This window comes from Ischnura elegans, chromosome 2, assembly GCF_921293095.1.
Source record: "Ischnura elegans chromosome 2, ioIscEleg1.1, whole genome shotgun sequence".
NCBI lineage: Eukaryota > Metazoa > Arthropoda > Insecta > Odonata > Coenagrionidae > Ischnura > Ischnura elegans.
The window spans coordinates 59,565,225-59,637,313 of record NC_060247.1 but is presented as its reverse complement, the minus strand read 5'-3'; positions in this window follow the sequence as shown (position 1 = coordinate 59,637,313).

Sequence of the window (72,089 nt, the reverse complement as noted above, 5' to 3'; positions counted from 1 at the left end):
TTGCAGGGGCATTGCTTTGTTTTCAGGAAACCGTTAGGCCGATAAATTCCGAACACCACTCTGAGGGATGAGCTAGTGATATGAGATGGACAGATTGGAATGGACGCTGGAAAATGGGCGTCAATGAATGTGCCATTTACAATGGTTGACGGGAATTCTCAATAATTCAGGGATTAGATGTCAAACGTGAGCAAAAGCCGTGATAGCTGAGAGGTGTAGTGGGCATAACTAGTATGTAAAATGTACACGAGGAATGTAGGCAATTAGAGGAGACAACCGGCAGCTGAGGTCATTTACGCCACAGGGTAATGGTAAGGATGGAGATAAACCTGGTATAAGCATTATCTTGCTCTTAACAAAAGGGGCCAAGGGGTCCAGAACATAGCGTTAAATGCGACGGAGGCAGGTGTGAACTTGAAGCGCTCTTCTTTAAGCATGTAATGAAGGGTTTGGTGACAAAAAATCACTACCCCAATCATATTTTTTGCCGAATTTTTTTCATATCTTTAGCAAAATAACACTGTAAACAAATTTGAGTCGTTTAAGTAAAACCATCTTTAAATACATGAGTTAAGCGTTAATCGGGTATTTTCTTGTCTTTTATTCCTTATTTGAAATGCATATGAGTACGTTAAGAGGAATATTTGGCTATAATGTCGATAACCAATCGACATCCTTGTTATTTAGAGCAAAGGGTTGGTTCTTTTTTCTGGCATTGTTTAGATGTCCCAGGTCAATGGACAAGTTGTTGGGGATAGCATATTTGTATTTGGTATTCTATTTGAGGAAAATGTTTAGTACTCATAGTATACACCGTCTATTTGATTGCAAATTATAGTAAATTATCAACCATTGCGAATTATAGTAGCAGTTTTGATTGGCATCCTTAAGTGAAAAGCCGACCTTAGTAACTCCATTCTGTTATTTACGTGGCTTGTAATGATTTACCGTCGCATCATTTGTTATCAATAGTTCAAAAAAATATTGCAGTGCAACTACGATTTGCGCCCGTAAACTCCACTAAAAGATATATTTTTGGCTTTTGGGTTAAGCGAGCAAGTACCCATTGAAATTAAGGGAAGGTGAATCAATTCTCCTTTTATATGTGACATCGATCACGTTAAGCGGCTTCCGAGACTACAAGGACAATGTTTTTGAACGAGAAAGGGCAATCTATATGGTTATATGTTCCGCCGTTATACGACCCATGTTTTCTGAATACTGGGGTCGGGGGCTGCAATTAAATTTTTGATCGTGCCTCCATATTGGTGCATTAACCTTTCACCAATGCCGCTTGTGAAAGTGATTACTCACCCTCTGTGTTCTCCACTATTCAGCAAGCGTTCCATGTTATTGGAGGTGTGGAAGCTCTTTCATCTTCTTTCCTTTAGACTCATCTAAAGGTTTTTTTCTAAAGGCGTGAAAGGTTTTTATTTCGCCTGTGAATATCATCGGTGTGTTTACTTGTTACAATGCTATGTGACGCGAATTCTTCGGCAATCAAATATCGTCAAAGCTCATGAGTTGAAATAAAAACGTGGCATATGGGACAAAGTTAAAATGAGGAAACGAAATTTCTCTTGTGATATTCATAAACCTATATGAAGCGTTTTTGCACACGCTCGGGATAGGGAGTGATAAATTTAAACTTTTAGTTAATTTTTAAAATAATGTGCGCTTCCTGTATGACTGTCTATGATATTGAGGAGCAAAATTTTTGGCGTAAAATAAATACCAGTTATGTGTCTAAATTAGCACTTCAGCTGCTTGAGTAAAGTGTGGGCTAGCACTCGTTTTTATCGTCTTTTATTTAATGTAAAATGCGAAATTTACTTCCTGATATGTCAAAGTATGTATTGTGAGGTGCGTTCGTTTTATATTTTTTGCCGATTCCTGTGCCTAAACATGGATCACTTCCTTGAGTCAAGGAAATATTCTAGGTCGAATTTATATTTTTTCTAAGCTGAGGAAAGGTTTTTAATTCAAGCCCATACAAAAATGTGGGAGTTGATGACAACGTTACGTATATGATTCTTATGCAGCGGAGTTTTTTTTCAGGACAGCCTAAAAAATACTCTAAGGAGAATGTATAACGAAACTTAAAGAAAACGATCCGTGAAATATTTCCCGATAAAAATTTACCTAAATTTTATATTCTTACTTTATCGTCTAAATGCTATCATTTTCTCTCTCGGATTAGGTTGATGATGTGAACAATTTTATTCTTCGATTGTATCTAAAAATTTATATTTTTGTATTTTACATATATTACTATTATCGTCTATACACTTTCTTCCTATCGGATTAGATTGCTGATGATGTATTACTGACTTTGACGTAAAACATTAAATACATTACTGAACCAATTTATTGAATTAACGATTAGACGCCCTTTTTCTTTGTTATTTAACCTTATTTTTTACATTTAAAGGCATGTAAATAGGCAGCAACGACAATACTACCACTTCAAAATTACGAAATTCTCTTTTGCAAGCACACCACTCTGAAACGAGCTGTTATGAAAGGGCGTGTCTATATCTACGATGAATAATGTTTACGTCAAGGAAATTGAATGAAGTTTCTCCCATTGCTTTAGAGTTGATTGAATAAAAAGGATAGAGGACGAAATAAAGCTATTATTAATTAAATAGGGGCAACAAAGAGTTAGGAGTTGTGACTCGATGTGTCTGAAGAGAATCGATGGCGTCGCAATCATGTGTAATCATAGCCCAAAGGATTTTGTTTTATATCCTCTCGTCCTCGAGTCACTCTCTCACAACCTTTGAGGTATATGGGATTAATGAGCCTGTGTTTACCTCCTAGAGAGTGAGAGAGAGACACTTTCGGGTCAAAATAACCTCAAGTGGTCTCCCTCTAACGAGTAGATTCCCTTGCGTTGTGGAAAGAGACTCTCCGCGACGTAAAACCAATTTCAATGCGAGCCACCCGAGTTCCTCGGAACGTGTCATCACGCACGACTCCCTGCCGCTATCCCCATCTCCAAGTTCGTTAGTGCAGATGAGGCAGACGGGGTGGGGATACGAGGGATGGAGGGGGGATTAAGACGGGTCTGGTTGATGGTGGTAGGGGTAGGACTTTTGCGGAAAGGGTTTTCTCTTTTCTGCGTGGGTCTATAGGAGTCGTGAGAAATCTCCGGATGCGGGAATCAATGGGCTTAGCGGAATTGGGAATAGACGGAAGACGCAAGGTTGGGATTCAAAGTAACATGAGCCTTTGTCGATGGAGTGAATTGGAAATATGATCGTGTGCGACTTAGGAAGAAGTAATCGGGATGAATCTGCTGGAAAAATAGTGTACGGTTGATAAGACACGTGAGGAGTTCGCATTGTTGAATGGGAGTCCGTTTCCATCGAATTTTGATGTGTTACATTAATTCTGTGTTGCTTGTGCATAATGTGTTAAGTCACTCAATCATAGTTTTGAGATAATTGCATTTGAAAATTCACTCGCCCATCATAAATCCAAGCGTATGAATTATTGTGAGATAAATAGCTCATAAGCGACCTCCTCATGTGCTGTTACTATTACCACACTATGCATAAACGATTCTATATGATTCATTTGATGGTTAGGTGAGATAGTCCCATTTTTGGGGTTTTTGGACTTAACACATTATGCACAAGCAACACAGAATTGTGATTGTAGAAGTCATTATAGTTGTTAGTATTTGTTGCCGGCCTCGGTGGCGATGGCGTAAATTCCTCGCCTGCCAAGCAAGAGGTCGCGGGTTCAAGTCCCACCTGGGTAGGATGCTTCTATTCAGGGCATGGTTTTTATTGCACGTGCAATGTTTATATTTGATGATAATCCAGATGTAGAAAACTGAAGGATATGTTCTGCTTTTGGTGGTGTGAAAATAAGTAAGAGAATGAAATAATGAGCATCCAATAGGTACTTCTTTTCAATGGTGGACTGTCAAAAATTTTACTCCTATTTTGATCTGTGTCTAATTAAAGATTTCCACACGATTAATTTTGCTATTGGTTAATTTTCTTTAACAAAAATGAAATTGTGTTCGACTGTCGAAAGTTGCTGCCTGTCAGAACAGAACGGTATGGAATGGAATGCTCTTATCGTCTCACCGAGTTAATAAAAAAATAATTTTGTCTATCTTAGGAAGGATTTATGGAATTTTTGTCCACTCAAATGCATATAAAATCACTCAAATTTTAAAATTTTGCCTGTCCTCATTCTCGGCGAATGAGATTGAGATTCTAAAGGTGAATTGCTTCGATCCCATTTGACAGTTTTTGCACCTCAAAATGCACTAGCATCATTCGAATTACGTATGCGTATATTTTTATTTACAATAAATGACAGTAGGACCATTATTAAATGTCCCGCACTGGCTTTGGCCCGGCTTAAAGTTGGAAGATTTGTTTCGAGTTCAAACTAACCACGAAGCTCCCATTTCCCAAGGATGTGATAAAGAATCGTAGAATATGAAGCCTTGGAGTTGACGTGTAGATACTTGCCTGATTCCTCGTCGTGGTTACCCTCTAAGTTTTCCCATTCGTCACTGTCTTCTCTTGGGAAGAGTGGTGGGCACGTGATGAAGAGAAAGCCGGATCGATGAACGTAAGAGTAAGACTAAGAAAAATGCATTCAGGTTGTTCTTTGTAAGTGATCCCTCGCTTATATGCTTAGGATTGCCTATTTTTTTCTGCATTATTTTTTATCCACGACTTCATCATCATTGGCAGTAGTCTATTCCAATTTCTTTTACGCATAAAAAGTACTTAAAACTCATGCAAGTATTAAACAAGTAGAACCTTTAGCATATATTTTTTGGAGTTTTAATCTTATCGAGACTTAAGAGAAATGTACGCCTAAGCAACGAGGTGGTTTATATGTTTAAAACGTATTTAAGGTAAATTCGTCAGATGCTTCAATGTATTACGATAGCACTGGCTTTGATGACTTACAGAAATGACTGTTAATCATGTACTCCTTATCGTTAGGCTGAGGTTGTGTAATGTAAGCAAAAAAGATTTTCAAAAAACTTGCTGTACTTATGTCTCATTCTCTTCTTGATTTGAGAATTAAGAACAATCGCCAATATTTGATGGAGAATTAAATTATTTTGTAAGTAAGAAGGTATTGAGAAAGTAAGAGACAGGTATTAAAGATGCTTCTTTTTATATCTCCTTAATTCCTTCTTTAGTTATTTTCGCACATAATATGAAGGTTTCCCAGTGATAGGTATCGACGTTCATTCTTATCCAAAAATGTAAGAGGATGCTGTCGATTTCTCAGCTAAGATCAATTTTTATATGACGCGTGAAAACCATTTGTGACATCCTTGCTTTTTTCGAGATAACTTGATGACTTTTGTTTTTCATCTATAATAACAAAGCTGGAGTTCAATGACCTTCCTATTCATGTTGTCTCAGTATCCGTTCTCGTGCGTAATATTGCTTTAAATCGAAGTCTGGTAGGAAGATTATGTTTTAAGAAGGTTCGAAAACGTTCATTCTTATCCAAAAATTTAAGAGGATGCTCTCGATTTCTCAGCTAACTCTCGATTTCTCAGCTAAGGTGGGCGCTTTGGCAAACATCATGCTTCCGATAAAGGTTTATCCCGTTTCCTCATTCCTAGAATTTTGCGAGGTCATTGTGTATTTTCAGATATCCGTTTTCTCAAAGGTTCTTGATCTTTAATTCTCTGTACTCGCTTTTTTTTAACTAGGATATCTCTACGAACAGGTTAAAGTTGTATTTCAATGTCGTGTCCGCACAGCTGGGGCTACCATACAAAGGTTACGTCTGGTGTAAGGTTTTCGTTGAAGTCTTACTATGTTCAAGTGCCAACGAGAAAAATTGGAGGTCTATATTAGAAAATAGTTCACCAAATTTCAATCGTTAAAAAAAACCGTCTCTGGATTAGAAATACGTATGAGACGATGAATAGATAATGACGAAAAGAAATTCAACTTGACCTACGGTGCACTCCCGAAAGCAATTACTCCCTGTGTCCGCTGAAATTTTACGAATGGATGTTATAAAAATCCATGAGATATACATGCGTATAAAATCTTCGTGTTAATTAATTGACAAAATGAGTTAAACATTTCGCTAATTTACCTATGACGGCAATGAATAAACATAGCTACCAAAAAGTTCTTGTAAAACCTTCTTTCGTGCTAATGAGAAATAACGATGTCATTCATACCCGTCCCGTTTGCGGTAGCTAAATATGAATTGGTATGTAGCACGCGAAGAGAAGCATTTAAGAATTCACGAATCCAATGGAGAAAATGAGTTGACAATATCGCTACCTGTGATGGGTGACAACTACCTGTGACAATATATCTGCCTGTGACGATAATTAATAAACCTAGGTCCCAATATGTTCTTTTTACATTTATTTTCGCACTGATGAACTATACTGATACCATACATTTAGAATTCAGACCCGTGCCGTTTGCGGTAATATGAATTGGTAAGTTGTACGCGTCGGGAAGAATTGAGGAAGTTCATCTTATTCAAGCGTTATGCAGTGAAAGTTCGACATATTGAAATGAAATGTGGTTGCACCTTTCCACAACAATTTAATTCGTGCATCGCGTTTCGGATCACACACCTTGTCTTTTACCTGATGATGTCTCTGTGAGCCGAAACGCATCTTACGAATCATATTATTGTGAAAAAGTGCAACCACTTTTCATTTAAAATTATTGAAGAATTGGCGAATTAATCGAATAAAATGTGCATGTGTTTCGATCGAAGAGAGAAAGAGAGAGTGAATTGTTTTGAAGTTAGGGTAGAGGGATATAGAGTGGGAGCCCGTAGGGATCTTTTCGTCTAAGTAGTGTCTGGCTAAGTGCGTTTAGGAGAAGAGTCAAGGGAGTTGAGCCTTGCTTGGGACAAGGGAGGAACAGGGTATAACGATGACTGAGTGAGGGTCATGAGAAGTTCGCAAGGGAGAGTTGCGTCGGAAGTTTAAAACCGGGGATAACGAATGGGAGTCACAGGGCGAGGGTCAGAGGTCTTTTTGGAGTCAGTGGAGAGTCGCTAGAGGCTAAGGGGCTTTGAGAAATGGCAGGATCCAAGTTCAGGGAAGAGGCGGTGTGGAGGTTAATGGGAAGAGATAACTATACATGAGGAAAATACTGAAGTAATGGGGGTGGAAAATGCATCAAGAAGTTTAGCAGAAAATGTCACGTAAAAAGTTATGAATTCAGGAACGAAATTTAAAAAAACTATGCATCTCCGTTTTTCATCTACGTGTGGTTTTTAAGCTTGAGAGTTTGATTAAAGATTATTGTTGAAGATCATGATTTTACTTCCTCTACAAACAATCATGCTGAGTCATGAACTCAAGAAATATTTATGTCTATCTTTCATGAGTGTGACTAGCATTATAAAGAAAGGAGTAGTGTAGGTTAGTAATTCATCGAAATGCTGTTTGTATGGTTTAGAGGAACTTTCCTCGATGCGTCCATTGTATAAATTCTTCTCCTTCAAAAGAATAATTTTCATTTTATAAAATGCCATGAATTTTATCGCTTTCATCCGTGAGATGCATTTTTACGCCTGTTTTTTCCCTATCTTTCTGTTTATCATTTCCACTACTTCACTTGTGATGGGCTAAGTATTGGTTGTATCCTGTGGTCCCTGGTGCCGATGACCTCGGCCAATGCTCCGCATCGCCTGCTATTGTCATTAGTTTCCATTCATATCCTCTCTGATTATCTCCATTCACTTGCTATTCACCAGGGACCAGCCCATTTGGCTTATGCGCTCTCACTCGTATCGTGTTAGGCCACTTACCATATTTAGCGCTGAAGGCATTATCTTTCCAAGCTAATGAATGTGGCATTTCCGTATGGCTTACAAAAGCGATTATTGGCCGTCGTCCATGTTAAAACACAATGTTTTAGAATGAATTTCCGAGTTATTATTTTTTAAAATCTGATTGAAGGAGTTTTTTGTTCTCGAAGTAAATATTATCTGTTCTTCGACGAAAGAATATATCCATTTAATCAGCAATAGAGATAATTTTCAACACATTTTCTGTAAAAATGGATCCCGGCTTGTATGATTCAAATTCACTCCTTTGCCAGAAAGCACCATTTTCATGCATACATACTGTAAAGGGTTAAAAAAATACAGTTGAGAGTATCATCAAAGAGCCATGAAAAAGGTATATCGGATGGAATAGATGAAATCGGAAATACCTGCGGCTGACGGGTTCATAGATAATTGAGTTCGTACTTAGAGAACACTTAAAAGGAAGAGTTGATGCCGCGATATGACATTGTGGAAACGGAATAAATGGTTGTATGGAAGGGAAGAGAGAGTAATGTGGCGTAAAGTTCGCGCTGATGTGGATCATATCCTGATACAAGAATGTGTTGAGGTAGAATTAGTTCCTCAGGGAAGCAAATTATTCATTCGAAAACGTTTCATGTGTACTGTATCGCCTGATTTCGTACCAGATTACCACTAATTGCCAAATGATTTTTAATTTTGTGCATCAGTCTCAAATTTCCAACACTCATTCTACGCAAAAGGCTTTGTATATTTCGAAATGCTTGCCCATGCGTCAATGAGGAATACGTTGGAATCGAGTAACATCATTGTTTGCTCTACGGTGATATTGCCCTCGAGTATTTCGTCGTGTTAACCTTTCATTAATTCTTGCTTGTTCGATGCCCGAGTCCAATCTAACCAGATCACGTGAAATGGTGGGAAAAAAAGACAAAATATGTTGTTCCTCAAATGAAGCGATTTTATTTATTTTCCTAGTATTCTCACAATTTTGGTATATAGAAAAAGTCTATACTGCAGTAAATTGATACCTTTGGCAATCTTCACCACTGCGTACAACTTGTGGCATGGATAGTTTTTACAGTGTGTTCTAGAAAATACCCGTGCTGTATGACCCTGGGGGAAACGAGTGGACTTCTGGAAATTCAACCTAAACAATAAGTTAACGGCACTCCTTAATAATTTTCCATGAGAAGTGATGCCTTGACATTGATCTGAGGAATGGAGAACAGTTAACCCTTTCTAACCCAGAGCTGCTTCAGGGAGAAGTCGAATTCCAAAATTTTTCATCTTGGCAACTTTTGCACTCAATCATAATTATCGTGGCAGCTAAATATTTCGTCATTATAATTTACACCTAAATAATGATAAGTGGTTAAGGTATTTCCTAAATAGAGCAGAAATGTATACATTTTTGATGTTGCTTAGAAGCAACATTGGGTTATAATGGGTTAAAGGTAGAAAAATTCAAATGTGGAGATTATCAATGTGCTGTTTCCAGATTTATCACAATCTTAATATTAGTTACGTATCGATTGTTCTTGGATCTCTAGAAAATTGAATGAAGTTTCATGCCATTTAGAACAAGGGCTACAGATAGAGCAAGTCGAATTGCCTATGCATCGCAAGACAAGGGTAGAAAATAAAAGAAGGGTAGAATTGGAAGATTCGAAGGCGGTGAGCGGTGAGGAGAGAAGATAGGGAATGGTTCGAGATTATTCGATTGCGTGGAGATTGAAAGGGGAGCGGGAGATATAAGGCAGGAGAAGATTGAGTCGAAAAAGAGTCTACGGAAGTGAATCTTCCCAATTGATAAGAGGGTGGAAAGGAAGACGAAGTGGGGAGCGGTGGGTACTCTGGTAATCAGTGTCTACCGGTTGAGCGGTTCGACCATCACACAGAAGGGGATGGGAGTAACCAGTTTGAACGTGCCTTGGGAGGCCATTCTAGGAAGGTGCCGTGCGAAAGGGGTGGGGCAAAAGTAGGTGAAAGCATCCGTCGACCCAGAACAAAGAGATATGTGGAAATTGGCGAAATTGATGAAAGGGAACGTGGGGCATGAGTTCAGGGCCCGATATAAAAGGGATCGAGAATGTGGGAAATGGGTCGAGAGGTCTTCAGTGCGAGGGGATGAGTGTGTTCCTCCATGTGATGGAATATCACGGGGAGCAACCCACGTGAGCCGTAAAGGCGGACGACATCTGGGGGAAAGACAGTGGATGAGTGGAAAATTCTTTTGAGGTGCGCTGATGTGAGTTATCATTGTATGAATCGTGCAGAATCTAGGAAGATGCTACTTTATTGATCGGGGTAGGATTGGGATGAGAAACGAACCGATTTTCCATTCTCCTTGATATCGTCTTCACTCGGGGATTTTCCCCCGAGGAAAAAATCTGCGATTTATGAAATAGTGAAACACTCGAGGGCAAATTTAGGGAAAAATCCAAGATAGTACGGGGAAAAAGTAATGGTAGAGTAGTGAATATTACCAGTTAATACAATGTAGGCATCTATAGTATGTAAGTTTGATTAGTAATGATAATTCTATTTTAAAATTTTATTTAAATACAGTGGAACTTGGTTATAACGTCATCAAAGGGACCAGAAGATTTTTAACGTTACATCCGAGTGACGTTATAAAAAAAGCAGCCTTAAATCTGAGTGAAAGGACAAAGTAAAGACGCAAATTTTCTGCTATTTACAGCACTGTTTATTGAAATCTACTCGTACATTGGAATATGTATAATAAAAAAACGTTAATAAAAAATGAGATTCACAATTAAATATTTTATAGCCTAATAAAAATCTTACTTTACTGTCGAAAAAAATCTGTGATCTTCTTTTGAACGGTCCTTTCAGAAATATAAATTCTCTCCGTTGTGCAACAAACGTCTTGAAGCGCGCTGAGTGTTGAAGCAGCGCCGCAGTGCAGCAGTGAAGTACTTTTGCAACCTAAGAATCGCAAAATTTTTGACGCTATACCCGAGCGTCGCAATATTTGTCGACGATATAAACGGGTTTTCGTGCAACATAAAATGTTCAATTTTGGCTGGTCTGTATAAAATGTGACGTTAAACCCGAGCTGACGTTACAGCCGATGCCGTTATAACCAAGTTCCACTGTAGTAGTTTTCTTTTGAGGTGCGCTGATGTGAGTGATCATTGTACGAATCCTGCAGAATCTAGGAAGAAGCTACTTTATTGATCGGGGTAGGATTGGGATGAGAAACGAACCGATATTCCATCCTCCTTGATCTCGTCTTTCTTCGGGGACTTTCTCCAAGGAAAATATCTGCGATTTATTTACTCCTGTATTCGTGTAACACTCGGGGGCAAATTTAGGGAATAATCCAAGATGCTACTGGAAAAATAATCGAAAAGTAATTAATATTACCAAGTAATCCATTGTACGCATCTATATCATACCAGTTTTATTGTTAAATGATAATTCTATTTTAAAGTAGTTTATAGTCTTGAACTTGCTGATACATGTTCCGCCGGTGAATGCTGTGGACCTATATTATATGCGATAAATATGCTTTGAAAGACTCAGCGAAAATACATGATTGAAAATTTTATAGTTCACTATTATCAATAAATAAATTGAAGCTGTGGATCATGTATCCCAGGCTTAATATCTATGCTTATAAGTATCGTTATTGGTTATTATATGCTCACCGTAACTTGTCGATGGAGCTAACTTACCATTTGATTTTGTACACTTTGTATCAGTATTCATAGTTCTAGTAGAGTCGATATTTCATTTATTTAAATTCAAGTATTGAGTACGTGTGAGCTTGTGCTAATTGGAATGCGAATAATTGTCGTTTATTTCTAGTAACTATCTAATTTGGAGGTAGCATCAGGTTCACAGGAAGCTGATGTTCTTTGATATACTGGAATTTATTTCATAATACCCCAATTCATTAATTACATCTCTTTATTTTTTTTGAACTGACATCTATGTCTACTCTACTTTTCTTACTCTATCCATCTGTCTGAACTGGAAACATCACTGCCGGACGATCGGAAATATTTCGTCATATTTTTTGACGTAATACCTGTTTGACAATATAGCAATCTCGTGAAAAATTCCTAGGCATATATAGTGAACTTTAATCTACGTTCCGGTTCATATATATCAAAAGCTTGTGCCTTGAGAGATAAAGCGGTGAAATATTTTGTACTTAAGATACAGGCTTATATTGACGACGGTTTACCTCATTAATTCTTAAAATTTCAAAGTGATAGCTTTAGTTTAGAGCCATACCCTACGTGGCTAAAAATGATAGGCCGAGAGAAGCTGATGTGCCCTCATAAATTCTCCTAGCCCGTAACTCAATGAATTACTCCCACAATCGGTCCACTAATTCAGTTTCCTTCTATCTCAATTTAGGAACGTCCCGTTTTCTCTTCCAAAATCCGTCGTCGAGTGATTGAAGTGCCAAAAATATATGCACCTGGTTCTCAGGCTCCCAACAAACGTGAATTTATATCTTACAGGCTCAAAGTCATTTTCTGCGGCCTTTACAGTTTTTTCATTGTACTAAAGATCTTTAATTAACCCCTTAATAGACTGCTTCTGATGTAAAAAAAATTACTTAATAAAATTTGAAATACTGCAAAAAATACTGTGTCGTTTTATCTTAAAGCTGCTTCCACTGAAGTAATGCCCCTTTTCCCCGTACGTGTGTACCAAGGACTTTTGTCGGAGAAAATAATTTCCAGCTGGCTGTCGCAGCTGCTCTTTATGAAGGACATAAAATGTGTTCATTGGAAAATCTAATGCCCGTGGCACACTTTTGGCTGTGTGATTGTTCTGGTAAGGACGCCGTATATCTAGACAGAAAGACTCGTCGTCCACAGGATGTGAATACATTACGAACCTTAACGTCGGTGGAAGAAAAGGTCGGAACGTGCGTGCTCTGGATGTGGCGTCGCGGTTAACCTTTTCCCGGAGCTGTAAAATAAGACAGGTAATTTTCATCGCCGTCATTAAGTAGTAACGGCCGCCTCTTTCTCCGGTATTCCTCGGAAAGAAAAATCCAAGGGTGGAGAATCCTAGCTGATAAAAAATCTGAGATGTGGAAAGAGTGGTGATTGAAGGAAAGTATGAAGGTCCAGTATGATGTGTGGCATGTGACATCTTGGAGTAATTGTAATGCATAAAATTCTTGTGTAGCGGTTTCTTGCGGACTCCTCCAAAATATTCACTAGAAATAATTTATATGGCAAAACAACGTTTGCCGGGTCAGCTAGTAGCATATATAATGTTTTTACACTTTTAACTGCTTATTCATAGAGAAAAGAATAACCCTTGCTATTTCAATGTGTGCAGTAATTCACAAAACATTCACCAAAGCTGTTTTTAAATATCTATAAAAAATGAGATAAAGAGTTGATCCGGATTTACCCAAACATTAGGGTAAAATTTCCCAATTGAAAATATTTAATTATATTCATTATAAACGGTACATAGCACAATTAATTTCTCCCCCTAAATGATTAATACTTCGCTAAAGCTGTGAAACAAAGTTTATTAAGGATTAAAATTATTGAAAATCACGTATTGAGAGGCAGGTCTATTAAATGTGTTTTTTTTAACCTTGGAAATGCAATCCATGTTTACGGTACGAGGAAAAACAGAAACGCAGAAAATCACGGTGGCAAAGGGAATCGGGCTACGTTTTACGTCCTATCAGTTATCTTCATATAAAATAAACAAACATCACTTACATTTTGGAAATCTTTTATTACCCTATTACCCCTATTAAAATAATTATTACATTCTGTACATGTATCTTTCGACAATTTCATGCCATCTAAGGTAGAGTAGGGAAGAAGTTTTGCACCATGTAGCTTACTGAGCATTAAAGTAAATTAATGGGTTGGGTGGTTTTCGGTTATATTTTACCATTTTATTGAAGCTAATCAATGCACCATGAATGGCTTTATATTTTTCGAACCAAATTTGTGAAGATTCCACGTCTTGGAGAAAACTATATTTATGTAGCATAAACTTGATAGATTTTATTGATTTTCCTCGGAATAAAATAATGTTGCATCAAAAGGGTGGTTTTTGGGTGTCTTCAGCCGCTGAAAGGTTCACTCTTTTTTTAAGCGTCATTCTCAATCTTAGAGTGGGGTATTCTGAGCGGAGAAAGCCAGGCAATTCGATAGAGTGAAAGCAATGCCGACGTTAAATTTTGTCTGTGTGCGGCACATGGTGCGTAAATTAGAGAAAACGTGCCCGGAAGCACACATTCCTCACTTTTGCTTTCCTTCTCCACTCATCCGTCCCTTCCTTTGTCCACCCTTGCCCTCTCACACATGCCGTGTACCTTCGTGCTTTTCCTCCACTCTCACTCGCATCTCTCGACCGTTCACCGCAAACGACGAGTTGTATGCTTTCGTTCCTCACATGGCACCTCTCCACGACACCCCGCCATGCCACACTCCAGGCGGCCGCCGGTGTCGCAGACGGGTCGTCCAACAGGGGTCGTCGCGTGCAGGAGAGATAGAACACAGCTAGGATTCACCTTTCCGCCGTCTGAAAACTCTAGAACTGCCCCTCCATGTCTCTCCTCGTCTGTCCCCTGGGTCTAATCCGAATGTGCCCTTGTCGTCCGGTCAGCCGCCAGCTCGTGCAACCCCTTCAGAGAACTCTCCTCTTGTGTGTGAGTCGCCCGCTCAACATCCAACACGCACCGGTTCACGCCATCCTGGCCGCCTAAAATGTTCGCACATAGGGTCTCAAGGTTAAACCACAATAGCGACCTCAAGAGGCCGTCTCTTTCCTTTCTCGTCGGCTTACGTTTTCATCAGTTTCCTCCCCTCGGTCTATTGTTATACCTTGTTCACAGTGACTTAACTTGGCGTAAATTTGGAGCTGATGACTTATAAATAGCGTTTGTTGGTAAAAAAAGAGCAGCTTAACATGACGTTACTCGGCTTAGCATAATCATACGCATGGTAAGTAAAACTCAAATTTTTCTCAAAATGAACCAGTAGCACGGAACAGAAGGAGTTTATCGGGAGACATGGGAAATAATCACCTTCTCTAACATTGATTTCACAACCTCTTCATAATGATGCACAGATGTAGCATTTCGTAATATAAAGATGTATTTCAATGCCTAGCACCTCTCCTTTTGCGTAAAAAGGAAGGTCGCCAAGCATTGAAATGCAACTTCATTTTACGTAATATGATATTCTGAATAAGTCGTTTTGCATTCAGTTCTTTAATCAGTGCATTAGTGGGCTTTTGTTCTTCTTTCAACAATTCTTCCGCTGCTGCTAATCAAAAAACTTTATTTTCCCCTGTAAATCAAACGGAAATATCTGCCAGAGTGACATTATCAGAATGTTAATATATTCTACTGTTTTTACCCTAAACTGACTTGTAATTCAGGTTCTTCATCGAAGCTCTACGTCCATAAAATGTTTAAACGGTTGTCAAAAATCATCATGAGATAATTTTTCGTTTTTTCGATCATGAGACATCATAGGTTTTTTCTTTATCTAACATCGATTTTCATCCTTTCTTACAGTTCATTGCACGCTATTGTATATATTCTTGGGGATATATATTACTCTTACTCCATACATTCCTGAATTTGTCGTTATTTTTAATTTATCATTATCTTCCCTGCAGTCTTCATAGCTTACATAGAGAAAGGATTTCTGTAGATGTTGACCACGGAGGCGTCTTTCCCACCCAATGGCCGTAGAGCGTTTCGTAATGGGATGGGTCTCAGGGATCGCTACGATTCGAATCCTTATGGTGCGCGTCCATCTAGTGCTAGAAAATAGATAGTCTAATGGATATCCCATTGCCATTCCAGCGGTGTTTTTAACGTGAAGCCATCCATTAGACTAGATTTCGTCTGCCTCCAACCCTGCTTGATGTGAATAGCCCTAAAAGGAGAAATTGCTCCCACAGTATTTGGGGTCATTAGGGCTTGCCAATCCCTTCACTGGAGATAAAGGTTTTAGCCCAGGGAAAAAGGTCGGTGATCGATCCCAAATTAATTCAAGTATATAATTTCCACTGGCTTACAAGAGCGCATTTAACTCGTGAGTGCGTACCAGCATTAAGATTTTATCACATTTTCCGTCTATTGCTGAGGAATCCTGATTGGGAATCATATTGAAAACCTTTGCCTTAAAATGGGAAAAGTGCATAAAAATATCCTCAGCACTCGTTATATAGCTGGATGAAAGGGAATTATAATTTACGCGCTTATTTTTGCCTGTTTAGGAGGGTGTAGTCTCCTATAGTGATAAGAATGAATTTTCATTTAAATCTCATTTATGACCGCATTTGTAACAAATCTGTCTATGCGCGATATATTTTTTCTGTTTTCAAAACGCCTTTAACATAATTTGCTTTTTGGTTCATTTCCATCTCCATCTATCATGGTGACTTTCCTGGAGTTTTTCTGAGGCACTTTTCACTTGGGCGAATGGGTAAATCTGAAAACTGACTGTTTTAACCGGATAGCAAACAGTGAAGGAATCTCTTTTCCGTTAATATCATTAAGGAATACAACCTTTTTAGAACCAAGTATCTCGTTGCATTGAAAATTATAATTTAAGTCAGGTAGTTTGAGACTTTTCCCATTACATTCTATCTATATTCTGTTGTGAACCAATATCTTTAAGTGCACTACAGTCATTTCCATTGCTATGAAAAGTATTTATTGAAAAAAATATTGCAATGTGATATGCTGTTTTGATAGATGCGGCAAGGTTGTCATTGTAATTTTTGAACGCTTTTTTAACTCGTTTGAAGTCCTAGAGACTTTATAAGGCATATATATCGTAAATTTTAGCTTGAGCTCAGTGAAAAACAATTTAGGTAGTGAGAAGCAAAGGGATTTAAGTTACAAAAAATTGAAATTTGGAGTTCATTACATCACATGATAGGGAAGAAACTACTGTGTTTTGTGGCAGAGATGTAGTAGCTTTGACAGGTGCTGCTATTTAGTGGTATTTATGACAACTACTCAGTAAAAAGTCCATTTTGTTTGAACATTAACCAATTGTACATTGAAGTTACCTTTTGCCACTAACGTCCCATTGCTTTTCCTCCACTGCTTCAATTCGTTTCCCTTCGGCTTGTACATTGATACGCGATGTGCGGTCAGCGGTGGAGTGCAAAGGGCGATGGCGTCTCCCGAGCCGACCGTCGACATGACGCGGTATCGATGGTTCTCTAGTCGCAGTCAAGAGCCCGCATCTCCGCTCGCGGTGTGCACTGACCCCCGTCCGCAAACTATCTCCGTCTCCATTATCGCCTACGACCTCGTGGTTGGCGGATTCCACGTTCCTGCTCTCGCACGCACGCACTTGGCCCTTTGTCTCCACCACAATGCGAGCACCACAGCTTCCCCAAGCAACTGAAATTGAAGCTTAGCTAAGCCATCACTATCTTCTTGAAACACTCAATGGTTGTTGTTTCATTAGGGGTAAATCAAGAGATTTTTTCCTTCTCAAAGCTATGTATTTCAGCCGTAATTAACTCGGAATTTAATTGTGCAAGTAAATTTACTTAAAACAATAACAATTCCTTTCATGCATGCACAAAAAATAAGATAAAAAACACATACTAGCTTTAATAACACCTCTCTAGGAGTTTTTCCGAGTCGTACAATGTATTTGAACTGTGATATAAACTTTGTGTTTTCTTTCTAGAGCTAAAGGCACTTGAAGTAATTCAAATTCTTTCCGTGTACGTGAAAAAAATAAGACCAAAAAACACATGCTGCCATTAATAAAATCTCTCTCTCGATGTTAACAAATAGCTTCATACTCATTGCCTTAATTGAAAAATTGGTGGTGTATTTCAACCTATAGTCTCGTCTACGAATTTCCAGCCATGTTATTTTTAGAGCATACAGTATTTTGTATTAAAAGGCCAAGCTTAAGTGAATACGTGGTATCTGGTACATTTGCGATACAAGCCTCTTTATTAACGTTTATAATTTTTGCTTGAAACCCTTATGAACGAAAAAAAGTGCGAGTTCTCCCTTGTTATTGAGATTTCGCTGTTGATGGTTGGCTATCAACTTGGAGTTCCAGCTCAGTTAACGCCTTTGTGCCAAATATTTTTAACCAAGTTATAAGAGCTCATTATATAATATCGTAATTAATTATCACTCAAAATCTTCTACCCATGTTGAACAATCGATTAAACTAATTTAGTGGTAGAAATGGTGCATTTAATATAAACGTGAGAGCGCGCTAACCTATTGGCTGCCCGTCGTAGAATAAAAAAAAAATCAAATTCAGGATGAACGCCTCCTTCGCTCCACTCGAAGAACTTTGGAGTAAGAGGTGGCTCAGGAAAAGGAATTTGATCCAGCATATATGGGTTTACATCCTTGTGGCTTATTCTAGAGTGAAAGGACTTAGCTGAGACGTGCTACTCTCCTGTAAATATTCTTAAATGCCTTACTAGGGGCGGGGGAAAAACTTATAATTTTTACCTAAATACCAACCTACGAGTTTATTCAATGATTGAGAGTGAAATGCTGGAGCATGTTACGCAACAGTGAAGTGATGAGACTAACGCTCTTTTTTGAGGCGAGGAACATGGGCGTATGCGTTATGACTGCGGTTTCAGTGTCGGTGAACGGGGCTTCCTTCCTCCCTTCGGTCTTCTATAGGTACCTACCTCTCCACCGCACCGGTATGGCGGGTCTAATACTCCCTTCTCGTTCCACTACACCTTCCCGTTGTCTCACTCCACCCTTGCCTGCTCATTATCCTCGGCCATGCGGGGGAAAACCCTCGCACGCGATCCGCAGTCTCGTCTACGCGAAGCCGCTATTCCCCCGGCGTCGACGCCGTCACTGTTTTCGACGGTTGCTCTCACGTCGCTGCTGTCTCTCCGTTCGCCTCGTACATGCGGGTCGCGGTGCACCCGCCTCGCCCCCGGCGTGTTGAGCCCTGCGGGTCCTATGGGAGTGATGCTGCGGAAGGAATTTCGGCATCAGACAATTGCGGCTCTCATCTGTTTTTTTACAAACTGTTTTCCACTTTCTCTCGTATCTAACAACTCACTTTCCCTCCTCGAGGAGGATGTGGGTTAATTCGCTTCGTTTGTTTTAATCAGAGTACGTACTTACATATTAATTCACCTATTTCATGACATAACTGTCAGGTTTCATGAATCTAACACGTAAACAAATTTTTATTCTATTTTTATAATGACAAATGTAATTAATGCCCCCTTTAATGATTTAATGTTTCATTTCAGAACTTGTGAATTGGTATATTTATTTTTTTTCAATTGAAAATGTCTCGATGCTTATTAAAACGAACTTTTGTAAGTCTTACAGCTAACGTAAATACTGTTATTTCACCAATGAAAACAAGAATTATAACAGATTTCTGCCTAAATCAGATGGAGATATAAAGATAGCTCAAGAACAAGTGGAAAATTAAAAAAAAATCTAATTCACTTACTCATTATTAACTGTGTGGCATTCCATTATAAGGTTTCTTGGATAGTCCAATTGTACATATGCCAATGGGCTTTAAAACAGGTGGTATAAGTAAAACTGAACTTTCCAAGAAATTGTATAATTAACAAAGAGGTTAAGAACATTGCCAATATTTAATAAAATAGTATTCCATGTCTATTTTTTAAAAGACTACTACGATCACTGCCAAGTTATGTCAAAGTTTAAATAGATCTGATCAAAAATAGTCATACACTCGTTTTTAATCGCCAAAAGACCTCTGTATCACGCCGCGTAGAGTCTTTTTAAGTGATATATGGAGATGATAATTATTCCATTTGACAGCGGAAACCGTCAAATTACAATAATACCTAAATCCAAATTGGTTCACATGGTTTAAAATAACTTTCTAGTCATATGGTCCTACTGAGTAAATAGGAATAGTAAATACCTTCAACTTCATTGAAAATGAGTAATAGATCAATTCAGCCGCGTTAACAGCGATGAAATTTACATGAATTACCTCGAGGAAAAATTCCTCTGGACGGGGAATCGAACCATGGACTTTTGGCTTTTCGGGCTACACCGCATGTATAATGCTCTCCTCTTGGCTGCATCTGTGGTTATCCTTCTCTCCTCCCTCGCAACGCTGTAAGCGCTTCTGGCTCTCGGCTTGAGAGAGAGGCCACAAGCGCAGTTTAGAGCCCGAACAGTCGGGAGCGCTCTCACGGCAAGAGTTATGGTCTGAGCACACCTCCTCCTGTCCTACTTGCTAAAGTGCGTGGAGAGGTGTGGCTGCTTGTGTTTGTGCAGAGAGTGAGCGAGACCTTCAAGGTGTACAGGTCCTCGGCTAACAGCTGAAACAGGAATCACTGGAATGGTCCCCTATATTCATGAGGATAAAGTATGCAGTGCTTCTTGTATGAGTATAATAGTATAAAATTTATTAAAAATGTAGTATACAAGGCTTAAACGCGATATTCGACTATTTTTAACACTTCCGCTGCAGTAGTGGTCACGTTTGCAAATAACCTTGAAATACCTGTTTTTGTGTTTTTAATTGGTGACTTTTTATTTATAAATTCATTAATGTGGACCTAATATTTGTGTAAAAAGATTATAATTTCCCAATATTACGATTTGTCTTTACATTTGGCGCGAAAAACTAATTTTATATTTTAAAAACGAAGAAAAACTTTTTTTAAAGACTATATTCCTCAACTTCAACGCTGAATGGAAACATGGTTCATAATTATTGTGGCTGTCCTTCTTCCTTGAGAAAAAATGGACATATTTAAAAACCCTGACGGCATATATGGACAAGAAATGGGAAAATATACATTGTCTTGGCGCAATTTTTTGTGTTATTGTTATTTAAGTAGACCTTTGGTTTTATTTGAAGATAATGTAGAGAGTCTTGCGTGATATGGGTGTCATTCATTGCAAAAGTTATTTTTCAAATCGATGTGAGCTAATTGGAACCCAGATAGATTTGTTTTTTTAGTGATAAATCAACTGTCTACCTTGCCTGCGTACAGCAATCAAGGGTAGCATATCTTCTGTAAAGGCTTCTCTAAGGTTGTAGCTTTCCACACCGATCGATTTAAATCGTTTAGAAGCGCGATTTTCTTATTTTGAATTTGTTTGAATACGATTTTGTTGTGAATGCTACGTTCTAAACAAATCATCATCGGTGGTACTAATGGCATACTATTTCCGTATCTTCACAAGAGATTATACTATGGCGGGGTTCGGTGAAACATAGGGCCTGTTTTCTTTCTATCCTTTGCTGACGCTTTCTGGTGTATGTAGCGTTTTTCAGTCTGCTTTCTGACTAGAGTAGATGAAAGTGCCTTTGTTTTCGTTCTCAACTCGCTTACAGAGCCTCAACATTTTGTTGTCTTCTTTTCATATGCTATCGAAGTTGAAGAGCTGTTGCGCTCTGAACAAATCATTGATGGCTTTGTACAATTAGTAGCACAGGTGTCACCGTTTGTTCTATTGTTATTTTGATAGCAAAGGCTTACTCTCTGATGATTGCATGCCACCTTCTAATTAAATTTACGGTGTATGCTGTGGGAAGAGTTGGTTCAGTAAGCGTGAATGAGCTCTCATTAGTCCCGTTCCTAACTCGTTGATAGAAATGTCTAATGCATGAAACCCTTGTACCACAAGTTTTTGAATTGCATCTAACCACATTAAATTCATTGATCGATTTCCTGAGTAAATGTGTCCATTTGATAAGCCCGTTAACGCTGAGGGATTTTGCTCGTTTGATTTCATGATATAAAAACCCTTATTTTTGTGTAATTTGATATTGAATATTTCACTGCTTTTTTTTCTAAACATGACAAACTTACCAGACTTGAAATCTCAAAGCCGAACACTTACTCTTTGTATCGGTGTTGTTAAATATTTGTCAAAATGCTATTTTTTCTAGAACGGAACGTTGTATATATCCTCTATTCTTTTGCTCCCACAGGTTTTACCGAGGTCATAATTAATATTCATTCATTCATTAATGATAATTTTGTGCCTCAACAATAACATTCGCATAACATATTTTTTCAGAAGCGTTGACTGTATTTAGGCGAATTTCCTCATTGAATGTCATTTTTGAGGTTTCGAGTGAGATACACTTGGAATGAATACGAGAGAATTCCTGGTCTTGGATTTATTTCACTCATTTCGTGGGCGGTGAATTAAAACATTTTCTCTTTTCCTTCCTTTTCTCTTGGCGTTTCAATGCTCGCCCTCTGGGGAACAATGTTTAGTCTCTTGTGAACTAGAGATAATTTTCGCACCCCCCTCTCTCTCTCTCCGTGTTATTCTATAATTGGTGGCGCTAATTTGCATCCAAGCTGAAGCGCAGGTAGAGTAGGTTGGTAGCCGTCGGCCGAAATCAACCGCACGCATGATTAAGTTTCGGATGAGGAGTTTACCCCGGGTTTAACACTGTGGCCCCTTAATCCGCGGCTCCAGGACTCAATGCTTGCAGGATCGACCCATCGCCCGGGATAAACCAGCTGAAACAACTTGGGCGTCGGCCCGGGGCATAATTTGTGGCGGACATTACGAACTCACAGGACGCTGCACATGCCGGGATGGAGAGAATGCAGGCCGCGGGGCCGCCGTTGGTTTAGTCGGGCGAAATGAATCGGCCAAGCGATGGTGGGAGGAATTTCGGGATCGGAGCCAGAATTCTCATCCCGTGCCGGGTTCAGTAGCCTGGCTGTCGGTGGCTGCCTCGGATTTTGGCACGCCGCACTGCCGTGCCTTCCCTACTCTTCATCGCTTCAGCCGACCTCCCCCCACGAGCGGATGATCCGCATTGGACCAGGGGAGGGTCCGGTGTGTATGTGAGGTTTGGCCGGATTTCCGCGGGCATAAACGTCACGCCCGAGTTGGCATTTTGTGTGCCCTGGGGGGAGAGGCCATTAATTCCGTCATAAACGACGGAATGCTGAGTTCTCTCGGCTGGAGGAAAAAAACGTGCGATTATTTTCATGAGTTCCGTGCGTTACCTTTGTGGTTAGAGGCGTTGAAGTTGTTCGCGGTGGTTTCATGCTTGGGCTTACGTGGAATCTACTGTCGTGATTTCAGCCAAAGATGATCTTCCGCGATAATGTTTTAGCTGTAGTTTGGCGTTTTTCAGTAATTTACCAACGGCTGATTATCTTTTTTTTGTTTTTTTTTTACTCCAAGGTTTACAGAATACTCTAAGGGAAACATGCATTTAGTTTCAACAATTTTACATCTAGATAACTATTTCGCTGCGTCCTGAAATACTTGCATATTTGCAGATATTTTGATACTCATACTTATATGTCTGTTATTCCCTTTCTTAACGTCAAATGACTGTTTTAAGCGTAATTTCCTTTCTATTAGTTTAGCCTTTCTGAACAACGAACAAACTGATCCTTAATTTTGAGCTTTCTTGTCTTAATCTGTCAGGCGATGCGAAAACAAGTCTTCAGTGCAATTTCGCCTTATTAAGTACTGTTCTTTGATATAGTGGATGCGGAACAGCGAGGTGCTCGACAGTGGTTAACGATGTAAGGTTAATTCAAGAAATAAATTGCTTGAGATTCACTGAAAAGATATTATCTCAGCACAATAAATATATACTTTAAGTACATTAATTCTGCACTCCCTAGGTTTAAATAGTTACTGTTATTAAATATGGCTTGTTCAAAGGATCATGGTGGTTTTTTGGTGTTCACCCGATAATCAAGATGTTCGGATTTTTTAGAAAAAGCAGCACTAAAAATTATAAAGATGCACCAAGTGGAGATCGTTTCAGATTTCGTTTTACACTGTGCCTATATATTCCGAGTAAAGCATATCCACATGAAATATTTGGCTACTTAAAGGAGAGGCAGGTGTATATGCTCTAACAGTAATATTTTAATAATATATCTATATATTGACATTGAAAAAATCTCTAGCAATCCAAATAAATCTTCAGGTTGAACGATCTTTCATAAAGTCAGTAGGGAGAATTTTTTCGGTTGTCTCGTATTTTTCATATTGTTTTGATGGCCTTTAACAGGGATTTCTCTCATTGATTTTTTTTGTGATATTTAAAACATTACAGCCTATTGATGGTATTGGGTGTAAGACTATGCCCTAATTTCCATGGGTAAATCTCTAATAAAATAGAAGCCGGCCCTCTGGTGAACGGGCTCTTCCTGAGATAAACTTATAAAATACAAATTGTTCCAGCTCGTTGAACGGTTAATTAAAAGTGAAAACCCTGGGCCTCGATTTCGGTAGATTTCACTTCAAATGAGTTGCTAACGCTCAATCGCTCGTTAAATTTCGGGCTCACTTGTCTGCCATTTTTTTGGGAAAGAGAGGGATATATTTAGTCTTTACAAATTATGAACATGAAAGATGAGGGTGGGTTCTGTAGTGACTGTTATATTAATATTTTTGTTAAATTGCTCTTCGAACTGAGCCAACGGGGTAATCTGTACCTCCTGTAACATATTTGAATCGCAGTTAATTTATTAATTTTTGACAACTTTACATTTTTGAACGGATTGCGTGTACCTCGATTTATTCAGGATACAAGTGAGGCTCAAATGAGTGTATGCGCAAATACCAATTTCTCATAAAATGGGTTAATTCAATTATTTATTTAATAATATGAGGGAATCACGTTATGACGGTGTATTTTTAAATCCTCTCTGAAAGAAGTAAGAGACCTTCGGAAATTTGTCATAAAATGTACTAATGATGGAATACATTTGAACGCTTGAGAATGGCTCTATGTAATTGATTGCTCGCTATTCTATTTGGAAGGACAAAAAAATTATTTTTTCTGTATCAATTCCCTCTATTATTTGCTTGCTAATTAGGTGAAATCTGCTGAGTCCTTCACTCGTTAGGAATTACTTTTTATTTGAATTGCTCCGTAGCAATAAACATCTTTTACAATGGCAGAGTCATGAAAGAAAAGAATAAGGAATTCATATTGGGCTTCTCAGTTAACGTCAGGGTCAATTTTTTTAAATTGAATATAAACACATTCAATCAGGAAATATGATATTTTGTGGTGGGAAAGTGGGGGATAACGCAATTGGTATTCATTCAGAGCCCGTTTAATATTCGAATTTATAAATTCCAAGAACTGAAGCAATCAAACCGCCTTGGGTAAATTGTGCCAAAATTCCTCAAGAGGAATGACGGTGACGTAACGGATGATTGTGGGCCTATGGTGGCCAAGGGATTGCCACAAAAGAGAGAGAGAGGGAGGTGGAGGAAGGAAGGCAGAAAGATCAACGCGGTCCCGCCCGGCAGATATGCCATCAATAACGGACGCTGACGATTCAAAAGCGCGCCCTCTCCCTCTCTCCCGATGATGGCGAATTAATTTCGTCGAATCCATATCAGTCTCTCTCCCCACACCCTCTCTCGCGGTCGCTTCAAAACCCTTCCCGTCATCCCATTCTCCACCGAATTTCCTCCCCGCTTATAGAGCAATTCTTCACGGGGTTTTAATCCGCCCTCGTATTAATCGTGCGAGGAGGATCGGTTCCGCTGACCGCATTGTCGCCTCTCTCGTGAGCCCTGATTAAAAAAAAACTCCTCCTCGACGTGATCGGCGTGAGTGCCACGCCCACTTTCACGTTCAGGCATTGGGGGAAGTTTGTGGCACGCTTTTCCGTCTCCCTTCCTTGGTCTTTTCACGCGCCTCCGTGGCGCGCTCTATCGCTCCCAATGCTCGAAGGGCACGAACGCATCCCCTCCTCACTACGTCCCAGCCGTCAATTCCCTCACGTTCGCCCGTCAACCCCTTTTCTGGCATCCACGAACCGATAAATGCCCTTCGTCATTTCGCTCGTCCCCACCTCACCACCACCTCCTCCTCCTCCGCCCTCCTCATAATTCCCCGGAGCCCATCAGGATGTGACGGGCTCATTTCGTATCCCTCCTCGCTCTCCTTCGTCTTCTTGTGCCACCTGGATGGATTCCAGTCAAAAATTACGTTGAAACTATGAATATAGTTGGAATCTATCCGTAGAATGGAAAATCCAAGTTTTATAAACTTATATTCATTCAGAATATATGACATTTTGTGGTGGGAAAGTGGAGCATAAAGCAATTGGTATATTCCTTCAGAGACTTAGTTAATAGATTAGATTTAATTTGTTATAGAGTTGGTGAATTTCCCCGGAATAGGATTTGGGTTTAATTAGACAATAATCTGTAGAAAGTAGTTGTAGAGTAGTAGTAAACCCACCAACAGCTTTGCTTTAAATGACTCTATAAGTATAGTTTGAACATTTCCGAGGAAAGGAAAATACAAATTCCAATTTTTAATGCGTTTGATGAATTTCTCTGTAATTAGCTTTGCGATGAAGAAGATGAATAAGTACAGTATGTAAGGAGAGTAATTGCAGTATAGCTGGCGCTCATTGAATTTTAGTGTTGAAAAAAACTAATTATAATAGCAATTTATGGGTAATTTTCGTCGTAAGGTCCCGATAGATTTTTGAACCTAAATCCAGTAGAAAGTAGGAGGACCTAAGACTCCGGTGAAGTTCGTTTGTGCAAGAAAAAATATGCATGGCATTCTGTGTGTATTATCCTTTTTATTGTTTTTTGAGTGTTTTTTTGAGTGTTCATAACAAGTATTAACGATGGAATTATCTCTTGTGATTTTTATGATGATGTTAAAGAAAATAATTAGTGTTTTTTTCGATTTACCGATGACTAGGCATAAATCATGATCTAGTTACAGATTAAGGGCAAACAGCTGTTCAACTTGGCTGAAAATAATTTTTTTTAAATATGAAAATCCAGGTGAAAATAAAACAGATTCATAAGCATGTCTGAATATCTGGATATGTTTTCCATGGATTTTTGTGACTTTTTTCCGAGTTGGTGTACTACAACGCCGTGACGTTCACGGATTCCGTGTTGCCCATGGCGGTAGTGAAATAGAGTGATATTTTTCTCCTTCGCGCACCACCCTTCTATATCCATTTCGGCCCACTCCCTCGGAGCCGATCAAGTCGACGTGGTGACACGAATTGCCGGCTAACAATAAAATGATTGATTTCCCCAATCGCCCTCGCATCCACATTGCTCTTCTTTTTTCTCCTCTTATTCCTCCTTTCTCTCTTCCCTTTTGGCATTTGCCTTGCACTTATCGTGGGCAGTGTAGGAAATGAATTACAACGCTTTTAGTGTCGCTAGCTTCCCATTTATTTTTCTTTCCTCGTAACTTTTTACGCAGCATTATGGCAAATCATTCCGATGATTCCATCCTAGCCCATTACGAGCATTCGTAGAATGCTATAATTAATATATTACTGAGTTTTATTTCCAATTTCTGCTGCATTGGTAATATTTTGGCAGCTTGATGCCTTTTTGCGTTCGAAAAATACCGGTAAATTCATAAAATGTCGGCGAACAAAGAATTCAACTTTCACTGTCCCCAATTTTATGCTTCTTATCTATCAGCAGCTGTCATTACATAGTATTTTGAAGTAATTTTTGTTTGATGAAAACTACATTAAAAACAGCAAAAGAACATATTTTGCCTCTATTTCATTATTTTATACTTACTTCGTGCCTACCATAGGTAGAAGATATTCACCATTTTCAAACTAATCATAGCAAAATGTAGTTTTTAAAAACCTACTCATTTATAAATAATTTCATCTGTGTTTTGACCATTTTGCTTGAAAAACTGGTATAGGCACCCACCACCTTTTTTTGCTACTTTATTGTACTCGCTTCAACCCTCCGTCAGGCACAATATTTGAGATCAGGCGCAATGTGCCTAAGAGGCACAATGTGAAAAAAACATTATTAACTTTTAGCATGGCTCACCTTTAAAGTTTAAAGCACCATTAGTAATGTAAACAAACACTAAATTGATGTCATATTTGCTATGTATGAACTCGTGAGATTACCCAGTGGAGCATCCGTAGCCTTCAATACCTATATGTATTGACTCCTTTACACACTGCCATAGGGCCCCGGATCGATCCAGCAATGTGCGATTTAACATGCTCATTAAGCTATTAAGTATTATTATATGTAATGTATTTTATAAACTGAATTCTTTAAGATCACTGTTTTTATTTTCCAAACTTATTTAGCTAATAATGCTTTTATTTTGCTATATTGTGCCACTATTTTGTTCAACCATGCTAAATAATCCATCACTTATCTGTCGGCATAAATTCGGAAAGCAAAAGGCTGCATAGAGCATGCCAAAAGAAACAGTTACTCTAAGTGCTAAGGATCTATGCTGCCAAGTGGACGGAGAAATGAAAAAAACACTTGCGCTGAGCCTGACATCCATTTCACCCGACGGAAGGTTAATATTTGCTTAAATTGGGGTCTAATAATCCCTAATTAGGGTAGCCCGGATCGAGGGTTTCGGCAAGCCGTATTTTTTTTGTGTAGCCGTTTTTCTACTCTATTAAAAATAAGAAATCTTAATTCATAATACAATATAATTAATATAATTTTGTATAAAATAAAATAACGTTTTATCGAAAAGGATGAAATAACGGCCTAATGCCCCTAAAATTATTAAAAATTTCGTACATGTTTGATGAAAATATGACATATTGATTGCATTGATGCATTGAAAATAGGAAAAACAAAACACGTGGTGCGCATGTGAGATTATATAAGTAAAACTTGCAAGGAGATATTTACCTTGATAGATACCTTGCCTTGCAGTTACCGAGAATATATCCGTCGAAGTCGAGAGTACTATTGTAGACTATTAGAAAAAACTCTTCAACTTCTTGTTTTTGGTACTTAAAAAGCTCTTTTTAAACTTAGGGTGTCTCTTCCATCAAATATCTTTCAATAACTTAAGGTGCCTTAAGCTTTCCGTCTTTTTAATAGAACGCGTTTGAAAAAATGATATTTAATATGGTAACATTAACTGCTCGTACGCTTATTATTAGAAATCATCGGTTGGGCTTCTATAAGAGAAAACCCTTGGAGTAGGCTGGTGTCTAATCTAGTTAACTTGTTTTTCCATTTCATGTATAGATAAATTTTAGTTAAACCTTAATTGAAAACTAAAATAACCAAATGAGCTTGGTTTGAAATAGCCTCTCTTTCCCCATGGCCTTTGGTAAATGAACGGTCTATTGCTGTTTCAATGTTATCTCGTTTTATAATGGATTTGGTCCTTTCACTTCTCCATGCTGCTCAACCCTTTGAGTGCCTCTTGCGTATCACGTGTGCATTTTTCGTTCTGTCGATTCACGATACGTTGATGCCCGTTTATGACCCACCACCCACGGGCCAGTGTCACAAAATTATGTGCTTGGTGTCACGATTTTGCAAATTTTGTCTGCGGGAAGCGAAGATATTAGCGCAATTTTCATCACAGGCTGTTTACGGGCGATAAACTAATCAAATCGCTGGATCATCTGCGGCAGTCATTTCGCCGCCCTGTTCGGGCGAGAAAAGTGAATATTTAAACTGTCAAAGCAGATGTCGCACGCCGTAAACTGTATTTCCCAGACGTGTGCGTCCACGAATTCCGTGTTGCAAGTGGTAATGATACAGGGTGTTTTGAAAAATTTTGCCAATTAGCTGTTTGCTCATGCCTCCCTTGCGTTTCATGCTTAAAATAAGGGTTTTAATGTGCCTCTCAATTCAAAAAGAAGATCGAAAGGCTATTAAATCGTCTTAGGAGTTATTTTGTTCTTATTCAACTCGTAACACAATTTTGAGAACAATTTCAACATAGAATGCGACCAGGTTAAAGTTACATCCATGCACAGGTTACGTTATGTTGACGATCCATTATTCTCTCTAGGAAATAGGATGCTTCTAATCTGTCATCTATCCCTTTAATTTCTTCTAACGCATTCTTAGCTCCGTCCCTTCATTCACAGAGCCGTAATAATGTTTAAAGTAATTGGAAATTCTCCTCGAAGATCAATTTCCATATCATTTTAGGTTTAGTTCTGTATTTGGTGAATTCGTAGATAAGCTGAGAGATAGAGGAAATATTGAGTGGCTGAAGTCAAATGTATACAATGGGAGAGAGGTAATGGGAGGGGCAAGTGAGGGGATTTTTCGATAATAGGCAAGGGACGAAAAGGTACGAGGCCTCATAGGAAGGGCCCAAGGTTCGTCCGCGCTGGAAGTAAATTAGAATTTCTAATCAATTAAATAATAATAACTTCATTCGAAGCGAATGTGTGCATGAATAATTTATGTAAAACTGCCAACAGTTAACGAGTTGAAATTACAATTGACCTCTCTGAAATTTGTTTGTGCATGCTATGTTATGCATAATATTAAATTGTTTTCTTGCCTGATATCTTCAGTTAACAGATTTTTAATCATTGTTTTCTTTTCTCCTCGTAGGTAAGTGCAAATCAACCTGCCCACGGTTTTTATATCGTTCTCATGATCGGTGAGTAATGTTTTTTTTGCTTATTAACGGCTATTTGAAATTTAATTTTTTTTTCTTCTTCGGCTGCTTAATTCCTTTTACGGGAATCAATATTTTAATAGACAAAAATATATAATTTGAAACTTTTGCAATAATTCTGCGTTGTTATATTTGTACTCGTATAGGAAATTCGTACATGTTAAGGCAAGCATAACTAGTTAATTATGAAGACTCTGAATGGTCGGCTGTATGTTGCATTGCTATTTGCGTTACCTAGCTGTTTCAACAAGGTCTTTCAAGTATACGCACATCTTACGGGTTGCATCCTTGATAGCCTTACTAGCATGATCAAATGTTCTTTTTTTGCCGTACCAATTAATTTGATACGATATAACCAGCATTTATATCCGCTGTATGATGCATGTATGAGTTCGCAATACTTACCAGTTTAATGATGATTTCCTTCTAGGCCCTAGTTGATAGTGCACCTTACATGATTGGTTTCAGGATTCTCTTACGCGATGAGAATTTCAGTGAGTTACACTTTTTCCATTTTTTATTTCCTGATTACGATATTCTTAAAAGTCCTAATTACTGTCATACGAGTGCGGTTATTAAGAAAAAAATATTTTTGGCGTTTAAAATTAGCTGATCGTGATATGTTTAATAGCCTGAAATTTCGCCATGATAAATTTGTGGTCTTAAAATACTTTTTCAAAGTTTAAATTTGATAAATACCTGCTACTTGATCACCTTAGTAGTTATGATTCATCACCTCGTTATTTTCAGGGATTGCCTATTGTTAAATTTGAGCTGTGCCGCTACGCGATTCGGCGTTTGACCTCGGATTAAGGCGGCAGTTATTCGTGAAAATATCACCGGGAATCCGCCGGAATATTTTTCTGTGGGCGCTCCACAATCGAAATTAGGCGCACCGTTTAATTTGCACGTGCCTTTGCGTGCATGCCGTACGTTTGCAGCTTAAGGTGGGCGTATATTGCATCCAGCGCCATGCATTCGCCGTTTTATCTCGTTTTAATTAACGGATTCCGGATAACTTCCACAGCGGGCGTACTTTAAGGGCCTTTCAACTAGGCTCCCTGCCGTTTCGTCCCTTGCCTCTTATCTAACAAGTACTTGCAGCCTCCCATCTACTATTCTCCCACCGTTTGTCATAGGCTTTAGCTCCGCAATATGTCCTCTTTCCCGCAACGGGCATACCATTCTGGCGGGCCACCCTTCGTGATGAGGCGAATGAAATTGCTGCGTCTACGGTTCATCCATCATTCTCTGGCAGGGTGGCAGTCGGGGCGAGGAACTTCAAGTCTTTGCTCCCAAATCTTCCGCCTCCTCAGAAACCGTTCAGCGTGCTGTCTCGTTCCCCTACTCACGTCTCCTGAGCTAATGTGCTCGTAACTGATACTTTGGAAGGAAGTGAAGAGCTTGAAACCTTATATAGCACTGCTTTTAATTAACACGCGACAACATCGTGTTTTCATTGCTTTTCTCTGTGAGTACAATCCCATTTTCGGCCTTCTGGTTTCGTTAGAACTAAAATATAATCAATCCACCGCATTGCCATCATTAATGCTACATAGCGTTACTATCTATCGGGCTCGATATCGGGTTGATAGCCAATACTATCGTCGATTTCCAGATGAGACGACGGAAGCCAATCACACGAATAAATAATGTATAAATATAAATATTTTCATCATAACAATAATAATAATCACCTTGATGGGAATATCATTTCTAAGGGAATGGGTTACGTGAGACATTCGGTCGTGACATAATTTGTCCTTATTTGCAGCTGTAGCCACTGCATAATTCTAAATCAACCCATGAGTTTCTTACGTGACATTCGTATTATATTCGTAGAGAAAATAATAAATGCGCAGTGATATGAAGTACTATTTCAAAATATTCCTAACACTCGTAAATACGATTTTTTGCTCGTTTTTGTCGCCTAAATGTGATATTCATTGTTTAAATTCACAGACTTGAATGCTCTAACGTATGATTTAACTTTAGTTAGTTCTTTAGGCTAGTGTAAAATGAATTTTTTGATTCCACGTGACGTATTGTTTATTCTAGAAAACGTGATGCAAGTATTTAGTGATGAGCATCAGCACTATAACCTTCGCAAGATTCATATCATATGCCTTCTCCATATACCTTCAATCTCTCAGTGTACTTATGCTTGTACTATTGCTAGTACTATTGCTAGCGGATGAACGCATTGATATACGTATTTAAACAGCAATGTTAGGTTTAAATCGGTGAGGGTAAAGCTCATCCCAAACTAAGCAACAGTCGTTTGCGATTCGCATAGCTAGGATAGGATAGTTCGTTTCCGTGGACCACCTCTCTCCACCAGTGTTTTTGTTGGAGGATGCTCAAATGTCTCGACCGGAGTTGAACTCGCATCAGTATCTTAGTCTGTAGCTTAGTTTAGTCAGTAGCTTCGACCTATCACGCTTCTCTTAGTCGACAACGAAATATGAGTCTTCTAACTTCGCGGGGCTACTCTTCGGAAGTCTGCTCTGCAATGAAATTCACACCTTTATCCTATGCTCTCCGAAGGGCTGTATTTTGAGAGAGATTAAAGGAGTGATGGTAACGGCTCCTCACGGTAAGGATACGTCTATAAGGTTTAGGATGGAAGAGTATCGCAAAGTCATTGGGTGAAACTATCGAAGCCTGAGATTAAATGTTCGTTGTGAAAGGGAAGACTATCATACGTAAATGATGGTCCAAAGATTGCTGAGGGGTAATATATTACACATTTTCAGACTTCCCTCTAAGTGACCGGATGATGAGAAATACTCAATTAGTTAAGTCCCGTAGTAAATTTTCAACTGCACAACTTGGGTTTCAACTCTTGAATAGTGTATCAAATTGCTTCATCGAGTAACCGAAAGCGGTGTTTTAAATTAATTTTAAATAATTTATTGATCCTTTACATGCGATTGTTCGTTAATTTTAGCGATAGGGCATTCATAAAGTTCAAGCTGTGCTACAACGTGCATGACCTCTGCCAAAGGCCTTAATGATGGCTTTCAGAAAATGAAAAACTACGACGGTAAATGAAAAAAATAACTTTTTAAAGAACGTTAGCCATTTAAATTATTTCAAAATATCAGAGATTTTTCTTTTCCCGATGTTACATTGGATCTATGGATCTATTCTAGTAGGGTGAAGGGAACGAAAGTACGTTTCCCTATCATGGCCACATGGCCGCAACATTATGCTTTTCCTGCTCAGCCCTCACTTGGGCTCTAGTCTCACGGTAGGCCGTTCTCTCTTCTTCAAACTTTGCTGCTACGCGCATTACCTCGGCTTAAGGCGTAATAGTTACTTTTAGAAAATTAAAACCTAAGGCGGTGAATTGAAAAAAAAACTATATACGGAAAATAGCCCGTTGAAATTATTTAGAATTATCATATTTTTATACATATTTTAAAACTATACTATTTTTCTTTGGTGGATTCTCCATTCTCGCTCTACTATGGTGAAGTCTATTGCTTTCTATCCTGCATGCGATTCCCTCGCTACTTTTAGCAATAGCTTCCTCATTATGTGCAAGCCTCGGCTAAATGCCTTAATAATGACTAGTAGAAAACTGACACCTTTGTCGGTAAATAGATTAATAAACTTTATTTGGAATATTAGGCATCGAAATTATTTTTAATTGTCATCTTGTATACAGCTGTAAAACGAAAATGTAGGGGTAAATAAATTACTATTATTATTTCGAAATAACTGAGATTTTCCTCTAGTTGTTATTAGAGTCACTCACACACTGCTACGGTGGAATCTATGATTCAATTCTAGTAGAGTGAAGGGAGTAAGGCGGAAGCACGTTTCCCTATTATGGCCACTTCGTTCCTGCTCCTTCCCGCCCAGCCTTCACGTGGGTTCCTGCTGTCCCCCGCGGTAGGCCGTTCTCTCTCTGCGCCCAGGAACTCAGAACCCCATCCCTTCATTCCCGGACACCGCATATCTCACCCTGCTCGGCGAAATCTCTTTCTTCTTCCGCTTGAAGCACATGCCTCCAACCCGCCTATTACTTACTCCCTGTCTCCCTTCCTTCCTGACGCGGCACCAGCACACTTTCACCCTCGCCTCGTGTTTCGTGTGGTCCATGGGATGCTGGGGCGAGATAGAGTGCTTCGTGGCGAGATAATCATCTGGAGGTCGCCTGCGTATCATGTCCGGCGTGCGGGGTCCACAGGATGAAGAGGGATTTTGCAATTTGGTAAAAACTAATTTGTCCGCCCCAATCTACTTAATTTATTTTTTTCGTTATTAAATGGGTGGCTTTGCTCGACCAGCTTCGGCGTGGAGCGGAAAAAATCTGGGCCGTATAATCAAGATCAGAATGTAATTTAAAGTAGAGAAAAAAAAATAATTCAAAATTATTTTTCTCTCGTAGAGATTAAGAGGCTAATTTATGTCCCCTATGCCCTTTTTTACCACCATGGGTGCGGTTGTATGGACAGCGCACATTGGACGTTAACTCTCAACATTTTAGAAAGCACAAAAAATAAAAAAACATGAATTCAAAGCTCTTCCCCTGGCATCTCTGAAATATTTATCTGCTAGTATGTTGTTCCATGTCCCTTTGTTAAATAAATCTCTTTACCGTTGTTGTATATTTGTTTAGTGCGTGCTGAATGCAAAACAAATAGAGTGCTTAAAATTAATGGGTCAGGTTTAACGTTTTAAGCATTAATATGCAGCAGCATTTCTCACATTGGAATAAATACCGAGCTTTTATTCTGTTTCGCCTCGTAAAATGCTCGCCTTCGCTTTGTAAAACTCGTTTGTTTGAATTGTACTGGTCATTTCCGTCGGAGTATTTTATCCCCTCAAAATCGCTTCAACTTACAAATTTTTTTTACTTTGTGGAGCGTAAAGCGGGTTGCTTATGTTTGAATTTGCTCTTCTATTTTTGGCTGAATCCTATTTTGTAATTTGTAGGCCCTAAGTGGAAATCGTAGGTTTAAGGTTGTAGAATGGCCAGGAAATTTATCCTGCAATAATGTTTTCTTTCGTTGGCTCATCAGAAGCAAATATAAAGTGTTCCTAAGTAGGGGGCGATGTGCAAATTTCTCGTAACTGCTGTCATATTCATGAGAATTTAACATCATTATTTCAATACTTGCTTGACTTTAAAGCATTAATTAGAATGTTTTAAAAAGCATTTAATGTGTCTAATCTTTTATTACTATTCAATGCCACCGAAAACATTTGTCCCATTTCGTTTCATATTGTACATAATGAGTTAATTATGACCCCGTATTAATTTGATGCAAACAACTTCTGAGCTTCAATAATATGTTATCATTGTGCCGATCATAGTATTATTTCAGCGCTTGTTATATAATCCATTGTAATTAGCAATTTATACGACTAAGCACCCGTTTTAATTAGAAAAAAATGTATGTATTAGACGAGCATGGTACTCAGTTGAAGTGTCTCAGCCCTCAGTTACTACCATTTTGTTGCTCAAAATTTTAATTTAGATAATCATAATGTTGGGTATCCTCTCAAATATTGATTTATCGAGTTTAAATGGTCTTTCCTGCTAATGCAGGAATTAGAGTTTCTCCTCTCAACGGTCGACCATCGTTCCTTCGTCCTGGAACTAATACGCATTTGATCTGTCATCACTCAACGCCAGCGTGAATCAGCGATCAAATCAATCTCCATCTAACTCGTATTACCATCCGCATTATGGATTATCCCTTCCTACTCCAGCATTAATCTTTCGAACAACATTCTCTAAATTCAGGTTTACTATTATTTACATTGGTCCATACTTAAATATTCCATTTTCCCAAAGTAAATTATTCTATATGATCCCATGCATTTATGCCGATTGGTTTGTCAAAGATTCAGATTATATTGCACTTATTAGAGTTGCGACTAATCGATATTTCTCTATCTATCAACGAGTGAAGCTAGTGTATAATGCCACTTGTCAGTGGTTATTTGGATAGAAATGTTTTTGTGAAGTAATTATAGTTACATTTTAGGTGGCCAGCATTATCACTTTAGTTTTAGGTGACTTAGCTCACAGAAATACCCATACTCTGCTTGTCTAGAAGATATGTGTAGGAAGATAAAATGAGAGGAAATTTTGCTGTGGATGATTTTGAAACATTTTTCGTCTTTCGTATAAGGAGATCATTTAGTAATACTTTTAAGTTAACATTTTTTATGCAGGAAATAGACATTTATAATGCTTGACCAATACCTAATGGCCTGTTCATAAAAAATCCGGACTCCGGAGTAAAGACAGTTTGTTTTTTATAATGTTTCAGACTGACAAAGAAAGATCTTTGGTAGAAAATAGGCTCGTTCTACTTGGACTCTAAGTTTCTCAAAGCGCTGCAGTGGATTGTCTATTAGAACTTCTCACTTTAAAAGATTGCTTGAGCTTTGAGTTAATATCACATGAAGTATAAATGGTCCCGCTTATATTCGTGCTATGAAAAAGGATATAATATAACTTCAGTGCCAAAGAATGATATAAATGCTTGGAGTGGGATCAGGCTAGTTATAGAAATGACCTCCGCAATATCAGTGGTGAGTCTGTAATGATAAGCCCTGCAGCGAATTTTAATCATCACTTTAATGTCTTCTCATGATTTATTTATCATACCTATTTTAAGAAATGTAAAGTGAGTCATTTCGGCAGTTAGCGTATTGGCAGGCTGACTGCGTGTATGATTTAAGAAAATTAATTCCAATTTGCTAATAATTGATCATGATCAAGCATCATATGAGATTGAATAAAATTCATAGGTTACCGAGGATTTAGTCACCGATGTGCAATTACAATTATTTAAGAGGAAAGCATATATTAGTTTATAAAAATTCATTTTATAATAAATTTCTATTATTTAAAACTTATATATAACTCTTATAAGCTTTGTAAATGTACGAAAGGTGATGGAAAAACTAATAATTTCGTTATCATCCTGACTTTTTAACTGAAAATTAGGTTGAGTCCTTTTCAGAGCTTTGGATGTCCGATTTAAAATTAATTTTATGAAATTTTTACCCATTCATTAGTGATGTTAGCTTTCTTGAATTGAGGTACTAATAATATTTTTGGAGACTACTGATAGTAGTCAGAAAAATTCAGTTACGTCAAACTGTGAGCTTCGAAATTTTTGGGATGGTGAGGAACGTCATCCATTTAAAAATATTTGATAAAAGGTACTTATGCCTGTAACCATGAAAGTACATGTAAATGAACCCCGGTCTTCCCATGTTTCGAAAAAATTTCATTAAGTATTTTGAATATCCTATTTTTGCTCAGTCCATTGCCAGAGTAAACCCCTTGCCAAAGACACTCACTCCTACAATCATTACCGTTTTTTTGCGCATATTTTATAATCAATTAAATTCCTGTTACCGAAATTTTAGTAGCAGCATAGCCAAATTAATCTCAACGATTTTCTGGGGGAGTAGAATTTCCATCATTTACTAGTAATGCCGGTTATTTTTGCCTATTTTGATGTTCTAAGATTTCCAATGCGTATTTCGGCTACTGACGGGTCAAGGTCGTATAAGAGGTTCCCTTTTGCGACCTTCGAAACGAGGCCTCCTTGCTCGATAGCCGGCCTGAGATGTATTTTGCTCTGCCTTTTCCATCATCATACTTCGTCTCACTCGGTAGTCCTCATCCTCATGAAGGTATACCCTTCGCAACAGCCCACATCCTGATAGGGGTGCGAGCGGTGGGGAGAGGTCAGCCAACTACCTCTCAGTGTTCCACTGGCTCACTCGTATAACCGATATTGCGGAGAATTTTATAACCAACCCTCCGTAACCCTCCGGGGAGCGGACTTCATTTCCCCTTCTTTGCTCGGTGATGCATACAGCATCGTGTAGTCATGGCCCCTCACAAGGATTTCCCTTTTCATCCCAATAACTTTTTTTACGCATATTCACTCCCCCACCCAGTTTTGTCTTCCCGGTATATTTCCCCTTCTCCTCGCTATCACATGCACGGTCCACCAGCCCCCTTCCTGAGCGACCAGTCTATGCAATCGCAGGCAATTCATCATGGCAGAATATACCTACTCGGCATATTTAAGATGATGAGGCTGTTTCTTTTCGTTGCATCAGCAAGTTTTACAAATCTACTCGTTGTCCTTTTTTCTGCAACAAACCCATTTTGTTTTTGAGTCGCTATTTCTCATATTTTTTTGTCACTTTTGGCACACTATAAATCCGTTATTTGATGTCGTTTCAATCAGCTAGGTTAAAGCAATCTTAAGTTAATTAGTGTACTGCAAACGTTCTTTCTACATATTTGACCATTTAATGGTGAAAGTAAAATTACAAAAAATTATGTAGTTCATTGTTTTGACGAATCAACGTCGCTGTTTGCCATTTATAACCTCGTTTAAGGAGGCCGTGTCATATAGGTACTTTAAAACGGAACATTCTTATTGCTCTGCGTACCTCACTGCCGATTTATCTCTTTCATGAGACTTTTAATTGTGGCACGCGGCTTTTACCTCCATTCAAGCAACCACCAAAGCACTTATCGTCGCCGTACCTTGACCTCGTTTTCTTTTTAGTGTTGAATTATTATTTCCTACGCAGAGTATGGTTGATTTCTAGTAAGTGAAAATCTTGTAGAGCTATTTAAAATTGCTAGAAAATTTCGAAGGAAATATCAGTTTTGGCAAAACTGAGTCGTAAAATGATCACGAGATCTTTGTTGAATTTGGAGTGAGACCAATGTAAGAGAAAAGAAAATCGTGTGGATTAATAAAATTAATGTTTTTTCATTAGAAATGAGTGGCAAATAGGTAAAGCAGCAAGTAGGTAGGAAATTTCTTCATCTCATTAATAGTTTTAAATCATTAAATCACTTAATAAAAAAAATTAGAAGTATGCTTTAATAATTTTGTGCACATATGTGTATTTTATCATATTAAAACAAATAATTTCCTATAACTTCATGGCTTTTCAAGCGTTATGTTAGTCACCGGATTAAGAAAACCTTTCTCAAACCTATTATCATTTTGACTACGTTTATGTGATTCAGGGAAGGATTAATAGTTAATATCCTTGAAATATCTTAGGAATGCATATAAAAATGAAATAAAGATTATGTCATCGACCAGGCATTGTTTATTCTCCTGGAATCTAGGTGTTCTTGTAACTACTGCGGTATCCCTTGAGGTAGACTGGGGATGTTGATTCGTCCTTCATGAAATGTGTTGGTTTACCCTTGTAGTTTCCCCTTAGTTGCTCGGTGGAAACAAAAAAATCTAATTGTTAAATTGGAATAGAATAATGGGAAAACTCCGATAAACATAGTTTCGAACAATATACGTGGTGAATATAGTGTATTTTCCAACAGTGCAAATAGTATTCCATCAATTCGGTAACGATTGTGGTTAGTCAATGAATTTCGATGAATTTATCATATCGACAATTGAATGCCTTGAAAATCATGTCGTCCACGATTGCTAAGAGCTAAACATAATGGCTATTTTAATGCATCGTAAACCTTGTGCAAGCTCGTCAGTACGCCATTCACTGCCGTAAGAATTTTAGGCCCCATTGACGGAAAGTGTTAATTAGTGTTTTTGGAATCGGAAAATAATTGCACGGTCCTGGATGCTTAACGCTGGTATTACTGTGCACATAAATGCAGCGAGGAGAAAAAAAAAAGAAAAACGGGTGAGAGGCGGAGGTGGGTAGGATCGACCCATCATCATTGAAATTGTCCTCCCCGGTCTCGTCCCAGCATTCGGTTGGAGCATTCATTAAAATCGGACGTGCAAATGGGAAACGTTCGCTGTTAAAACAGGCCATTATCCTCATCCCACCACCGCCGGACGTGATGGAAGGACATAGACGCGTAGAGAGGGGGAGAGATTGAATGTGTACGTTTTTTGAATGGGTTACTTTAGCAGTGCGTCGTCCAATGTCTAATGATGCACTCGCAGGAGGTCCAAGCAAAAGGGAGAAGGTTTTGCCCCGCGGTGTTGTGATAAGCGGGATAGGGTCGGGAGAGAATGGATTGGATTCGGGCAGTACACACCACATACCTCAGTGGAGAAGAGTGCAAGCAGAAGGGTTTGCTCGGGAAGGATTTACGATCTGGCCAGGATCGTACACATCGTCCCTCTTTCTGCGGTGACCGAATCGTTAGGGGAGTCCACTTAAAGAGAAGTCTCGTTGCTGGACCGGTTTGGGACCCTCGTCACTTGTCCCATGTTGTTAATCCCTCTCCCAACTCTGCAGTGTGTGGTGATGATTCCTGCTGCTCCTCATCGCCCCATCTATCGGCCGGCAAAACATTTTTCCCGCAGTGCTTACAAGATTAGATCAGTAACTCTGGGATTTTTGGTGAATGGAAATGAAGAATGGGAGAAAAACTTTTGAGAGGGATCCGTGGAGGTGATCCGAGCGTACCATCCAAAGGGCCATATACTGCCCTAAAAATAGTTATTTACTATGATTCCATAACGTTAAATGACAACATTATGAATGATCATGGCGATGATACAATTTTTTTGCGAGCTCAGTTCTTTAAAATGCTCAATTCTATGGTCTTTTTCGAATTCGGTCATCCTTTATATAGTCCACCATTATTTACTCATTCAGTAATTCAACCTTAACGTTGCTTTAAATATGTGAGGGTAGGGTGCAACCCTAAGTGAAGTTCTCACTTTCAGGTAAGAGAAGAAGTTCGTTTCCATTTGCCTCGTTGACCTTCTGGGATTTGGTTTGAGGTGGTCGACTTATTGCATGCTTAAGATAGTATAAGATAAAGTAAAATTATTATGTGCACCATATTTAAAGTTATTCCTTCCTATTCATACCGTATTATTTACCTCTTACTTACGGCCATCGCACGTTACTCATCAAATTTGTCTCCACTCTGAAATCACTCCCAAGTATACGTTTACTTAAAAATTTCGACTTCATTACTTACTCCAACCTCAAGAGAAGTGGATCTATTCCCGTCACTAGGTGCCCTGTTTAAAGTATAAACGGAATTCATATCTATTTTCTTTTTATTTGCCATGTTCCCACGTCATCCTTCAGTTTTTCTACTTCGGTTTATAGCACATTGAAATCTGTCGTCTGTTCCCTGCCCCATATCGAGACTCCTCCAAAATTAAGTTCTTGATCAAATGCACTAGGCGGATTGCCAAGTGAGTACGATTTTAAGAGCGGGATGTGGCCAGTGATTTAAGGTGTAGATGGTAATACTACAGAATTTCCCATTATTTATTTTTTTATCTACGAAAAGACGTTTAGGGAATATGGTTTTGTTATCTTGATATTTTGTGAGTCATTTTTTCCTGATATTAATTCTGCGATAAATTTTTCACGTTGCCTTGGTACGTTTCCGGATGGGTAGGAAAGGAGGAGATATCCATGTCTTATTTTGAGCAAAAGTTCTTTTATGCCTGGGTTTGGAGTTAAGGGGATTGGAATTTTATGTTGTGTTAAATGAGGTCATTCATCACATTAAGTTTTATATGGTCTTTTCATATTTTTGTAATGAAAATGAAATGAATCCTTGCATGGGTTAGTCGTTTTTTCATTTTGGTATGAATAGAAACTCATGTTCATCCGTAGATATTTACTCAGATGTTTGTTTCGTTCTGTCATACTGAGTATCTACTATAACCAATGGTCATGGAATAAAATGTTGGCTTAGTGTTTGCCAATTTTAATTAAAAATTGTTTCAACTTCAAGTGTCTTAATCAAATTTTACGTAAATATTTAATACATTTTCGAAATATTTTTCTCAGATTTTATACGGACATTCCTCGTTCATTGGTCGCTCCTTTCATCACGGTTTTTTTATCACGTTATATTCTAATACGCTGAAGTTTCCCTCATAATTCATTGTTTCAACTTCAAGTATATGTCTTAATCAAATTTTACGTAAATATTTAATACATTTTCGAAATATTTTTCTCAGATTTTATACGGACATTCCTCGTTCATTGGTCGCTCCTTTCATCACGGTTTTTTTATCACGTTATATTCTAATACGCTGAAGTTTCCCTCATAATTCATTCATATAGCAATTTTTCCTGACAGTTTCTCAGTTTCACATATTTCATTGCCCTTATAATTTTGTCGAAGCTAGGTAGACAGCCGTTGAGTCCCATGGTTATTCTGAGAAGGAGAGCCCGAAATTGAATTTCTTTGAAATGGCTTTTATTCGCTCCACTCGTACCAACAGTACCTCGGCTTCAATTTTATGCGAACCCCTCTAGGATTTTTTGGTCTTGCTGCCATTTAGTCAATTCGAGCTGAGTCATTCAATTGTAAGAGTCAGTTTTTCAAAAACTTGAGTAATAGAATTTTTAAATGGAGCAGTTGGGCAATTACTTCATAGCTTAAAGGAAAAATTCTTTGCTGAAATCAAATAATTGGACAGGTTTAAGTAAAAATTTCCTTTAAAAACCTCCATCCTTTGAGTATTAGCGTATTTAATGTGACCCGCGAAGATTAGTTCTTGGATTATGTTACCACTCCAAGTTTCTTGTATAAAGACCCCAAAAACAATGGTATACTGGTGATCAACTATGAATTTTCTAATCGAAGAACTACCTTTGAATCATTTAATTAGTGTGTTCAATGAATGAAGGGCACAAGGATTGCTTATAATACACATTAGGACAAAAATGATATTCATAAAATTGGCTCTAATCCATTCTTTAAATTAAATTTGCCTATTTTTTTAAGAGTTGAATTTTATAATTTTAGCTAATGAAATGAACGCTGAACTCTTCCCAAATGTTCGGTGGGCCAATATATTTCATAAAAATTGTAGAGAAATAAAAATGGGAGTTAGTATTTGCATGCATCAATAATTAAAAACGCATTTTTTATTGATTCATTACCTTTAGACATTTTTTTTCTAGAACGATTTTTTCTTTCGAATCCGGCACGTAAGAAATTTTAGGTTAAGGCTGGTAAAGTGATAGCCTTTTTTCTGGTCGTAAATGAAATTTCTTCGAAAATTATACGTTGTAGACATGAAAACTAAACGTATCGTCATAAGATAAAGTTATTACAGTCTTTATAAGGGTGTTTTAGGAGGAATATACAGTTATTAAGGAGGTTTTAGGGGAGAGAGAGGCAACTATAATCGCACATGTTTGTCCAACCTTAACTATAAAATGTCTAAAAATCCTGAGTATTAAAATAAAATGCCAAAAAAGGCTGGATACCCAATAAAACTGTTTTCAGGGTAACTGCGAAGTGTATCCAAAATATATTTGCGTTGCCGTAGCTCAGTAACTAAGGAGTGGCGACCCAATTTTTACGGGCAAAAATTTTATGCTTGAAATTGTCTCCCATACCACCCCCTGAAGTATTGCAAATTACTCCGTACAAAAAATTGTCTTTAGATTTTATTAGGTCATGTGCGTGGAATCACTTGCCTTTGCTGCAAGAAGACGCAGAATGATGAAACTTCAACAAGAAAAATAATTGTATTCTACCCTTGAAGCCCCTCGCACCCAGGGCATTCACTCCTCAGTGGGCGAAGTTGGGGAAAAAATGACGACAAATTCATTTCCGCCATAGTCCTGCGAAAGTGTTTCTCGTTGAGAGATTTGAGAGTGCTTCACCCCGTATATGTTCACATTACCTTTTGTTCAGATTTAATCTGATGAAGTAATGAAATTGTCCATTTCCGGGGTGAAATGCATTCGGCACCAAATCGCGGATTAAGCGGGGTCGCAGATAAACCCATGATTTCAGAAATTCCGCGCCACTCCCACTTGTAGGGATAAGAGGGGAGGATTGCGGGCACCAATTACGAAGGCCAGGGGTCAAGCATGGATTCAAGCCCGCGGCGGAGGCAACGCTATACAAGGTCGAGCGCGCCTCGGCGTTCTTCAACAAGCCATGGGTTTCCCCACGAGGGCTATTCACTCCTAATTCCAATCCTCTCGTGTTATTCCCAGTTTGAATAACCCCTAATCCTATATCCCATTCATTAATATTTCCGTTAGGCTCGGAGTAAAATTCGTTCCACTTCAACTTCTCTTGAGTGAACTCAACTGTTACCGCATGTCCTTTTTCAGTCCCCCTGGTTATTACGTGGTTATTTTTTTTTCGAATACATATCGTGTGCCATAAATTTTGCTGAGAGGCTGTGCTACTCAAAAGTTCTCGTGCATAATAATGTGATTTACTTTTTTCTCCATTGAGATCTTGATGTTTATTCCGCTATGCCTGCTATGTCATTTTATTCATTTTGGAGTATGTCCATTCGTTTGAAATTTTATCCCAGTGGTAAATTTTCGATACATTTGTTTTTTCAGAAGAATCTTTGCAATATTTTCCTTATTGATTAGTTATTTTCTGCTGCATACGACGATATTTTAGTAATTAATTACCTATCCAAGGGCAAAAAAGGTAAATTCACTTTCGCCTTTCCACGGTGAATGCGTTGAGTTTATGGCTAGATATGAGCTGAATTTCTAGAAGATAAATTTGTATGAGATGTCTTAGTACCTTTTGCCTGATGATAATGCTTCACTATGCTCGTAATTCTTTTTTCGCTGGTATTGAATAGGATGGATATAGATAATGTTTCCTTGTGTTCACTGCATTTAGTGACTATGGAATATATTTCTGTCAAGTTGTCAATATTAAACCGTGCTCAAAGATCAAACACTCGAGCTTAAAGAAATCAGTTTCCACTTTTTATAGGTCATATACGTGTAATCACTAGTTTTTTTCTGCAAGAAGACGCAGAAAGTTGAAATTTTAACAATACAAATAATTGTATACTACTCTTGAAGCCAGGACATCGATCCCATGTAGAAGGTATTCACTTCTCAGTAGGCGAAGGTGGAAAAAAATGACGAAAAATTAATTTCCGCCCTAGTCCTGTGAGAGTGTTATTCGTTGACAAGGAGTCACAATATGCAGGAGGTTATAAAATGTTTCCGTGTTTTACACTCCATATCTGCAAAAAGGTTGCCTACATGCAGTCTGGGAAGGCTTTCATTTGTCTTTAACCGGACGAGGTTGCAAGGTATATTTGTGTCCTTCTGTTATTGCGGGTTTGCACCTGCGATACTCGGATTGTATTATTACTGTTCTTGGGGAGACAAGTTCTGCGAATGACGTTTCGTAGTTTCACCCCCTTGGATCTTCCGGAACAAATTACTCACAGGATAGCGTAATCTAGCCGTGCAATACTTGCTGAGATTCGTGCCCGCAATTATACTTGTATTTGCCGAAGTCTTCCGTTTCATTATTTATCTGACATCATTTTCTTCCTAGTATTTTTCAGTGATATTCATCGTCGACGATTTATTTGACATTACATTTCAAAGAAATGAATTTTTGAATAAGTAACAATTATTAAAATTGAAATCTCTTTATTTGGTTGCGGCTGCGGAGTAAGTAAGAGTTGACTGAGAAACTTAAATTCATATCTTTATCCGATAAATCTAAGCGAATCATTCCTTCTATCAACTTTTTTACTAGTCACTTTCAGATTTTTGTCTCATTTTTAAAGTCTACGGCTGTTCTCTCATACTAGGGTTTACATATGGAAAACCAAGCTCAAAACAAGCAAGATAGAATTATCGGAATGTATTCCCAAACTTTCTTTTTTCCTAACCAGCGATGGTGTACTGTGACAACTTGGTTATTGTTTTCTAATTCCGCCATTGAATCCCTCCATTTTGCACTCATCCACGGAAATGATTCATTGTCATTGAGACGTTGGCGTCTAAAATTTCGATGACACTCCTCGAGAGTGAACCGTTCCATCTTCCCCGATTTAAGTGATTTGTTTCGCCAATGTTTGTTTCCCTCAAGTCTACTTGGATACGTGTAATTTAGATACAGGGTATGGCCGCATAGGAAATCGCTTCCAAAGCCATTATCCCTCTTCTTCCGCTCCGAGCCGAAATCATTTGTCTTTCTCTGCGCTGTTTCTACACGGTCATGATGAAGCGATTCATTAATAATTTTCCCTTTCGCCTTATCCTGCCGACGCTCGTCCGTTTCCTCAGCGTGGAGGACAGGGAAATTTATAGTTAGTTTTGCGTCGCGGTAGCTGTGGGTCTGTGTGTGTGTGTGTTTGTAGTGCGTTAGACCGGGTTTTCTCTTTTCCCCTTTTACCTCCGTCCACCGCTGCGAAATTCCCTCAATATTTCAACTTCGTTCGCAAGAGTGACACGTCGAGTACGGGAGAAAAAACGAGCCTTTGTGGAACGAAAATAAGTCAAGCAGCGGGCTGCTAAAGAGAGGGGTCGATGAAAGTAAATAAAAATGGGCGAAGGAAACCACTAACCCACGAATTAAGATCAATGGTTTTTTGGAGGTTTACTTTAGTGGTGACGGGCCTTTCCTTCGGCCACGTTTGTTCACTGAAATCAGAGAGGTAAATCACAGCTGTGATGAATAGATAAAGAAATGCGGGAGTTAAATCTCAATTTTCTCATTTTTATTGGTTCGTACCCCAAATATCGTCATTGGTCATGTAAGACTGAGTAAAGTCATGTACCTACTTGTGGAAAATATTGTACTATTCCTGAGTTTTTCTCCTATAAAGAAATAACCTTGAAGGAACCATGCTTAATATGATAATGTAATGACAAGGAATTCTTTACGGGCCAGAAATTTTATAATTGGCATTGCAAACTCATGAGGTGTTTTTAATTAATTTTTTTCTAAATATCTATCCATCGCCTTATGCACGTTTTGTTTCATGTGATACAGGGTGTAAGGAGTATTTATACGAAAATGTACATTAAGAATAAGGTTCTAGTAGTTTTTTATGGAATTAACATTCGAATTTTAGTCAGGATCAGTACAATTTCTTTTTGCGCTAATTTTGAATGAAAATATATGTTTAAGGAATATTGCAGAATTTATTGCGGGGGAATTATCACAATTAATAATTAAATTCCATTCCATTTTCATTGGGCTCCTTTAAAGTCTTCTTCTTTAAATATTGGTTTTCCAAAAGAAGGCACAACAAAATTCGGCATGAGTCTCAAGGATACTGAGGTATCTAGTCTAGAGGAGAATATTGGTGCAGATCTTATCCTCCATTTCTTGAACAGTGATTCAGCTTCTGTAAGCGGATTAGATGTCTCTTGTTTCTTTTGCCTTGCAGGAACGAAATACCCAAGAACCGGATTGAATTTTATCTACGATCGGTGAACATACGTGCAGTAGTCTTAGTTCTTGCGGAGGAAAATTCATTGCATTTTTCTCCTAATTTTTTTAATGTGCGCGATATGATATTTTGAAACCCCTTTGTAGTCGAGAAAAGGATATCCTTCATTAAAATAACGTGTTTCTGAGGTTAAATTGATGGTTGTTAGAAAGTAAAAATCTGATTAAAAACTTAAGGTATACGTTCTATAAAGGTATATGTGTTCTAAAAATAACTTACAACGTTAGTGATGGATCTTCTATTCGTTGTTTTAAAAATCCTATAGTGTCCTTCAGATGAAGGTGTTGTTTAACTCATGCTTGCTGACGCATTAATTCAATATTATCTAACACAGCGAGATAATACTTTTTCATGGGCCTCTTTTAACGTCGAATGCGCATAGACATTTTGTATTATATTGGCACAATTTCTTGGTGGCTTTTTGACCGTTTGAATTTTCACTGAAAACCTCGTAATGGGTGAGTTCTCGGATAACAAATTAGGCTTCTTAATTTCTTAAAATAATTCCACAAAATGAATCTTAAATTAATTTTTGAATTTAATTTTACGCCAAAACTTGACAAATAAATGCTTGCACTGGTTACAGTTATTCAGAATTGGTGGGAAATCTACGTGGAACATTGTTCAACCACAAAAGGTAAATTGGCATCGTCTGTAATGCATTCGTCAAGAAAATTAATGGGTTTTGTCCTCGTGGCTGGAGGGGTCAGTGGGATTATTGGGAGAGGTCGAGAATGCGCAGGTACGGCTGAACGAACAGGTATCCTTCCAGTTTTTCCTTGACGTTGATATATTTTGGCAAATCCTTCCTACCAGGGCTAATCTTTTATACACCAGTTCTTCACGTCCCCATCCATCAAATCCATATTCTCCTAAATCCTCTTCATCCAGTTATATCCTTTACGCTCAATTTTCCTTCCGTTACGTATTCATTGCTATTCATGGTGATACCTTAGCCCTTATACTTATCTAGAAATACGTTTATACTTATTTAGGGATAATAGCGTTATTTTAAGCCCCAAGTCAAGCTGATGTCGTTTGGCAGCGATACATGGAGAGAACAGAAGACATGCTTTGCATGATAGCTATTATTATACCCATTAAACATGTTTATTCTGTGCATTTATATATTTATTAATATCGTCTTGGAGTATAGGCCTGGGAATGAAATGTGAAAATATTTGCCGATGTTTCCATAAATTTCTTATACCTTCTTAAGGGCTTTGAATAATGGCTATTATAAATTAATGCATGGAGTCGTAAATGATTTTTTCAATAAGGAGATATCTCTTCTTTTTCATTTATGTACAATTAAATTCTTTTTTATTTTTTTTAAAGTACTGTAAAAACATCGTAAAAATCGGTCCTGCCTTCATGTATTAATTTGTTGCAGTAATTATGCATAACCCTGAATATGATATAAGAAATATATGAAAACATCGGCAAACATTTTTGCAATTTATTGCCTGACCTATACTTCAAAACGTAATTCATAATGATATAATCGAGGTATTGAAAAGTTAATTAATTTTTACAAATTAATCCCAACTGCTATTTCAGAATTTTATCCTAAAAGTTTTTATCCTATTTTCATTTTGAATAGCATTTTTAATTCATTGATTTTTTCGCATCATTTGCATTGCATTCGTTAAACTGTCGGTTGCATTTAACACCTTCATATGAAAAATAGATGAAACGCCTAAAGTCTCTATATGTTCAGAGGTCATGCCGTTAACTGTTTAGAGTATAATCATCGAAAATTCGAAATTTTAATTAATTAGAATTCCTGGCACATTCAATATTATTTTTTATGCGTGTATAAATTATTTATCACCTTTATTCTTTAGCGATATATCTTATGCGTATGCTGATTGATTCTAATCATTAATATCTGCTAATGATTTATTACTTTCAAAAGTTGTATACATATTTTATAATGACTACTAAATTCCTATTTCTTTAGTGGAAATTCTCTTCCATGTTTGTCGCCTAGTGAATCGGATGGGGGCGTATATTTCTTCATTTCTCTCGTAATCTGGTTAATCTCAATTCATGCGAAGATATTTATGGCTCTTTCTTTTCGGCTCAGCTCTCTCTAGTGGTGGTATCGTCTGAATCTAGGTAGTGAATCGGTCGTAACTCCTAATGTGACTGGAATCTCCAGGGCCGAATGGAATATGCGTCCCTCCCACCCTCGCATCACGGCCTCTTTTCGCTGCTAATTTCACTCCAACCCCCGGCTCTTCAATAGTGCCATTACTTCCGTTTTACTTCCCCGCCATTCCTTTATTTCATTCACCTAGGTATCTTACCCTTTCAGAAATCAGGCTCTCTCGGGGGAATGCTGTATCCAATTTTCCACGGTTGAAGGAAATTGATGCCGCGGATGGTCCCTGTTGGACATGAAATTAGCTGAAAACTGGAATGCAATTACCGGGGCCCACCAACATATCACACCTTACCTCTCACTCCTCCCCCACCTGTCCTCTCGTTGCTCCTGTTCCGCCGGCAACCCGCGATGCTCGCGGCGGTCATAAATATCCGCAAGCTCTTCTCCTATCTTCCTCGTCTTATCCTTTAAAAAAATTTATTTACGTTATTATCTGGCCTGGGAATTTTGTGCATCTTTGTGAAAATTCACCTTCGTCTCATCTATCGCGAGGGTTGGAAATTTAATTAGGTACCTCTTCGCGTCGAAAGAATTTGAGTGTCTGATTTTTGTGGAGAAATTTTGAAAAACGGTATGTGGTTGTCGGTTCTCACATAAATCTCGCGGGGTTTCGGCTTCGAATTTGAGAAATACATTTTCTCGAGGATTGCAATATAAATCATTTCCCATTATGATTTCTGTTTTTCAAATTTTAACGGATGGCTCATTGCTATGCGACTATCGTTCTCTTTGTTGAAGTTTTCTTGCCTCTTGCGTCATAGTATTCCCGGTATAAAATTGATAATGAATTGAGTTTGAGGTAAGTTTAAGGACATAATTGCCTTCGAATAATTTACAAGAGAATAGATAGATGAAGCAGGAAAGAAATAAAAACCTTGACATGAAACTCATTTCGTGCGTCATTTATTTACGCATCGAATAAGTCAGAGCCGAAACTTTGCAGGGACGGAGAAGCAGCTACTCCATGTTTGTAGGATATGCTGCAGAGCTTGAAGCCTAGTTTCGCTTTACTTAAATGCGTATTTTTAGGGCTAATGTGAAAAACAATAATATTTATGATAAATTGAGATCACATTAAGCATTACTCATCCTTTCCTGGGATCGAGGAAATGAGACGTCTACTGCGGCCGAAGACACTGTGCAAGCCGGCATCCTATTGGTTATAGGCTTGATACATAGATTATAACTTACCGCTATCAGACTATACATGCATGTATGTCAAGGAAAGTATTTCATATAAATTCTCCAGCCCGTATTTCACCATTTTATTATTGTAATCCAGTTTCTGCTGTTGAAGAGGTATATATTTTCCTATTTAAAACTATTGTTTATCCTAAAAAATAAATGTTTTAAAATATAGTTTTACCTCTTAAATGGATTAATTCGTTTAAAAATAATAATAAGTATATTGGAGATAAAAATTAATTCTTGTTCGTAGTTTTCCATGGGTTATTTGAACTAGTATTTCCTTAGAAGTGAGGTGCGTTGAGTACCTTAAGCTCATAGATTTAGTAACTTAATGAGTAAAACTGAACAGAGTTGTATTTGGCTACAAAATCGTAAGATAACGACGATTTCCTTTGGACCAAGATAACATTTTAGGAATAATAAAATTTGTTGCCATGTATACATTATTCGGAATGGTGAAACTTTTCTATTAGATTAATTTATTTCCAAGAATTTTGGGCGTCAAAACTTATCTCTGAAGGTAGCTGAAATAATGGAAGGAATAAAACTCCTTTCTCAATTTTAGTGTGACTTTTCCACCGATTGATTTTACTGATAAAATAACCGCAAAAGTTTTCTCAGGGTTTCAAATTAGAATGGGCAATGGAGGAAGCCCGAAAAAATGTAAAAACAAGGGAGGTAAACTGTGAGCTGGTTTGCCTGCAGTGTGAAAAATCTCTGCGTCTTTTTCGTTGTTTTCTTGGTGAGGGAATTCAGGATTTGGCAATAAAACCGTAATAAGAAGACCTAAAAAAATGAGAAAATATGCAAATAATCCGGGTTCTTAACGGGGAAGAAGAACGGAAAAAAGTTCCTAGGGAAAATTGAATCTCGGCGATTGTTATGCGTTCCAGTGCGGGTTGTGTGTTAAGTGTGACTGGAAAGAACTTATCCAAATGATGTTTTTGGCAGATTTCATTATTTTCAGTCTTATGAAGGCCAGGATGAAGAAATGTGACAAATATATTCGAGGATGAAATTTCTTAAAGGACGGATTGGAGTTTGAACTACGGAAATGTATACTTTAGAAAAAATGAATTTCTGTTCACATAACTTGAGGCAATGAAAGAGAAAAGAAGGATCCGTCTTGGAAAATGGAAATTCCTGAAAGACACCTTATGAAAAAAGACGAAACAAAATCATACATTCTTCTAGTCTTCTAAGTATTCTACTTTGATCTGGAATATTTCTATGATGCACATAATTCACAATATCGTGAAATATGGCTGTTAATGTTTTTTTTTGCAGTCAAATTGTACCTTGTAGTGATGAGGTTGGTGTCCTTCCTTTTGGCCATGGCCGGGTTGGAATAGAAATGTTCCCATGAAAGTCAATCAACCTCTTGCCTACAATGGAAATTGCGGGGGCGGTATCATTGCGAGATCTCGAAGACATTTTTTCATTTCCTAAGCAATGGCTACTGGCCTCTTACCTGAGCCTAAGCTTGTTGACTTCATTTTTTACTCAAATCTTTTGATACATGTATAAAACACTTCGATATACTTTAAATTTTTAGAACTTTTCATGACTAGACTGAAGTTTTACGAAATATTACGTGATGGGTTACAGTGAGGGTAAGTTATAAGGTAATTGGCTACCGAGGCACTGTGCTAGACTACCTAATTTTTTCAAGAATTAATTAGAGCCTTACTTAATAAAGTCAAATTATACGCAAATTTAACAGATAATAAAACTACAATTTCTCTATGAAGAGGGCCCGACAAAGGAAAATTCATTAATTTTGAATGACCTTTTGAGTTATTACTAAAGAAAAAGCTTCCATTGTTATCAATTTACGTTATTTGCACGAAAATGGCGCGGCAGGCGTCTCGTGTGGCTCGAATTATTATCAAAACAGTAGAATTGCATTTACCAAACTCAGTGTATTATTTTTCTGCATATGTACAACGATGTACAGTAATAATAAGAGCCGAGCAATTAAACCAGAGTGGATGTAACAAAATGCTTTTTATTATCACCATGCAGAACTTTCGCAAAGTAAACTCACCTACTATCAACTTCATTACAACGATACATGTTTGATAATCTATTAAGAAATCAGTTTCTTTTCTTTCACTAAGCGTGCGAAAAGCATTTGCTTTAATTTGTTCAGGAGAGACGGAATCTCATATTCAAATTTAAACTTTCACGAAGTTTTCATTCTTCTTTAAGTATACCAGGACTAGCCGCGGTGATAACTTTTACGGAGTCACCTGCAATGCACAAATTGTGCGAAAAATCCACAAAAGAAAAATCATTTTTCCTCTGTGGATTTTTCGCACAATTATCATTCTTCCTACAAAATATAGAAACTGTCCTGTTACTGTGAAATTCCTCCCCATCGAATTCGCGAGATCCTCATCCCATATTTTCTCAAGGTTCCGCGATTTTTCTCTCAAAAACCCGAAAATCCTGCGGTCAAAAGCGAGCATATCGTCAACCCGTTGTCTACCTACGGTAACTCACACTCTGCCTTCGTCTACATACCATTCAAACAAGTGTTCAACCACTATCCTATATTTCGCTACATCAACCTCACATCTTTGAACTTTTCAAACTATCCCACTCAAAGGCAACTTCCTGCTAACGGAGTGGGCCTTTAATTTTCCAATTTCCCGCACCTTGAAAAGAATAAAAGGCTTGGGGTCGCTGGGGTGGGAGGTGTGGAATTTCCACTGGGTGAATAAAGGGAGATAATAGGGAAAGCCAACGGGAGAGGCATGTTGGATGAATGATGCGAGCCTCTACCAATTCAGGGCGTCGAAAAATATTTCTCGAGCAAATATTTTCAGCTAGGAATTAGTGGAGGGAAGGCTTCGCGATTGATTTTCTTTTTTTCCTCCCCTTCCCTTAAGTCTACCGAAATTATTCGTCACACCAAACACTGTAGATAGCATGGGATTGGAAAAGAATTTCCCTTAATTCTACCGAAGTTATTCGTCCACCAAACACTGGGGGTAGCATGGGATTGGAAAAGCATCTAATGCCTCGTTCATAAAAATTCAATATGGCTTAACGTGGCGTAAATTGGGTAAGAATTTTTATTCATTTTGTATTTATTACCACGCCAAGGAAAACAGCACTATTTGGCCTTTGCATCGGGGTTTACGCAACATTTAACAAATAACGTACACGAAGATCCATGCCTTGGATAGGGGCAACCTACCCAGCCCGGACTCTTACCCGCTACCTTCGGTTTGGCAGGCAAGGACTTCAACCCACCGGCTACTTCTTTACCACGCCGAGGTGGTAGAGAAGTAAGCGTTCTAATTCACTACATTTTCCATAAAAATACTCGACTTATCGTGAAAATAAGTTGATAAGATTTCAACCTTCACATTATACTAGCCTCTATCAATGGGAAAAGTAAAGCCCATCGATAAACCTCACGGTATTACGTAATACCTCACGGATACCTCAAACGCAAAAGTTCTCGAAGTAAAAGGCGGTCTACGGAAAAGAACTGGCCCCCTATCCTGAAAACGTGATATTCACACTCCTGTGGCTTATTCCGGGGTGAGTTTTACTCTCACCCAACGGCAGTCCTATTGGTTGAATCAATGAGTGAGTTGTCGACTGTTCAAATGCTATCCTAAAGTTGATATTGTTTCGCAGGGTGAATTAAGATTAGCTTTAAACTTTATTTCCTGGTTTTAATCAGGAAAATCTAAGTAAGCCGACCTAATTTATAGAAAACGGGGTTATAGGCTCTTAGAAGACAAAATTTTATGCAAGTCACCTATTCATATTGAAAACCTAAAAGTTAGTTAAATAGTATGATAGTATAGCTAACATTAAGCCTAAGACATATTAGCCAGTGGAAAACGGTCAGTTCCTTTCTCTGGCCTATAAGCGGTCTGCATATATTTACACACAAGAGACACTAAGTGCATACATTTAAAAAGTGATATTGGAATGTTTTTACGTTGATTTAAACCCTTTCTTCTTCTTCTATTTCCAAATGAACACTGTATCAATTTCTCATTTCATCAATAATGTGGTACTTTTTCATTACCTTTACCGTGTTAGCTGTTGCGTGAATTGCACAGTAATGGCTTGTATTATAATGCGTCGGTGTTTTATCATTAACGCTGTAAAACTTTAAACGTAATTGCATTTCCAGTATATTACTTAATTGAGGTAAAGAATGTAACAAGCCTCAATAAATCCTTCCTATTTGACTAGTAAAATTTTTAATTTGTAATACTGCAGTTTTGTTGATTTGAATTCTATGCTTTTCATTTAATTTTTTCCCTATCTTTTATGAAGTGAGTTATCAGGATTTGATCGGTCTCTTATCCATATTTTTTAAATAAAATTTATTTTATAGACTAAGGTTGAGGTTTCAACACATCTTAAGTGGTGATTTTCTAATTAATAATTGGTATAACAACGGAGGCCTAGTTTATGAGGTTATTACTTAAACGGTTGTGGAAGATATTTATCCGCTTTGTACATTGGAAGTAGTATATGATGAATCATTAACGTTTTCAGGATAATGTAGACCGTACCGGTGTTTGAAACGATTTTGTAAAATGAATAATTTCAATTGACGCTGAAGATGATTGCTCAAAATCAAGTGGTAATTAGGTTACATCACTGGTGTTTCTCATGCCAATGCCTGTATAATGGCTGGCACAAATCTCATTTCCTCGAATAATTAGCGATCCGATGTCTAACTCATGACACTGGTGTTTAATGAAGCGTTTATTTCAGCTACTTGCGTCAACCTATGCTTGGCTGTATTTAGTGTGGATAGGCATTAACTCATCGCCTTTAATTACTTAGCCAAGATATTTGTCCAATATGGTACTCTCTCATTACCTCTACCGTGTTAGCTCTTGCGTATATTGCACAGTAATGATTCTTATTATAATGTGTAGGTCTTTTATCATTAACGCTGAAAACCTTAAAGCTAATTGCATTTCTAGTAGATTAATTAAGTAAGGCTAGGTCACTTGTTATTATAGTGTGTTAATGCTTTTCAATATAAGTTTATGCCTATGATTTTATTAATTTTCATTTATTCCAATCCTTTTTGCACTGAGTTTTCACGGTTTGATGTCTTATTATTATTTTCAATAGAAAGGTTTATTAATATTACTTTAATGATAGTATAAATTTATATTTTGGCTAATTTTTTATACCTCACCGTATTTTTTCAGCAATCCTTTTTATTCCATTTTAATTAGATTTTAAACCTCACAACTGCCACAGCGCATAAAAAACAGCATAAAAACATCTATTGGTTCACCTCTTTATTTAAATGTTTCTCCGTTGACTAATTATTCAATATTATTAAATTTTAAAGACATTTTAAGATTAACAACTATTCTAGGTCTGTAATTGCTGATAGTTATAAACAGAAATCCTTCCTTGGAATCGCTTTTATATAAAAGCGACGCAAGTCACTTAAAAGAAATTTGATTTCATCATCATTTTTGGAAAAGGATTTTTCTCCGTGAAAGGATTAAGCGTCTTTTCCGAATAATGCATATTATGTCTCATCCGTAGAAATAATGAAAGGTGAGCACTTTCCTTCGCGCCCCTAAAAGAATGCCGAGAGAGTAGGGACTGCGGGTACAGGGAGTGAAGTGGAAGGAGAAGTAGGTGGTCTGCTGATTCCATTTACTGATGAAAAAAGCGCCGAAATGCGAAAACATCCGTATCCCTCCAGACTTCTGGAGCGTTCATTTCGGTGATTACCGCATTTGCCAATTATCCTAATTAATGGCAAGAATTGTGCCGGCTGAAAAGGCCGGACGTTAATTAAAGATGGTTTGAGGCTGGATGTTCGAGCTTGGGAGCAGGAGAGGGTCAGGTTAGCTGGGAGCAGCGGAACCATCCGGTGAAACGAATTCGGTGATCTGAATTTTTTTTTCGGGAATAAGCGAATTGATTTCACACCTAGCTTTATTATTTCTCCCACGCCGAGGCCATTCTCATCTATTGTTAATTTCATTACGGGGCCACTATTGTATCGTCATTATTCACGGCCCGGTGGGTAGCAATAAAAACTAAGGAAGTCGATTTACATTTTTCGCATTCTTCAATAGCCTCCAGCGATGGACCGCGTGGTATGAAAGCGCAGAGGCTCATCCTTTCGGTAACGAATGTTTTTGGAATTGATTTTTTTACATCCCCTTTTTAAGCCTAAAGATCAGTTTATCCCAAAACAAATGAAGGCATTTTTATTAACCATTCATTTATTGCCAGGAAAATCACATTTTGGTCCCAGAAAGTCTACCTATTTATCGAATCGTCGTTTTTATTTGGCCCCGAACATTTCAAGCGGTTTCAGGTTGTAGTTCAGAGGAAAATGTTTGAATGGAATATTGTAAAGAATTTACATTAAGGATTATCTCTTATCAATGCTCAGGAAACTCTATTTTTTGTAATATAGTTTAATCCAAAGTGTTTAATAGTGCCAATATTAATTTTAACCGTCCGGAAAACTGTGTAAAATTTTTTTTTGGAGTGCTAAGGAATCATCTTGCACCCAAACTACCAATGGATAGCCACGATTCTATTAAAATTGCCTTGAATCGTTACATTAATTCTCTTCTAGAGGTTTACTAGAGTGTAGCCATTCATAATTTAGCTTGGGGCCCTCCGTTTGTTTGCGCGAATGCCGAAAACTTTTTACTAACCCCTCTTCCCTCGTTAACCCCACAACAGCTCCGGCTACTCGGACACCCCCTCGAGGAAGTATTTCGTCTACATGTGTAGTCACGGCCACCTATGTAGGCCACTTCCGAGTGCCGTATGAGTACCCCTCCACAAATTCAGGTAATTGTCCCACCGCAATTTCACCACTCCTCTCCTCCATCATTTTTTCTCTTAATACTTCGTCTTTGGTGCACCATCTTGTACCCATCCCTTTTAGTGTACTCGCCCATCCTCTTTTCATAACTAAATCACCACCTCCTGTGTTCTAATTCATGCATAAGGTAGCTTCTTCTTTCCTTATTCTCAGTATTGAAAGTAGATGTCTTGAGGGAGGTGCTTTCAGACATCGTCAAGAAATTTAGTTGCTTATATTATTATTTTTTATTAGTTGAAATGTTAACACGCAAAAATATTTTCACTTTACGGTGGCGCAGTAACAAGAAAATAAATAAAACATAACGAGAATCAAATACATAAAATGGAGAAAACAAGTACATAAAAAGAAATAGAATCAGAAAAGTGATGAGAAATGCGCAGGAAATAAATCTATTGATGATCGGTGAGGTGAGATAGAGCCAAGTTTGAGGAGACGAACGGGAATAGAGAAAAGGGATAAACGCTGCGAAAAAGGGAACTATAGAAGTACCGAAGTATAGAAGAAGTACCGAAAAAATAAGACAGTATGATTACTTTCCAACGTTTTACTCTCCTTAAGAATGAATTCGGTTGTGAACTATTGTCAAATAATCTCCGCGCTTCCTCTCATTTCATTCAGTTTTGTTCTAGTGCTGTTTATGTTTCGCACAACCAAAATGTGTCTTACCCATTTCGATGGAGAGAAAAACATGGGATTCAGGTTTGAAAATGTTAAGAGTTACTTTGTAATAATAAAAAAATTCTTATGGCTTGATAACAAAATTATTACACTTTTTGAGGTTTACTGACTCTCAATTGAACCTAAGAATTTGTATTTCTGTACTTTTTCAAATAAAAAACTATTTACAAAAATCCAAAGCAGCAATGCTTTTTAATACTGAGTCAAAATTTCCCTCAAAAGCTCTAGTACTTACAGTTACTTGATCTTACCTTTGGGGTTTACGTAGTTTTAGTGAAAGCAGGGAAAGCAGGTAGAATAATGCACTTGAATGACTTTTCTAACGGTCAATCTGCAGAAAAATATTTCTTATGCGTGAGAAGACAAACTTGAGGAAAGTTTTTTTCCTCTCTCTCACAAAATTCTTCCCCATTTAAAATCAGCTACACCACTCAACAGGGTCAACCCGTTGCTCCTGGCTTTTACATTTGTCCTTCTTCCGATGTCCTCCATGAGGGTATCACCTCTCACCGACCCAGGCCAATCCTATTGCCCCCAATGTCTTCACCCATCCTGCTTTCCGCCCGTTGTCTCTCTCTGAATACGCCCTTTCCTTCGCCCTCCTCTACAAGCTGCTCGACCAGGAGTTAGGCTCGAGTGCGAAGGCACAGTAGTATACATTCCCCATCACACAGATAGGAACGGCGGCGGACACTAACCAGAAACGGTGGCACTCCAGAGTTTGCGGTGTCAAGGAAGGAGGAGTTTTTGGGAGTCTCTCGGCGGGTGTGGCCCAGGGGGATGGCGGATGATAGTTGTCCGGGAAGAGGGGTGGTGTTGGTTGGAGGGCTTAGTGTACTTTGGTCGTAATTAGAATTCCTCGGGGAGGAGAGTGGTCGTAGCCGGTGGTGTACTCGTGGAGGGTGGAAAGAAAAGAGCGGATTGGGATGGGAGAGAAAGAGAGAGCCTGAGTCTGGCTCGAGAGGCTTGTGAGTTGGTCGGAGAGTGAGTGAGAGAGTCTTAATTGGTAGTGGGGAAGGAAGACGGAGGGAAAGGGAGAGTTAAGGGGACGAATCGAGCTGGTGGGAATTGCGTTCATTTTTCTGTGTGGCCGCAAGATGGGAATGTATTGAGGTGGAGGCGATAGAAAGTTTGTACAAATTATTACCGAGAAGGACATTAAAAAAGAATAAAATTTCAGTAGTACGCGTTATACATTTAATCGAGCTGGAGCTTGATCAGGTTCATTTTGTGGATGGTCGCAAAATGGGAAAATAATAAGATGGAGTTGATAGAAAGTTTGTAAACCTTATTACCCAACAGCATGTTAAAATTAGAATAAAATGTCAGTTTTTACACAATTAGAGTAAAATTTCAGGACGCGTTGTACATAAATCAAGCTTGAGCTTGATCTGGTTCATTTTGTGGACGGTCGCGAGATGGGAAAGTGCTATGATGTAGGCGATAGCAACGTTTTACTCCTTATTATCAAACATAGATATTTTTACGAATTTATTTAGAAGTTTTAGTGAGACCCTTGATAAAGCGTATTTTCCGGATATTATCTAGGTATCTTTTTTCAAGAGAGTGTCTTCATAACAATCTCCTAGAATTCTTACGTAGTGACGAAGTAAAAGTTAATGACCACTTTTTGCCAATATTTTAATGTCACGACCGATTAAAATACTGTTTGTATTATCTATACAACAGAATGTATATAAACTGGCCGTATGCCAAGATTTATTTAGGGAAGACTGCTAGTGAATTTTATTTAATTAATGTAATATTAAACGAAAACGGGCTATGATTTTGCTAGTTGTAAATTTATGTTAAGAGTTTAAAATGTATCTTAGGTAAAATTTCGTATCATATGCACCTTGGGGAAGGATGTTTATGATCTCAGTGAAATAACAAAAGTTTTGAGCTCTAAGAAATTTTTTAATTTTCTTCGATAGGAAGTTCCAAAATTACTGTGTTCTTATCAAATGAAACTATTCACTGGTTTACCCGGTATACTGGATATTTGTCAATCACGCGCAACGAAGTTGACATCTCTTACATCTCTTTAAGTTCAATCTTTAAATACTTTAATGCTCCACAGTAGCTGAAAATCACCACAACCTCTGGTTCCAATGGCTAGGAACGGGTAGTTTTGTATTCATGATGTGAGTTAGGAATTTGTTTTTGTTATTACTATTCGTCACTTGCATTATTCAGAAAGTGGAATATAATCACTTTTCCTTTGCCAAATCCCTTTCACCAATTTTGAAACCATAGGATAGCGAAAATGGTATCTTTGTTTTACCTCGACTCATAAAAAGATTCTTGTAGCCAGAAAATTTGAAATATCTATGGAAGGGAATATTTTATAGACAAATTAAGGTTAGTAGGTATGCATATTGGTTAAGTGTTGTTGAATCTTCCGCATCTAGAATTTATCAATTTAAATTGGTATATCATACTTTCGCCTGAAACTAAATTTGAAGTTTTCACTACAACAAATTTAGGTATTGAGTAATTTAGTATGCAAGAAACTTAAATTTTGATCAATTATTGAGTAAGTATATATAAGCGAAATTACTTAATGCTATCTTCATAGTTATGGAATTTATGTTTGAGATATAAGTATTGGTTCATGCTTCGTTTCATACTAAGGTCCTTTCATTATTATTTCGTGAATTTGTTTAACAACTACATATTCTTTTCTGAAAATGGTGAAGCCATGTTTTTACATCATTACAACTAGGAAATAATATGTTTTTTACTTTTGTCATCCATTTACAATTCATATTTCCGTTTTTTTTTTCTGGTTTTTATATATTTTTCAAAGGGAATGAAACAGCGGAAATTACCTTAACTAGTAATGAAACCTAAATATCATTTTGGACCTCCTGATATGAAGATCAGATGTTACCCATATTTAAATTCAAATGCTGCGAGGAATATCACTTTTTTATCTCCGGGAAAGATACGATTCCACGGAGATCCATCCATATGAGCTCTCTGGCAACGCTGAATCGAATTATGGCTTTAGTAGAAGGGAACGTTGGTACATTTTGGGAATAATACGCTTATTGCCGATTGTAGGCAGTAAGAAAGAAAGTCTCTCAGGCGTCTGCTGACAGAGACTGCAGACAAAATCACATGAATGGGTTAAGTCAAACTACATTTTTATCTCTAAGTATAATGGATGGTAATAGGCCCGCATTTAGAGAAACAGAAAATCGCATTTATGAAGAGAAAACGGATAAAGAGGATAAATATTGGCTGAGAAAATAGATAGGAAGAGATTGCTTTTGTTCCTCGCTTTGGGCAAATCCTCTACGGTGAGGCATAAAACATTGTGGAATATCCTGGCTATAGAGAAAATAGAAAATAATGATGGAATCGGACGCCAGAAAGAAAGGGAGATAGTGGAAAAACATAAGCAATGTGGTAAAATCAGTTGATGTCAAAGAAATTGGAAATGGCAAATTCTTTACTCAATTTATTTTACAAGCATGGTTTTCCCTGTGTAACTAACTACCCGAGTATTTTTGCAGCTAAAAAAATAATCTTCGTGTACAAAAAATTGGTGATCGTGTTAGTGCCCAACCGAGGACACTAAAGCCTGAGAAAACTGGGGTCGTTATATTAAGTTTCAAATTCTTGGAATGTAAAAGCTAATTGAAAGCCTATATCATATTCTGGAATAGCACTGAATTTCTAGAAAAATATTTTATTTTCCAAATTGTTTCTCAGAGTAACTTTAAAAAAAATTTAAGTTAGAAATTTGACATTTGTGAGCCCTTTTTTACGTGACTGAGGATTGAATTTGGACAATTACTAGCAAACGGAATTATTTGGCACGTCATTTCAAATAACTTTGGGAGGTAATAATGAAATATCCCTAATATAAAACAAAAAGTGAGCCAATACCTAAATTCCCTTTACAAATTACCTAATTATGAAGATAGCTTATTTCACAGCAGTAGAAAATAATTCAAGCCTGTGCACGTTTAAGTGAAGTGGCTTCGTTCTGTGACCAGAGGAGGAATGAGTAGAAGTGGGAGAATAGTTCGGGAGTACTCGAAGCGGGATAGCTGTGGAGATGGGATGGGCGAGGGCGGATGGCAAAGTAGTCTAAGAGGGGTAAGCCTTGGGACGCCAGATAAGGTTCCTTGCGGCGGCGGCGCTGAGGGATGGAAGGCGTTCATTTGGTCGTCGGGGAGGGAGACGCGCGCAAATGAGTGGGAAACAGGCACAGTCCTACTCTCCCCACGAATTCCTCCCTTTGAGACGCCTCGAGTTTTGGTGATAAATAAAGCGCGTGAGAATAAGCTCGTGGCTCAGTGTTCCAAAATTCCGTCGGGGAGATCGGAGAGGAATTCAAACTAATTTTCTCTTTTCCATAGTTTCAATTTTTTCCGAGAGTACCGTGGTGACTATAATACCTCCAATTATTGGCATACAAAAGCTATTTAAATGCCCAAGTCATATTCTATCTGGAATAGAATTTAATTACTAATTAATATCCAAATTATTTTTATGTAACTTCTTACGAAATTCTTAAGTAATTCATTCATAGTATTTGCGAACTCCTCCTCCCGGTATTTCTTGGAAAAATTGAAAGGATAAAAATCTTTAAAGGGGCCCTTCAATGAAATTTTTTATTTCACCAGATAAAAAATTATGCGTCAAAATAAGTTATGAATATTGAAAAGCTACCAACTCTGTAATTTATAAAAAACATGGTACCAATCTGGAAGGAGGCTCTCGAACGAAAGTTTTTATTTCTTCAGCTTAAAAAAGTGTTATAACAATAATTGATGAATACCATAAAGTCTCATTGTCTACGAATATGAGACATGAGGAGAGATACCACCAAGGCGCGGCGGAAAGAGGTGACCCGCCCCACCCCAAAACAACGACTTTAATCCACCCTTGAGTATGAAGAGAGAAATACTACTGCTGTGCCCATGGACTGCTAATGCGGGCAAGATTGAAGTTTTTAAAATTCACGTGGCCTAAACTTTCCGTGACCGTCAAAAATATTTTAATGATTTCTTGATTAAAATTTAGATGTGAACTGATTATGACCGAAAATTATGTTTCCAGGATACGGTAGACAAATGGTTGGTTTCTCCACGAATTTTGGATGCAAACATATAGTTCTTTTTCAATTGAAAAAACTATAAGTTTTTAGAAAAGAACCCTGGAGCCATTAGCCAGGGAAAACTTAGGTTTACCTCCTGTGCAATGAGTCCGCTGGAAGGCTGTATAATATTTAAAAGAATTTATTCTTAGTTTTGGCGAATTAACGCCTTAAATTTGTTTGTGAATTACTATGAGACATTCATTAATTAGGAACTAATAAGGTGTCAAGAGCATTTCTATGATTCTTCTGTGAAAATAGCGAAACCTGTCCGTCTGTTTTCTGTCTGAACTTTGACACATCCCGCATGGTAGTTGAGGGGTTTAAGAAAAATTACCTTTCAACTTACGACGTTTAAGGCGAGCAGCACTCAGTCCTTAACGCCTAGATCAGAGAATCAATCTCTAACTTTTTCATCGTCATTACCGGAAAACATACCCGATATACGTCACTTTCGAAGTAAGCCGAATTCTAATGAATTCTCTATCAATTCCCATTCAGTAGTTTGGATATCAATTACGGATCAACTGGATCCGTTAGGTACATTACAACAAATTTTAGTAATCCGATAATGAGTGAATCCGAAAACAACTACAATTCTGATTACAAATCTGTAGCCAAAGCCATAACTAACTACTTGTCCATCAATTGCGTGAACTCATTATGCCTCCATTTTATATCTGAACTCTCTAGCAATCTCTCTCATGAAAAATCACATTATCGCCGCGACCCCTGCCTTAGGTATTAGCAGATAAAATTCACTTGGTAGAAGTATATAATATAGTATATATCAGGTTAAATAATATAATTACTATGCCTAAGTTATTTTGGTGGTAGGTAATATGTGTGCCAACAGTAAAAACTCTATTCAATTGGTCACTACGATTAAAAATTGTATTCCTAGAACTAAACAGTGTAAAACTAATAAAGAATCTCCAGTATACATCTCAGCAACGAGTATGTTATGGGTCGTTTATGGTCTTCTTTGTATTATTTATACAACAGAATATATATAAACTGGCCGTATGCCAAGATTTATTTAGGGAAGACTGCTAGTAAATTTTATTTAAATAATGTGATATTAAACGAAAGCGGGCTATGATTTTGCTAGTTGTAAATTTATGTTAAGAGTTAAAAATGTATCTTAGATAAAATTTCGTATCATATGCACCATCATATGCATAAGGATGTTCATGATCTCAGTGAAATAACAAAATTTTCGAGCTCTAAGAAGTTTTTTAATTGTCTTCGATAACGATGTTCCAAAATTACTATGTTCTTATCAAATGAAACTATTGACTGGTTTACCCGGTATACTGTATCACCGCGGCGTGGACTAGTTTTCGTCTTAGGCATCTCCCACCTCCATATTGGCGTCAAACCCGAAGACCCGTATTTTCAACTTTGGCCATGGCTTTTGGTTATTGCGCCGCCAAGTTGTGCTTCCTTGTTTATATTTGCTTCCAGCTCTACCATCGCTTCTTTATGGGCCGTGTGGTGAGCGTGTCTCGGTTCGGCGTGGATTAGAGGAGATAAAGAAAGGCAAGGGGGCGATAGGGCATCAAATGCTCGAGGGGGTTGAGGCGAATGTTACTTTTGGTCCCCGGGAATTTTCACGCTGGCAGCGCCACCGAAAGTGAAAGGGGAAGGACTCGAAGAGTGAAAGGATTAGGGGAATCTTGCGTCGCGGGAGAGACTTGCGTTTAATTTCTTCCTCTTCCGCTCTCAAAGACAGTCGTGGAGAATGGGGGTTGAAGGCTGAGGGAGAAAATTGGGAAAAAGTTTCTTTCTGGCGTCGGATGTAATGCCTCCCTGAGGCTCAGACTCGGGAGTTTAGTGCGCAGAAAAAGCGCTCATCATAGGTTGTGGAATTCTCTTTCATTTTGCCTCAGCAAGATTGCGTTGATGTGTGTTATAAGCAATGTCTAGTTTATTTTTTGAAGAGGAAATAGAAACTCGGCTGGAATTTATTTTAACTTTTAACTTTTTAGCTTTAATTGACGTTATCTGTGGTTATGTGGACAGAAGGTGTAATTAAACAACAATTATTATTGTTCCGATAGCCTTATATACATCTCTCAGTTAGTTATTAAAATATAATGAGAAGTGTTTATTCCAATGTATGCCATGAAACATGTACCTAAATATATCAGTTCGAAGAAAACATATGCCTCGAGTAGAATGGAAAACCATAGAAAAAAAAACAGTTCTGTATCTTAGGAGCGTAAAAATGGAGGAATTTTACAAAAAACCAAGAATATAGGATATCGCCATTACTGGAGTCATTCCTGCAGAGTTGAAAAAAATTACTGCATTTCTGAGTGCATATTTGAATTGGAAAAGATTAATATCAAGATAAAATAGGATGGCGTAGCCTGTCTTGCATAATAATCTGTGTTGTTCATAATTTTAGTTGGAAAAGGAAGAGTAAAAATTATTCACCTTCATGAAAGAAGAGATTTAGAGAGGCATTTATCACGTATAATGAATACTTTAAAATTTGTTAATTCTCGTATTTTTCATTAAAATTAGCATGGTTATTAATATAATGCTTGACGAAGATCTTTGTGATATAAATAAAAAACGCGATGTACGTAAATGTGTATAAATTCGTACAGGTATTTATAGCAAATATCCAAGGATGTATGCCAATCCTTGGATGTGTGCAAGTGAGTTTTTAATATTCTTTAGTAGCTGATATCTTTCGTTATCTAAGGAAATGTTTCAGATAGAATTATATATTGGTTTCCATCATTTCCATCAATTATAAATAGATTTATCGTATCCAGTCCAGATTTTCCGCATATTATATTTTTGGAGAATTAACTCGTAGAAACCAATTCAAGCCGTGCATTTATTGACTAATCACGTTAATAATATTTGATGCTGAATTGACCTCCTCATCCGTTTTTAATACCTAAATTTTATCCTTTAATTTTAATTTTTTAGGAAGACCAATCAAGTACACGAAAAAATAATTGAGTAGTTATTTTCGGAAATTTCCATCCATAATTATGGGATTTAGATTTTGGACGAGTGTTTTGCACTTGATGACCTCTATTTCAAATGTTGTAAAAAAAAATCCGTTTAATATGCTATAGTTTTTTTTAAATGATTTGTAGTCGACTTTCTGTTAACTGTTCTTTTCCTTTGATTTACAATTCCAGAGTTGTCTTTCCTTGGTCTTTCTAATTTCAAAGCTTGCTCATCCATGGAACTCGGGAAAGGTTGAAATCGAGTTTTCACGCGAAAAAAGTTTCTCTTAAAGGTTTTTCAATCCTGTGTCATGATTGCTATCCCGGATTTTCTTTTCCTAAGCCCTTCATTATCCATTTCCTTTGAATCACTTGCTTCAGTGGTTCAGAACGCTTTCCTGTTTAAGTAGTTGATTGGCTCCGTCAAAAGAACCCGATTGCTTAATTTTTTGCGATCCCTTTTCCAACGAGTTGTGAGCGTCCTCTTAGGCTTTCTTTCTCCTCTTATTCTCCTATCCCAGAAACACTCATATCATTCTTCTACTACATCTGCAATTTTCTTGTCAAATTCGAAAATGACGTCTTGAATAGAAATCAAGGCACACAATTTACACTTTCTAGGTGAAAGCGCATGCTACACAATTTTTTTCCTGGTCCTTTTGCTATCTTCAATATTTCACGTGAGTTCGAAGAATGTCTGGGGCGGCAACTTTGCTGATTGGAAATAAATTCCCTTAATTTTCATAATTTCACAAATAAAAATTATATTGACCACGCTGCAATCTGTATGGAGTAAAAATAGGAAATATGTATCGATGGTGACAAAATCTGAAAAGTATGAAAGTTACTGGGTTTCAGTTTTTCGTCTGCCATTAAGTGATGTCTTTGACTTTTAATATCCACTTTGGCTGGCATGTGTTGTTCCTGATATGTAAAGTTTATTTTGTTACTGTTCGGATCTATATTGATAATTTGGAGGTAGCTTCAAAGAAAAAATTGACAAAGACTTTTAACTGCCACATCCACAGTGGGATGAGCAACTTTTCAACCAACAAAATGACTTTAATTAATTTGGGAAGGTCATTCAATACTTTTCAGTTTCAACCTCATTCCTCATCGTAGTTATGATCGATTATAAATGCGGTTTTCGTATTTTCCGAGTGTGTTCTCTTTACTAGTGAGAGCTAGCATAAAAATTAAAATATTTTTTTAAATCTCCGCCAGTAGAAAGTACCTACTTCATACAATACGTATGCAGAATTTTGCCATCGTGAATATAGCATAGAATTTTTCCAGCCAAGAAAACTTCCTTCTGCCTTTAAAAATGGTTTCTCACCTTCAAAGGTACAGTAGAAAACATCAGATCTCGTATATTTAAAAGAAAATAGACAAAATACGAGGAAAATTTTCAAACTTAGTAGCGTATTTCATTCTTATGCAATGTTTTTTTCCAAACAACTGTTTCGAGCCGTAACACTAACTACAACCACATGGTGGGACTGGTTAACGTATTTTTCTCAATGGTCTGCAAATACTTGTCAACTTGAAATATCTCCTTTCACGCCTACCGTATTACTTATAAAAAATAAAAAACAAGAAACTGTGTGATTTCACATGAAATATTAATTCACACATTTACACGACCATGGTTTAAACGTAAGACGTCATCATCAGGTCTTAACGTTGATGAAGATATACTCACGTACGATATCTTTACGATCTTAATATCTGTACGATCCTGATGAAGACTTCATACGTTGAAACCATGGTCGTGTACATGTGTGAATAAATATTTCACATGAAAGCACATAGTTTCTATTTTTTCATTTTTCATAATGAATCGCTTTCACAAAGGTACGCCTCAAACTACGTCTATCGCAAGACATATAGTGCAAAGCGAGATACACACCCATGTTGCATGCAATGCAGAGTGATATCTTGCCTTAATACCTTTCCTCTCGGGATATTCTCATGCACCATGCGTCCTCCTTTCTCTCCATCACGATTTCGCCATCTTTCCAGCGCGTTATTCTTTCCCTCGCCGTCATCTGCATAGTCCTCCTCTCGCCGGCGCCTCCCTCAGCGTTTCTCCTCCCTGCCTCTTAACTCACCAGATCCTTCGGTCCTACCGCCAAAAGAGGTTTTCCGTGTACGCCCCAGAAAGAAAACCCCCAGCATCCAGCCACCCCCCGATGCTCAATTTTTCTTTGTCCGACCGCGTCACCGCGGGGGAATGGCGAGCTCTACGTGGAACGGAGGGTTTCAAGAGGCGGTGCGAAAGGCTGGAATGGGGGAAGGACTCCTCCTGTATCTCCTTCGAGACTCGTTTTAACGGCCTTAGTCGTCTCGTAACTCTTTCCTCATGCTCTTGGTCTTTTCCGTGTGTTGCCGGAGTGCGGTCATACGTTCCGTTATTTATCGCCTGCGATCTCATATGAAATATTTTTTTTTTATAATTTACCCCAGTAGAAAATTGTCTACTTAAGGTAATAAGTAGAAATAATTTTGCAATTGTGAATATATTGAAAATATTGAATGCAAATAATAATTTCGATTGACTTTGAACATGGTGTCACACCATTAAGACTATAAAAGAAAGGTTGTTGATAGAATTTAAAGATAAGATTGGAACATTAAAAATGGTTAAATTCTTGAAAATGGACTAAATTTAAACTTTTTGGCCCAAACATTATGCGTCTTTTTAAGGGCAGTGGAATGTTTTTCATACAGTTGTATTTAAGCACATAGGCTCTTTAGAAACCGTAAAAAGAACCATTTCTTACTTATTTAAATTAGGACCCTCGAAAAATGACCTCGAGTTTTATACATACGAACTATCACTGCTAACATTCGAAGTCCTTCAATTTCGAGACATTTAATAATAAGCAATGGTCTAGTGGTACGTGCTTGCTGTCTGTTTTGTCCTTCTTTTGAAAAAATTTTTAACGGTATTTTTACTCGTAAGACCACTTTATGTTTTTCCCAACCCCGCAGTAGTGAAGTAAACGTCTAAGGCATAAGTTGTGACTTCGGTCTCCCAGAAATATTTGGGAAATATGGCAAATATATGTGAAAAAATAATATCTATGATTGTTCCAGTATGAAATAATCCCAAATAGTATTGGAATAAGAGCTCTTAAATATATACCGCTCACTATCATTACGAAAGTAAGTTAGTTGATTCTTTATTCATTTAAGTCAAAACCCAGTAAAATTGAGGTAACACGTTTTAATGACTCAATTATTTAGACTTGTAATCGTAAAAAACCGCAAAATTGATGAACCAACATTGCATTTCATCGAATGCCTTAAAAGTAATAAATTTTTATCATCCCATAATACATTGGATCAATTGAAGGATTGAATTTTTGTTGCCTGTCGTATTGTGGGACCAAGAGTGGTTGTATGTGTGAGGTTGCATGCTTAAGCGAATTAGGCGAAGTAAGAATTAGGCTCAAGCAGTGAAGAAAAAGTTTGAAACAGGACGCTACTAAAGAGTATGAAAAAAGTTTTTATTTCACCTGCATTAATGGTTAGATCAAATTTGGCTTAGATACCGGGCGTCATCAATTTAGGGCTTAGAACAGTAACTATTTTGATAGCATTTAGCTCCCATTGTCCGTCAGTATCGCACCACAAAGAGTTTTACAAATGCTTACGAACACTCTCCACATCCATGCTTCTTTGATTTGGAAAAAAATAAAGTGTAAGCTGTTGTTTAGCGTGCTTTTTCTTACTCTTGTGGTCTTCTATTGAAATTTTAAATGCACAAGTGTGCCATTTTCCGCTATGCGCGTATACATGTACAGTATGGGCCCAGTGCAAATTCGCTGCATCCTAATTTGAGCCCTTATCTCAGCGAATTTAGCTCTTTGGTGTATTAGCGTGCATTATCTCTAATGCTCGCCGCTGCGCTTGATAGTTTTTGATGATCCCTTAAATTGATTTTCCCTCCCGTTTGCACAATTTTTTCTGCGAAGCTGGAGTACATCACCTGCGGTCTAGTCTCTAAGGGTAGTAAAGCATAACTTGATATTTGTTTGTTGTTTGAAATTTTTTAAAGTTTAAAAAGCAGACGGCTTATATACTTCGTTTTTATGTATGAATACGCACTTCTACAACGTGACGTAATTGCGAAGGCTCATGGATCGAATCCTGTTTACGTTAGATTTTGATTTATTAGTGAAATTTTACTGCACTGTACAGTGTACACGGTTTTCTCAATATAGGTCAATCATCCATTTCCGCGTAAAAATTTGTCTTTGCAAACAGTTATTCAAGGCAAGTGTATTGCTTCACTCTCTATAGGGCCTTAATTTTACCAAAAAATGTAACTTTATATAAGTGTTATCTCTCGTTTTGGCTAAGAAAACTCTTATTTTATCGTTCCATATTTTAACTTGTACGCAATTGTTATACTTCAAAGCAATATTTATTAAGATTTTCCTTCAGATGTACTGGAGTAAAATTTATCTGTACGGCTTTAACCTAAATGTTCCGCTTAAAGTGCTTTAACTCTTGGCGCATTTTCTCATCTGCTCCTGAGGAGAAAAAATTTGCTCTTTTACCATAAAATGCGAATGCAATATTAATACCTCGGAAGTGAATGTGGACGGCGCTATTAAAGTTTGCTATCTTTTCATAAGGTGTTTTTAAATTTTTTTTGCGGCTAGACTAAGTTTTTTTTACCTTCAACACAGTTGTCTGAAAACTTAAGTGCTTGCAGCTGTGATTATGACCCTCGCATTCCTTCAGCGGCGTTAAAAGCCTTTGGGAGGTCACAAATATCTCAGAATGTGCCATAATTTCCCTATGCTTGGGTTCACTTTACAAGCTTCGCAATTCAACGGGATTTTCCATTCTGTTCTCGTATTTCTTTTTCATTTTTTCTTAAATCTGGCAGGCATCTCTAATTTCCCTTTTTAGGCTGAATTCCAGCATTACTACCACTAGTTAGCATTCTGTAATCCGTTCAGATGGTCCGTACACTCATATTTCGCAGGGAAAAATTCTCGTAAGAGAGACGTTTTGCTTAGCAATTAACGCTGTCAAAATATGATGAATTTTAGATATCTGGTTAGAGTTAGTGTCTCAAATATTTTTAGATTTTTGTTGTGGCTTTTTGTGAAAATGTTTTGAACTGTATCTACGCTCATTTTATCTCCTGCAGTGGCTACATTTATTATCATGTCGTCTTTTTATTTAGATCGGTTTAATAGTTAGCTTATGTATTTATTAGGCCTCATGATAGGCATGTTATAATGGAGCTAATATAGTGTTTAAAAATATATAACAGCAATATTTCAATGTGTCACACCGTAGTACTTTAAAGAAACTGCACCTGAGCTTTATTTTAGCAGTAATACTTTGAAATATAAATCATCGATTTCACCATTATCTTTGCCCTTTAAAAAAAGATTTCAATGTACATGTGATCGAATTTAAGTGAAAATACCATCTGACTATCTTTCGAGACAGAGAGTAGCTAACTGATCATAGCTTTTGCCATACTACTTTAATTTTTGATTTCGTCGAATAGGTACGATTGAAAATTTCTTCAGCAATTGAAAATTCTTCAACAATTACTTCAACAATTAGAAATAAATAATAGTCTAATATGACTACTTTCAGTGATTTTTAGTTGACTGTTAAGTTAATTGACTTTTAGTTGATTGTTATAATGGAATATTTACCTTTTTCGATGTAACTCCCGCTGA